This window comes from Mytilus galloprovincialis, unplaced genomic scaffold (assembly GCF_965363235.1).
Source record: "Mytilus galloprovincialis unplaced genomic scaffold, xbMytGall1.hap1.1 HAP1_SCAFFOLD_107, whole genome shotgun sequence".
Taxonomy (NCBI): domain Eukaryota; kingdom Metazoa; phylum Mollusca; class Bivalvia; order Mytilida; family Mytilidae; genus Mytilus; species Mytilus galloprovincialis.
Genome location: NW_027468044.1, coordinates 1,618 through 73,706, shown reverse-complemented (window position 1 = coordinate 73,706; position 72,089 = coordinate 1,618). Strand labels below are relative to the sequence as shown.

The window sequence follows — 72,089 nt, the reverse complement described above, 5'->3', positions numbered from 1 at the left end:
AAAATTTTACAGCAATACAACAAAAAACTAAATGACATGGGATTCAGTCAGCTTAATATATATCTAAGATACCTACATAGTTTGATGAAAATCCAAGTTGATTTGAAAAAGTTATTAAAAAAATTAAAGCGTACTATCTCTATTTTGTCCGAATTGTAAATCCTAGCTTTTTTATACCAAGATAACTTTAAATTCTTAAATTTTTCAGCAATACAACAAAAAACTAAATGACATGGGATTCAGTAAGCTTAATATATATCTAAGATACCTACATAGTTTGATGAAAATTCAAGTTGATTTGAAAAAGTAATTAAAAAATTTAAAGTGTACTATCTCTATTTTGTCCGAATTGCAAATCCTAGCTTTTTTATACCAAGATAACTTTAAATTTTTAAATTTTTCATTTTCAGCAATACAACAAAAAACGAAATGACATTGGATTCATTAAGCTTAATATATTTCTAAGATACCTACATAGTTTGATGAAAATCCAAGTTGATTTGAAAAAGTTATTAAACAATTTAAAGTGTACTATCTCTATTTTGTCCGAATTGCAAATCCTAGCTTTTTTATACCAAGATTACTTAATTCTTTAATTTTACAGCAATACAACAAATAACTAATTGACATGGGATTCAGTAAGCTTAATATATATGTAAGATAGCTGCATAGTTGATGAACATCCAAGTTGATTTGAAAAAGTTATTAAAAAAATTAAAGTGTACTATGTCCATTTTGTTCGAAATGCAAATTCTAGCTTTTTTGACCTAGATTAATTTAATTTTAAAATTTTTCAGCAATACAACAAAAAACTAAATGACATGGGATTCGGTAAGCTTTATATATATCTAAGATACCTACATAGTTTGATGAAAATCCAAGTTGATTTGAAAAAGTTATTAAAAAAATTAAAGTGTACTATCTCTATTTAGTTCGAACTGCAAATTCTAGCTTTTTTGACCTAGATTAATTTATTTTTTAAATTTTACAGCAATACAACAAAAAACTCAATGACATGGGATTCAGTAAGCTTAATATATATCTAAGATACCTACATAGTTTGATGAAAATCCAAGTTGATTTGAAAAAGTCATTAAAAAAATTAAAGTGTACTATGTCCATTTTGTTCGAAATGCAAATTCTAGCTTTTTTGACCTAGATTAATTTAATTTAAAAAATTTTCAGCAATACAACAAAAAACTAAATAACATGGGATTCGGTAAGCTTTATATATATCTAAGATACCTACATAGTTTGATGAAAATCCAAGTTGATTTGAAAAAGTTATTAAGTTAGGGTTAGGGTTAGGGTAACTATCTCTATTTTGTCCGAATTGCAAATCCTAGCTTTTTTATACCAAGATAACTTTAATTCTTAAATTTTACAGCAATACAACAAATAACTAATTGACATGGGATTCAGTAAGCTTAATATATATGTAAGATAGCTGCATAGTTTGAAGAACATCCAAGTTGATTTGAAAAAGTTATTAAAAAAATTAAAGTGTACTATCTCTATTTAGTTCGAACTGCAAATTCTAGCTTTTTTGACCTAGATTAATTTATTTTTTAAATTTTACAGCAATACAACAAAAAACTCAATGACATGGGATTCAGTAAGCTTAATATATATCTAAGATACCTACATAGTTTGATGAAAATCCAAGTTGATTTGAAAAAGTTATTAAAAAAATTAAAGTGTAATATCTCTATTTAGTCCGAATTGCAAATTCTAGCTTTTTTGACCTAGATTAATTTAATTTTTAAATTTTTCATTTTCAGCAATACAACAAAAAACTAAATGACATTGGATTCATTAAGCTTAATATATATCTAAGATACCTACATAGTTTGATGAAAATCCAAGTTGATTTGAAAAAGTTATTAAACAAATTAAAGTGTACTATCTCTATTTTGTCCGAATTGCAAATCCTAGCTTTTTTATACCAAGATAACTTTAAATTCTTAAATTTTTCAGCAATACAACAAATAACGAATTGACATGGGATTCAGTAAGCTTAATATATATGTAAGATAGCCGCATAGTTTGAAGAACATTCAAGTTGATTTGAAAAAGTTATTAAAAAAATTAAAGTGTACTATCTCTATTTTGTTCGAACTGCAAATTCTAGCTTTTTTGACCTAGAGTAATTTAATTTTTAAATTTTTCAGCAATACAACAAAAAACTAAATGACATGGGATTCAGTAAGCTTAATATATATCTAAGATACCTACATAGTTTGATGAAAATTCAAGTTGATTTGAAAAAGTAATTAAAAAAATGAAAGTGTACTATCTCTATTTTGTCCGAATTGCAAATCCTAGCTTTTTTATACCAAGATAACTTCAATTCTTAAATTTTACAGCAATACAACAAATAACTAATTGACATGGGATTCAGTAAGCTTAATATATATGTAAGATTGCTGCATACTTTGAAGAACATCCAAGTTGATTTGAAAAAGTTATTAAAAAAATTAAAGTGTACTATCTCTATTTTGTTCGAACTGCAAATTCTAGCTTTTTTTACCTAGATTAATTTAATTTTTAAATTTTACAGCAAAACAACAAAAAACTCAATGACATGGGATTCAGTAAGCTTAATATATATCTAAGATACCTACATAGTTTGATGAAAATCCAAGTTGATTTGAAAAAGTTATTAAAAAAATTAAAGTGTACTATGTCCATTTTGTTCGAACTGCAAATTCTAGCTTTTTTGACCTAGAGTAATTTAACTTTGAAATTTTTCATTTTCAGCAATACAACAAAAAACTAAATGACATTGGATTCATTAAGTTTAATATATATCTAAGATACCTACATAGTTTGATGAAAATCCAAGTTGATTTGAAAAAGTTATTAAAAAAATTAACGTGTACTATCTCTATTTTGTCCGAATTGCAAAGCCTAGCTTTTTTATACCAAGATAACTTTAATTTTTAAATTTTACAGCAATACAACAAAAAACTAATTGACATGGGATTCAGTAAGCTGAATATATATGTTAGATAGCTGCATAGTTTGATGAACATCCAAGTTGATTTGAAAAAGTTATTAAAAAAATTAAAGTGTACTATGTCCATTTTGTTCGAACTGCAAATTCTAGCTTTTTTGACCTAGAGTAATTTAACTTTTAAATTTTACAGCAATACAACAAAAAACTAAATGACATGGGATTCAGTAAGCTTAATATATATCTAAGATACCTACATAGTTTGATGAAAATCCAAGTTGATTTGAAAAAGTTAATAAAAAATTAAAGTGTACTATCTCTATTTTGTTCGAACTGCAAATTCTAGCTTTTTTATACCAAGATAACTTCAATTCTTAAATTTTACAGCAATACAACAAATAACTAATTGACATGGGATTCAGTAAGCTTAATATATATGTAAGATAGCTGCATACTTTGAAGAACATTCAAGTTGATTTGAAAAAGTTATTAAAAAAATTAAAGTGTACTATCTCTATTTTGTTCGAACTGCAAATTCTAGCTTTTTTGACCTAGATTAATTTAATTTTTAAATTTTACAGCAATACAACAAAAAACTAAATGACATGGGATTCAGTAAGCTTAATATATATCTAAGATACCTACATAGTTTGATGAAAATCCAAGTTGATTTGAAAAAGTTATTAAAAAAATTAAAGTGTAATATCTCTATTTTGTCCGAATTGCAAATCCTACCTTTTTTATACCAAGATAACTTTAATTCTTAAATTTTACAGCATTACAACAAATAACAAATTGACATGGGATTCAGTAAAACTATATATATGTAAGATTGCTGCATAGTTTGATGAACATCCAAGTTGATTTGAAAAAGTTATTAAAAAAATTAAAGTGTACTATGTCCATTTTGTTCGAACTGCAAATTCTAGCTTTTTTGACCCAGAGTAATTTAATTTTTAAATTTTACAGCAATACAACATAAAACTAAATGACATGGGATTCATTAAGCTTAATAAATATCTAAGATACCTACATAGTTTGATGAAAATCCAAGTTGATTTGAAAAAGTTATTAAAAAAATTCAAGTGTACTATTTCTATTTTGTCCGAATTGCAAATCCTAGCTTTTTTATACCAAGATAACTTTAATTCTTAAATTTTACAGCAATACAACAAAAAAACTAATTGACATGGGATTCAGTAAGCTTAATATAAATGTAAGGTAGCTGCATAGTTTGATGAACATTCAAGTTGATTTGAAAAAGTTATTAAAAAAATTAAAGTGTACTATCTCTATTTTGTTCGAACTGCAAATTCTAGCTTTTTTTACCTAGATTAATTTAATTTTTAAATTTTTCAGCAATAAAAAAAAACAACTAAATGACATGGGATTCAGTAAGCTTAATATATATCTAAGATACTTACATAGTTTGATGAAAATCCAAGTTGATTTGAAAAAGTTATTAAAAAAATTAAAGTGTACTATCTCTATTTTGTTCAAACTGCAAATTCTAGCTTTTTTGACCTAGATTAATTTAATTTTTAAATTTTTCATTTTCAGCAATACAACAAAAAACTAAATGACATTGGATTCATTAAGCTTAATATATATGTAAGATACCTACATAGTTTGATGAAAATCCAAGCTGATTTGAAAAAGTTATTAAAAAAATTAAAGTGTAATATCTCTATTTTGTCCGAATTGCAAATCCTACCTTTTTTATACCAAGATAACTTTAATTCTTAAATTTTACAGCAATACAACAAATAACTAATTGACATGGGATTCAGTAAGCTTAGGTTTGCTTACTATTTTAATAGCTTAAGAGTAGAATAATATTGTAAATGAGTGGAAAACTGGTTTTCTAAATCTTAATCACAAAACACGACACAATTGGTAAATACAAAACTTACAATATGTTTATATTGCAGGTGTTTTAATTATAATTATAAATTATAATAAATTATAAATTAAAAAATCATTAAATTATAATCCTGGTACCTATTGATACCTATTTTAATATTATTATTTTTTTATATAAACACACCTGTTGGTGACCTTCTGCTGTTGTTTTTTTAATTGTCGGGTTGTTCTCTTTGACACATTCCCCATTTCCATTCTCAATTTTACATAATATTTTAAATATATAATATAGTATAGTTACAATAATGAAAAGTTTACCTTATCCATAGCTATTCTTTAATTCTTTTTTATTTTTCATATTAAAATGAACATTTTATATATATGCTTATGTGTTTATTTAACCTAATGAGTATGAGTATGAGTATGAGTTCTTCAACTCAAATAGCCCTTTTATCTCTTGATTAGCCATTTACAATCACAAAGATGCACAAATTACTTATCAAAACAAATAATCACTTAAAAGAATTTAATTATATTCCCTTTAATTTCATATGTTTTATTTTTAATCCAAATAATTATCTACCTTGATTTTTCATTCTTTTTGTGATTGTTTATGGCTAATTAAGAGATAAAAGGACCTTTGAGTAAATAAATTCACACTCATACTAATTGGGTTAAAATAACACATTTGAATATTTAAAAAAAGTTAATTATTATATGAAACAAAAGAATTAAAGAATAGATCTATACATTTTTTAACTGGTCTAATAATTGATTACTTTCTAACTTCAGATTGGTTTGTTAGACATAAATGAGAAGAAATTTAAGTTCAGAAATTAATATATTGATGTGGCATAAAAAATACATGCTAATATTTTCTATTTTATTAGAAAATTATACAAAGACATTACAATTCTGTTTTTTTTTGGAAAATACAGAGGAATACTTTTACAAAATTGAAAGTTTTACAAGAGTCAGGTGTGTATGATTTACATTGACCTCAATGAAAGTGACACTTCTTTTATTTTATTAATATTCTTGTCAAATCAAAAAACAAGAATTTGATGTTCCAACTAACCCATATAGTACACTTAAAAATTTAATTGATAACTTTTTTTAACAACCCTTTGATTTAAATCAAATTATACATCTCATGTAGTTTGTGTATTGCCTCAATTCAAAAATAAAAATAATCGTTGTCATAAAACCTAGAATTTGCATTTCAGATTGATTAAGATAGTAAATGTAGTACAATCTCCTGTCAATGCAAGAATTTAAATAATCTTGGTAAAAAAAATTTGCTGTCCGACTCAATTTTTTAGAAATAAATTGAGAATGGAAATGGGGAATGTGTCAAAGAGACAACAACCCGACCAAATAAAAAACAACAGCAGAAGGTCACCAACAGGTCTTCAATGTAGCGAGAAATTCCCGCACCCGGAGGCGTCCTTCAGCTGGCCCATAAACAAATATATACTAGTTCAGTGATAATGAACGCCATACTAATTTCCAAATTGTACACAAGAAACTAATATAAAAATAATACAAGACTAACAAAGGCCAGAGGCTCCTGACTTGGGACAGGCGCAAAAATGCGGCGGGGTTAAACATGTTTGTGAGATCTCAACCCTCCCTCTATACCTCTAACCAATGTAGAAAAATAAACGCATAACAATACGCACATTAAAATTCAGTTCAAGAGAAGTCCGAGTCTGATGTCAGAAGATGTAACCAAAGACTTTTTTTTAAATTACCTTGGATTTTCATCAAACTATCCAGCTTACTGAGTTATTTATTTATCTAACTAAATCCTAAGTAACAAGGCAGTTTCAGATATTGTTGTCAAATTCAAAATTAAAATAATTTTCGTCAAAAAATCTTGAATTTCCATTCGGACTAAATTCAGATAGTATACTTTAATTTTCTTAATAAGTTTTTCAAACCAACTTGGATTTTCATTAAACTATACAGTTATGTCAGTAATACATTGACCCTACTTAATCCCAAGTTATTATCCAGTTCAGTTTATTGCTGTCAAATTCAAAAGGGCAAATAATCTTCGTCAAAAAAGCTCTAATTTGCACTTCAGACTAAATTCAGAAAGTAAACTTTAATTTTATTTATAACTTTTCCAAACAACTCTTGATTTTCATAAAATTACACATCTATCTTATTTATATATTGATCTTACTGAATCCAAGGTGTTTATGCATTTGATCTGAGTTTCACAGTCAATCACATGTATGATTTTGCATATTTTCAACTTCAAACTGTTTTTTTTTTTTGGTTTCTCTGCCTTTAAATTTCATACTGGTCTACCCAAATGTTTTACTCTTTTAAATCTTCTGCGTCTCCCTAGACCTCTTCCAAAAATGCTACCTTTCTTGTATTTGCTTCCCATTTTATTTTATATATATATTGTTGCAATTCAATCTGTTTCAGTGTTTCTTTCTGCTATCCTTTGACTTTTGTTTTATATGTTCCTCTAATAAAACTGATAAATTTTATATCTTTCAATGTAAACCATTCTTACCTACATATATGTGCCTCAAAATCATTATTTTTTTAAATAAAATTAGTTATTATTCAATATTTATATTGAAACATTGCCTACCGGAAATGCATGTGTGCAGAGAAAATCATTCCACAAACATGGTTGATTTTTTATCCCTTGTACTTACAAACAGCCTCCGATCGATCATTAATGATGTTATTTGTTTGTTTTTATCAATGATAATCACATAATCTTACCTAAAAATGTTCACCGATTGTCCATAAAAAGTATTAAAACTGTTTTTTTACATCTTCCTGATCTTTGATCAACTTGTAACTTGTATTCCAGAACTTCCTCCAATAAAGGAGCACCTCAATCAATGAGTTTCCACCACCAGTTCAAAAGTACATATATCTGAAAGATTAAAATATAAAAGTCACACAGGTAGACATCAATCATCATTTAAAGGAATATTAAAAGTGTTTTGTTTATACATATGTATCGGCATAAAAATATGAGCTAATTCAATGTCCTGAAATTTAAAATTTAAAATATTTCCTCGATATTTACAGTTTATTTTCATGTGTATATATATATATGATCAGCAGAAATCGTTCTTCTGCATGTTTGCTGGTTTTACTTAAGATAGTTAACTTTTATCTGTATAACGCAGTGTAGTGTGGCCACGTACCCACACTTACTGCTTCATAGGACTTTATTGGGCTGAGTTGTAGTAAGTTTCAGTAAAGTGTGGCCAGATCCAGGCTTACTCTGTGATAAATGATGACATATATTTAGCCTGAGGAAACCCTCTGGCGAGTTCCTTAGATGTCACCTATAAGTGCATGTTAAAGGAAGGGATGGGATCCCACTAACATGTTTAACCCCGCCACATTATTTATGTATGTGCCTGTTCCAAGTCAGGAGCCTGTAATTCAGTGGTTGTTTATGTGTTAAATATTTGTTTTTTCGTTCATATTTTTATACAAATAAGGTCGTTAGTTTTCTCGTTTTAATTTGTTTTACATTTCCATATCGGGGCCTTTTATAGCTGACTATGTTCATTGTTAAAGGTCGTACGGTGACCTATAGTTGTTAATGTCTGTGTCATGTTGGTCTCTTGTGGATAGTTGTGTCATTGGCAATCATATTTATACCACACCTTCTTTTTAAGTACACATGCAAAAAATATCGAAATAGAACAGCACAGACTGATATTGGACATACTGTTATGCCTAAGGGTAGGATTTAAGATTGGTAGGTTTTTATGTATCATGTTTCATTCTTTTCTTGTGTTGATCAGAGAATTCATTTCTACTTTCACTTTCATTTTCGTGTTCCAGAACTCTGAGCTGCACTGTTATATTTATGAACGGACTATGCATATGAACACTTTATATTTCAGGTATCGCGGCCGTATTGTATTGTATGTATTATATTATTGTTTATGGGAAATATTGATAGATCATAGGACAGGGTTCGTTCTCACTGTTTGACCAGAGGGGTACTTTGACAGGATCCCAGCTTTAGTTTGACCCGTATATCACTTGTCCCTTTTGCTCACCTGTTTTATTCAATCATGTTAAGGGTCTTTAATGTAACCAAGATACGTTTCCACTAAGGGTTATTCTTGATAAGCCCATACCTCCCCTTTTCCCTCGACAGTTGTGTATTTCTATTTGTTTTTGCGCCATGTTCTATAGTATTGCCCTGGGAACTTCCGGTTTTAAGGACCAATCGGAATGGACAGAGATAACATAGTTTCCAGAACCCGGTATCATGTATATTTAGAATTAAAACCAATCGCTACGTTAATTGAGGGTGGTACTGAACACGGAAAATGTGAAATAAAAATCGCAAAAACGTAGCACGAAAAATAAAAATTGGGAAAAATGAAGCACGAGAAATTAAATCGTAAATATTCAGAAAAAAAGTACCAGCAGTTATTACTAAGACGTTCTTGAAGACCATGTAGACATTATTAATCACTGTTGTTAATATGGACATACAGACCTTGTGGTCATCTTTAACCGTCTGCTACTCACATCTGATTTGAAAAAAAAAATATTATCATGATGGACTTTATTACATGTATAGCAATTGCAGTTCGGACGAAATAGAGACAGTACACTTTAATTTTTGGCAGTGTCTGCGCGTACCCGCATGCGGGTACGAATAGTCAAATTGCCGTTCTAGTCTGCGCGTACCCACATCCGGTTTTCTAATAAAATGCCATTGGATCGAGTATAAAATGTGAAATATCTACGGAAATTATCGATAGAATGGGGAAGAACGAGTGAAAAGTATGAAAAATAATATTTTCAAATTGTATTTATTAAATAATGATACATAGAAATCATTGCAAAATTAAATGCACAATGATGGAAAATAGTCCCTGTAAAAGAAAAACATGATAGAAAGTAATACTATTATAAAATTTTAATGCAAATTTAAAGAATATTTTTTTTATAAATTAAAAATATACCCATATGATATTTTGAATTAATCTTTAAGTAAAATATAACACAGAAACTAAAATTTTGAAATATATAAAACTACTAAAATTAAAGCATGAGTTTATTAAAATTTAAATTTAAAGAAGCAAGTAATAATGAATAATGAAACGTGAACGTAGGCTGGCAACATTTGAAATGTGCAGCCCGGGGTTGAAATCTGTGCCAAAACAATCATATGTTACAAATCTTAATTAGTGACATGAATCTATTGTAATTGGTTTAAATTGATATTATAACTTGCTTCTTTAATTTTTATAAACTCCAGCTTTAATTTTAGTAGTTTTATTTTTCTTTTTTTTTCTTTTCAGGGACTGTACAGTTTAATTTTCCATCATTGTGCTTTTAATTTTAAATAATAAATATAATTTGAAAATATTATTTTTTCATATTCTTCACTCGTTCTACACGAAATTCCCATACTATCAATAATTTTCGTACATATTTCACGTTTCATTCCCGATTCGATGGCATTTTATTAGAAAACCGGATGTGGGTACGCGCAGCCTAGAACGGCAATTTGACTATTCGTACCCGCATGCGGGTGAGCGCAGACACTGCCTTAATTTTTTTAATAACTTTTTCAAACCAACTTGGATTTTCATCAAACTATGTAGCTATCTTACATATATATTAAGATTACTGAATCCCAGGTCACTTTATTTTTTGTTTTATTGCTGTCAAATTTTAGAATTAAATTAATCTAGGTAAAAAAAAGCTAGATTTTGCAGTTAGGACGGAAATAGAGACAGTACACTTTAATTTTTTTAATAACTTTTTCAAAACAACTTGGATTTTCATCAAACTATGTAGCTATCTTACATATATATTAGGATTACTGAATCCCAGGTCATTTTATTTTTTGTTGTATTGCTGTCAAATTCAAGAATTAATTTAATCGAGGTAAAAAAGTTAGAATTTGCAGTTCGGACGAAATAGAGACATTACACTTTAATTTTTTTAATAACTTTTTCAAATCAACATGGATTTTCATCAAACTATACAGCTATCTTACATATATATTAAGGTTACTGAATCCCAGGTCATTTTATTTTTTGTTGTATTGCTGTCAAATTCAAGAATTAATTCAATCTAGGTAAAAAAAAAGCTATAATTTGCAGTTCGGACGAAATAGAGATGGTACACTTTAATTTTTTTAATAACTTTTTCAAAACAACTTGGATTTTCATCAAACTATGTAGCTATCTTACATATATATTAGGCTTACTGAATCCCAGGTCATTTTATTTTTTGTTGTATTGCTGTCAAATTCAAGAATTAATTTAATCGAGGTAAAAAAAGTTAGAATTTGCAGTTCGGACGAAATAGAGACATTACACTTTAATTTTTTTAATAACTTTTTCAAAACAACTTGGATTTTCATCAAACTATGAAGCTATCTTACATATATATTAAGGTTACTGAATCCCAGGTCATTTTATTTTTTGTTGTATTGATGTCAAATTCAAGAATTAATTTAATCCAGGAAAAAAAAACAAGAATTTGCAGTTTGGACGAAATAGAGACAGTACACTTTAATTTTTTTAATAACTTTTTCAAAACAACTTGGATTTTCATCAAACTATGTAGCTATCTTACATATATATTAAGGTTACTGAATCCCAGGTCATTTTATTTTTTGTTTTATTGCTGTCAAATTCAAGAATTAAATTAATCTAGGTAAAAAAAGTTAGAATTTGCAGTTCAGACGAAATAGAGACAGTACACATTATTTTTTTTAATAACTTTTTCAAAACAACTTGGATTTTCATCAAACTATGTAGCTATCTTACATATATATTAAGGTTACTGAATCCCAGGTCATTTAATTTTTGTTGTATTGCTGTCAAATTCAAGAATTAATTTAATCTAGGAAAAAAAAACAAGAATTTGCAGTTTGGACGAAATAGAGTCAGTACACTTTAATTTTTTTAATAACTTTTTCAAAACAACTTGGATTTTCATCAAACTATGTAGCTATCTTACATATATATTAAGGTTACTGAATCCCAGGTCATTTTATTTTTTGTTGTATTGATGTCAAATTCAAGAATTAATTTAATCTAGGAAAAAAAAAGTTAGAATTTGCAGTTTGGACGAAATAGAGTCAGTACACTTTAATTTTTTTAATAACTTTTTTAAAACAACTTGGATTTTCATCAAACTATGTAGCTATCTTACATATATATTAAGCTTACTGAATCCCAGGTCATTTTATTTTTTGTTTTATTGCTGTCATATTCAAGAATTAAATTAATCTAGGTAAAAAAAGTTAGAAATTGCAGTTCCGACGGAAATAGAGACAGTACACTTTAATTTTGTTTATTACTTTTTCAAAACAACTTGGATTTTCATCAAACTATGTAGCTATCTTACATATATATTAAGGTTACTGAATCTCAGGTCATTTAATTTTTGTTGTATTGCTGTCAAATTCAAGAATTAATTTAATCTAGGAAAAAAAAACAAGAATTTGCAGTTTGGACGAAATAGAGTCAGTACAATTTAATTTTTTTAATAACTTTTTCAAAACAACTTGGATTTTCATCAAACTATGTAGCTATCTTACATATATATTAAAGTTACTGAATCCCAGGTCATTTTATTTTTTGTTTTATTGCTGTCATATTCAAGAATTAAATTAATCTAGGTAAAAAAAGTTAGAATTTGCAGTTTGGACGAAATAGAGACAGTACACTTTAATTTTTTTAATAACTTTTTCAAAACAACTTGGATTTTCATCAAACTATGTAGCTATCTTACATATATATAAAGGTTACTGAATCCCAGGTCATTTTATTTTTTGTTGTATTGCTGTCAAATTCAAGAATTAATTTAATCTAGGGAAAAAAAACAAGAATTTGCAGTTTGGACGAAATAGAGTCAGTACACTTCAATTTTGTTTATTACTTTTTCAAAACAACTTGGATTTTCATCAAACTATGTAGCTATCTTACATATATATTAAGGTTACTGAATCCCAGGTCATTTTATTTTTTGTTGTATTGATGTCAAATTCAAGAATTAATTTAATCTAGGAAAAAAAAAGTTAGAATTTGCAGTTTGGACGAAATAGAGACAGTACACTTTAATTTTTTTAATAACTTTTTCAAAACAACTTGGATTTTCATCAAACTATGTAGCTATCTTACATATATATTTAGGTGACTGAATCCCAGGTCATTTTATTTTTTGTTGTATTGCTGTCAAATTCAAGACTTAATTTAATCTAGGTAAAAAAAGTTAGAATTTGCAGTTTGGACGAAATAGAGACAGTACACTTTAATTTTTTTAATAACTTTTTCAAAACAACTTGGATTTTCATCAAACTATGTAGCTATCTTACATATATATTAAGGTTACTGAATCCCAGGTCATTTTATTTTTTGTTGTATTGATGTCAAATTCAAGAATTAATTTAATCTAGGAAAAAAAAAGTTAGAATTTGCAGTTTGGACGAAATAGAGACAGTACACTTTAATTTTTTTAATAACTTTTTCAAAACAACTTGGATTTTCATCAAACTATGTAGCTATCTTACATATATATTAAGGTTACTGAATCCCAGGTCATTTTATTTTTTGTTGTATTGCTGTCATATTCAAGAATTAATTTAATCTAGGAAAAAAACCCAAGAATTTGCAGTTTGGACGAAATAGAGTCAGTACACTTTAATTTTTTTAATAACTTTTTCAAAACAACTTGGATTTTCATCAAACTATGTAGCTATCTTACATATATATTAAGCTTACTGAATCCCAGGTCATTTTATTTTTTGTTGTATTGCTGTCATATTCAAGAATTAAATTAATCTAGGTAAAAAAAGTTAGAATTTGCAGTTCGGACGAAATAGAGACAGTACACATTATTTTTTTTAATAACTTTTTCAAAACAACTTGGATTTTCATCAAACTATGTAGCTATCTTACATATATATTAAGGTTACTGAATCCCAGGTCATTTTATTTTTTGTTGTATTGCTGTCAAATTCAAGACTTAATTTAATCTAGGTAAAAAAAGTTAGAATTTGCAGTTTGGACGAAATAGAGACAGTACACTTTAATTTTTTTAATAACTTTTTCAAAACAACTTGGATTTTCATCAAACTATGTAGCTATCTTACATATATATTAAGGCTACTGAATCCCAGGTCATTTTATTTTTTGTTGTATTGATGTCAAATTCAAGAATTAATTTAATCTAGGAAAAAAAAAGTTAGAATTTGCAGTTTGGACGAAATAGAGACAGTACACTTTAATTTTTTTAATAACTTTTTCAAAACAACTTGGATTTTCATCAAACTATGTAGCTATCTTACATATATATTAAGGTTACTGAATCCCAGGTCATTTTATTTTTTGTTTTATTGCTGTCAAATTCAAGAATTAAATTAATCTAGGTAAAAAAAGTTAGAATTTGCAGTTCGGACAAAATAGAGACAGTACACATTATTTTTTTTAATAACTTTTTCAAAACAACTTGGATTTTCATCCAACTATGTAGCTATCTTAAATATATATTAAGGTTAATGAATCCCAGGTCATTTTATTTTTTGTTGTATTGCTGTCATATTCAAGAATTAATTTAATCTAGGAAAAAAACCCAAGAATTTGCAGTTTGGACGAAATAGAGTCAGTACACTTTAATTTTTTTAATAACTTTTTCAAAACAACTTGGATTTTCATCAAACTATGTAGCTATCTTACATATATATTAAGGTTACTGAATCCCAGGTCATTTTATTTTTTGTTGTATTGATGTCAAATTCAAGAATTAATTTAATCTAGGAAAAAAAAGTTAGAATTTGCAGTTTGGACGAAATAGAGACAGTACACTTTAATTTTTTTAATAACTTTTTCAAAACAACTTGGATTTTCATCAAACTATGTAGCTATCTTACATATATATTAAGGTTACTGAATCCCAGGTCATTTTATTTTTTGTTGTATTGCTGTCAAATTCAAGAATTAAATTAATCTAGGTAAAAAAAGTTAGAATTTGCAGTTCGGACAAAATAGAGACAGTACACATTATTTTTTTTAATAACTTTTTCAAAACAACTTGGATTTTCATCAAACTATGTAGCTATCTTACATATATATTAAGGTTAATGAATCCCAGGTCATTTTATTTTTTGTTGTATTGCTGTCAAATTCAAGAATTAATTTAATCTAGGAAAAAAAAACAAGAATTTGCAGTTTGGACGAAATAGAGTCTGTACACTTTAATTTTTTTAATAACTTTTTCAAAACAACTTGGATTTTCATCAAACTATGTAGCTATCTTACATATATATTAAGGTTACTGAATCCCAGGTCATTTTAATTTTTGTTTTATTTCTGTCATATTCAAGAATTAAATTAATCTAGGTAAAAAAAGTTAGAAATTGTAGTTCCGACGGAAATAGAGACAGTACACTTTAATTTTGTTTATTACTTTTTCAAAACAACTTGGATTTTCATCAAACTATGTAGCTATCTTACATATATATTAAGGTTACTGAATCCCAGGTCATTTTATTTTTTGTTGTATTGTTGTCAAATTCAAGACTTAATTTAATCTAGGTAAAAAAAGTTAGAATTTGCAGTTTGGACGAAATAGAGACAGTTCACTTTAATTTTTTTAATAACTTTTTCAAAACAACTTGGATTTTCATCAAACTATGTAGCTATCTTACATATATATTAAGGTTACTGAATCCCAGGTCATTTTATTTTTTGTTGTATTGATGTCAAATTCAAGAATTAATTTAATCTAGGAAAAAAAAAGTTAGAATTTGCAGTTTGGACGAAATAGAGACAGTACACTTTAATTTTTTTAATAACTTTTTCAAAACAACTTGGATTTTCATCAAACTATGTAGCTATCTTACATATATATTAAGGTTACTGAATCCCAGGTCATTTTAATTTTTGTTTTATTGCTGTCATATTCAAGAATTAAATTAATCTAGGTAAAAAAAGTTAGAAATTGCAGTTCCGACGGAAATAGAGACAGTACACTTTAATTTTGTTTATTACTTTTTCAAAACAACTTGGATTTTCATCAAACTATGTAGCTATCTTACATATATATTAAGGTTACTGAATCCCAGGTCATTTTATTTTTTGTTGTATTGCTGTGAAATTCAAGAATTAATTTAATCTAGGTAAAAAAAGTTAGAATTTGCAGTTCAGACGAAATAGAGACAGTACACTTTAATTTTTTTAATAACTTTTTCAAAACAACTTGGATTTTCATCAAACTATGTAGCTATCTTACATATACATTAAGGTTACTGAATCCCAGGTCATTTTATTTTTTGTTGTATTGCTGTCAAATTCAAGAAATAATTTAATCTAGGTAAAAAAAGTTAGAATTTGCAGTTCGGACAAAATAGAGACATTACACTTAAATTTTTTTAATAACTTTTTCAAAACAACTTGGAGTTTCATCAAACTATGTAGCTATCTTACATATATATTAAGCTTACTGAATCCCAGGTCATTTTATTTTTTGTTTTATTGCTGTCATATTCAAGAATTAAATTAATCTAGGTAAAAAAAGTTAGAAATTGCAGTTCCGACGGAAATAGAGACAGTACACTTTAATTTTGTTTATTACTTTTTCAAAACAACTTGGATTATCATCAAACTATGTAGCTATCTTACATATAGATTAAGCTTACTGAATCGCAGGTCATTTTATTTTTTGTTGTATTGCTGTCAAATTCAAGAATTAATTTAATCTAGGAAAAAAAACAAGAATTTGCAGTTTGGACGAAATAGAGTCTGTACACTTTAATTTTTTTAATAACTTTTTCAAAACAACTTGGATTTTCATCAAACTATGTAGCTATCTTACATATATATTAAGGTTACTGAATCCCAGGTCATTTTAATTTTTGTTTTATTGCTGTCATATTCAAGAATTAAATTAATCTAGGTAAAAAAAGTTAGAAATTGCAGTTCCGACGGAAATAGAGACAGTACACTTTAATTTTGTCTATTACTTTTTCAAAACAACTTGGATTTTCATCAAACTATGTAGCTATCTTACATATATATTAAGGTTACTGAATCCCAGGTCATTTTATTTTTTGTTGTATTGTTGTCAAATTCAAGACTTAATTTAATCTAGGTAAAAAAAGTTAGAATTTGCAGTTCAGACGAAATAGAGACAGTACACTTTAATTTTGTTAATAACTTTTTCAAAACAACTTGGATTTTCATCAAACTATGTAGCTATCTTACATATATATTAAGGTTACTGAATCCCAGGTCATTTTATTTTTTGTTGTATTGATGTCAAATTCAAGAATTAATTTAATCTAGGAAAAAAAAAGTTAGAATTTGCAGTTTGGACGAAATAGAGACAGTACACTTTAATTTTTTTAATAACTTTTTCAAAACAACTTGGATTTTCATCAAACTATGTAGCTATCTTAGATATATATTAAGGTTACTGAATCCCAGGTCATTTTAATTTTTGTTTTATTGCTGTCATATTCAAGAATTAAATTAATCTAGGTAAAAAAAGTTAGAAATTGCAGTTCCGACGGAAATAGAGACAGTACACTTTAATTTTGTTTATTACTTTTTCAAAACAACTTGGATTTTCATCAAACTATGTAGCTATCTTACATATATATTAAGCTTACTGAATCCCAGGTCATTTTAATTTTTGTTTTATTGCTGTCATATTCAAGAATTAAATTAATCTAGGTAAAAAAAGTTAGAAATTGCAGTTCCGACGGAAATAGAGACAGTACACTTTAATTTTGTTTATTACTTTTTCAAAACAACTTGGATTTTCATCAAACTATGTAGCTATCTTACATATATATTAAGGTTACTGAATCCCAGGTCATTTTATTTTTTGTTGTATTGTTGTCAAATTCAAGACTTAATTTAATCTAGGTAAAAAAAGTTAGAATTTGCAGTTTGGACGAAATAGAGACAGTACACTTTAATTTTGTTAATAACTTTTTCAAAACAACTTGGATTTTCATCAAACTATGTAGCTATCTTACATATATATTAAGGTTACTGAATCCCAGGTCATTTTATTTTTTGTTGTATTGATGTCAAATTCAAGAATTAATTTAATCTAGGAAAAAAAAAGTTAGAATTTGCAGTTTGGACGAAATAGAGACAGTACACTTTAATTTTTTTAATAACTTTTTCAAAACAACTTGGATTTTCATCAAACTATGTAGCTATCTTAGATATATATTAAGGTTACTGAATCCCAGGTCATTTTAATTTTTGTTTTATTGCTGTCATATTCAAGAATTAAATTAATCTAGGTAAAAAAAGTTAGAAATTGCAGTTCGGACGGAAATAGAGACAGTACACTTTAATTTTGTTTATTACTTTTTCAAAACAACTTGGATTTTCATCAAACTATGTAGCTATCTTACATATATATTAAGCTTACTGAATCCCAGGTCATTTTAATTTTTGTTTTATTGCTGTCATATTCAAGAAATAAATTAATCTAGGTAAAAAAAGTTAGAAATTGCAGTTCCGACGGAAATAGAGACAGTACACTTTAATTTTGTTTATTACTTTTTCAAAACAACTTGGATTTTCATCAAACTATGTAGCTATCTTACATATATATTAAGGTTACTGAATCCCAGGTCATTTTATTTTTTGTTGTATTGTTGTCAAATTCAAGACTTAATTTAATCTAGGTAAAAAAAGTTAGAATTTGCAGTTTGGAAGAAATAGAGACAGTACACTTTAATTTTTTTAATAACTTTTTCAAAACAACTTGGATTTTCATCAAACTATGTAGCTATCTTACATATATATTAAGGTTACTGAATCCCAGGTCATTTTATTTTTTGTTGTATTGATGTCAAATTCAAGAATTAATTTAATCTAGGAAAAAAAAAGTTAGAATTTGCAGTTTGGACGAAATAGAGACAGTACACTTTAATTTTTTTAATAACTTTTTCAAAACAACTTGGATTTTCATCAAACTATGTAGCTATCTTACATATATATTAAGGTTACTGAATCCCAGGTCATTTTATTTTTTGTTTTATTGCTGTCAAATTCAAGAATTAAATTAATCTAGGTAAAAAAAGTTAGAATTTGCAGTTCGGACGAAATAGAGACAGTACACATCATTTTTTTTAATAACATTTTTTAAAACAACTTCGATTTTCATCAAACTAGGTAGCTATCTTACATATATATTAAGGTTAATGAATCCCAGGTCATTTTATTTTTTGTTGTATTGCTGTCAAATTCAAGAATTAATTTAATCTAGGAAAAAAAAACAAGAATTTGCAGTTTGGACGAAATAGAGACAGTACACTTTAATTTTTTTAATAACTTTTTCAAAACAACTTGGATTTTCATCAAACTATGTAGCTATCTTACATATATATTAAGCTTACTGAATCCCAGGTCATTTTATTTTTTGTTTTATTGCTGTCATATTCAAGAATTAAATTAATCTAGGTAAAAAAAGTTAGAAATTGCAGTTCCGACGGAAATAGAGACAGTACACTTTAATTTTGTTTATTACTTTTTCAAAACAACTTGGATTTTCATCAAACTATGTAGCTATCTTACATATATATTAAGGTTACTGAATCCCAGGTCATTTTATTTTTTGTTGTATTGCTGTGAAATTCAAGAATTAATTTAATCTAGGTAAAAAAAGTTAGAATTTGCAGTTCAGACGAAATAGAGACAGTACATTTTAATTTTTTTAATAACTTTTTCAAAACAACTTGGATTTTCATCAAACTATGTAGCTATCTTACATATACATTAAGGTTACTGAATCCCAGGTCATTTTATTTTTTGTTGTATTGCTGTCAAATTCAAGAAATAATTTAATCTAGGTAAAAAAAAGTTAGAATTTGCAGTTCGGACAAAATAGAGACATTACACTTAAATTTTTTTAATAACTTTTTCAAAACAACTTGGATTTTCATCAAACTATGTAGCTATCTTACATATATATTAAGCTTACTGAATCCCAGGTCATTTTATTTTTTGTTGTATTGCTGTCAAATTTTAGAAAAAGATACTTCCCTGAACCTAACCCTAACACTTAACCTTGACCCCAACCTAAAACCCTGACAAAAAAAAATTATAGTACAACATTTCCTTCAGAGAGGTTGGAAAGTCCGGCAGTACACTTGAGTAAAACCAATAAGTTTCTATCCTCTCTATTGCATTTTTATCTTTTCAGAACAGTTCACATTAAGAAAATATCTCTACTCGAATCCATTATACACCTGTTTGAAGATTGAAATGAAAAGCACTTTTAATACTTTGTATGCATGCGCAGTCACAAAAACGACAAATATTCGCAGAGTTGAAATTGGCACCTCACTTACCCTTGTCAAAGTGATTCCCTGAACCTAACTCTTACATTGAACCATGACCCTAACCTAAAACCCCGACTTAAAAAAAAAATACAAATACAAAAAAGAAGATCTGGTATGATTGCCAATGAGACAGCTATCCACAAAGGAATGAAATGACACACTCATGAACAACTGTAAGTAACCGTACGGCCTTCAACAATGAGCAAAACACATGCCGCATAGTCAGCTATAAAACGCTCCAATAAGACAATGTGAAACAATTCTAAGGAAAAACGGTTTCTTCAGAGTGGTCTGAAAAGTGCGGCCGTACACTGCAGTGATACCAATAAGGATCCACCCTCTAAATCGCCTTTTAGTCTTTTCGGAACAGTTTACTTTCAGGAAATATCTCTCTTCAAATCCATTTTATACCTGTTAGAAGATTGAAGTCTGAGGCACTCTTCATTCTTTGTACTTAGATATATTTTTGGAAATTTCTGACGCATGCGCAGTCCAAGAAAAAGGCAGACATGCACAGAAATTAAACAGGACACCTAACTAACAGTCGTCAAGACAACTTCCCTCGTCAAAGTTACTTTCCTAAACCTAGCCCTCAGACTTAACCTTGACTCTAACCTAAAACCGTGACAAAAAGACAAAAAAATATATACTACAAACGTTTCTTCAGAGAGGTCGGAAAGTGCGGCCGTACACTTTTGTAAAACCAATAAGTTTCCATCCTCTATATCGCCTTTTCGTCTTTTCGGAACAGTTAACTTTAAGAAAATATCTCTATTCGAATCCATTCTACACCTGATTGAAGGTTGAATTCAAAGGCACTTTTCATACTCTGTACTTTGAAATATTTTTTGTCCGAATTGCAAATCCTAGCTTTTTTATACCAAGATAACTTAATTCTTAAATTTTACAGCAATACAACAAAAAACTCAATGACATGGGATTCAGTAAGCTTAATATATATCTAAGATACCTACATAGTTTGATGAAAATTCAAGTTGATTTGAAAAAGTTATTAAAAAAATTAAAGTGTACTATCTCTATTTTATCCGAATTGCAAATCCTAGCTTTTTTTATACCAAGAAAACTTTAATTCTTAAATTTTACAGCAATACAACAAATAACGAATTGACATGGGATTCAGTAAGCTTAATATTTATGTAAGATAGTTGCATAGTTTGATGAACATCCAAGTTGATTTGAAAAAGTTATTAAAAAAATTAAAGTGTACTATGTCCATTTTGTTCGAACTGAAAATTCTAGCTTTTTTGACCCAGAGTAATTTAATTTTTAAATTTTACAGCAATACAACAAAAAACTAAATTACATGGAATTCAGTAAGCTTAATAAATATCTAAGATACCTACATAGTTTGATGAAAATCCAAGTTGATTTGAAAAAGTTATTAAAAAATTTAAAGTGTACTATCTCTATTTTGTCCGAATTGCAAATCCTAGCTTTTTTATACCAAGATAACTTAATTCTTAAATTTTACAGCAATACAACAAATAACTAATTGACATGGGATTCAATAAGCTTAATATATATGTAAGATAGCTGCATAGTTTGATGAACATCCAAGTTGATTTGAAAAAGTTAATAAAAAAATTAAAGTGTACTATCTCTATTTTCTCCGAATTGCAAATCCTAGATTTTTTTTATACCAAGATAACTTTAAATTCTTAAATTTTACAGCAATACAACAAATAACTAATTGACATGGGATTCAGTAAGCTTAATATATATGTAAGATAGCTGCAAAGTTTGAAGAACATCCAAGTTGATTTGAAAAAGTTATCAAAAAAATTAAAGTGTACTATCTCTATTTTGTTCGAACTGCAAATTCTAGCTTTTTTGACCTAGATTAATTTAATTTTTAAATTTTACAGCAATACAACAAAAACCTCAATGACATGGGATTCAGTAAGCTTAATATATATCTAAGATACCTACATAGTTTAATGAAAATTCAAGTTGATTTGAAAAAGTTATTAAAAAATTTAAAGTGTACTATCTCTATTTTGTCCGAATTGCAAATCCTAGCTTTTTTATACCAAGATAACTTTAATTCTTAAATTTTACAGCAATACAACAAATAACTAATTGACATGGGATTCAGTAAGCTTAATATATATGTAAGATAGCTGCAAAGTTTGAAGAACATCCAAGTTGATTTGAAAAAGTTATCAAAAAAATTAAAGTGTACTATCTCTATTTTGTTCGAACTGCAAATTCTAGCTTTTTTGACCTAGATTAATTTAATTTTTAAATTTTACAGCAATACAACAAAAAACTCAATGACATGGGATTCAGTAAGCTTAATATATATCAAAGATACCTACATAGTTTGATGAAAATTCAAGTTGATTTGAAAAAGTTATTAAAAAATTTAAAGTGTACTATCTCTATTTTGTCCGAATTGCAAATCCTAGCTTTTTTATACCAAGATAACTTTAATTCTTAAATTTTACAGCAATACAACAAATAACAAATTGACATGGGATTCAGTAAGCTTAATATTTATGTAAGATAGTTGCATAGTTTGATGAACATCCAAGTTGATTTGAAAAAGTTATCAAAAAAATTAAAGTGTACTATCTCTATTTTGTTCGAACTGCAAATTCTAGCTTTTTTGACCTAGATTAATTCAATTTTTAAATTTTACAGCAATACAACAAAAAACTCAATGACATGGGATTCAGTAAGCTTAATATATATCTAAGATACCTACATAGTTTGATGAAAATTCAAGTTGATTTGAAAAAGTTATTAAAAATTTAAAGTGTACTATCTCTATTTTGTCCGAATTGCAAATCCTAGCTTTTTTATACCAAGATAACTTTTTAATTCTTAAATTTTACAGCAATACAACAAATAACGAATTGACATGGGATTCAGTAAGCTTAATATTTATGATGAACATCCAAGTTGATTTGAAAAAGTTATTAAAAAAATTAAAGTGTACTATGTCCATTTTGTTCGAACTGAAAATTCTAGCTTTTTTGACCCAGAGTAATTTAATTTTTAAATTTTACAGTAATACAACAAAAAACTAAATGACATGGAATTCAGTAAGCTTAATAAATATCTAAGATACCTACATAGTTTGATGAAAATCCAAGTTGATTTGAAAAAGTTATTAAAAAATTTAAAGTGTACTATCTCTATTTTGTCCTAATTGCAAATCCTAGCTTTTTTATACCAAGATAACTTTAAATTCTTAAATTTTACAGCAATACAACAAATAACTAATTGACATGGGATTCAGTAAGCTTAATATATATATAGGATAGCCGCATAGTTTGAAGAACATCCAAGTTGTTTGAAAAAGTTATTAAAAAAATTAAAGTGTACTATGTCCATTTTGTTCAAACTGCAAATTCTAGCTTTTTTGACCTAGAGTAATTTAATTTTTAAATTTTTCAGCAATACAACAAAAAACTAAATGACTTGGGATTCAGTAAGCTTAATATATATCTAAGATACCTACATAGTTTGATGAAAATTCAAGTTGATTTGAAAAAGTTATTAAAAATTTAAAGTGTACTATCTCTATTTTGTCGGAATTGCAAATCCTAGCTTTTTTATACCAAGATAACTTTAATTCTTAAATTTTACAGCAATACAACAAATAACTAATTGACATGGGATTCAGTAAGCTTAATATATATGTAAGATAGCTGCAAAGTTTGAAGAACATCCAAGTTGATTTGAAAAAGTTATCAAAAAAATTAAAGTGTACTATCTCTATTTTGTTCGAACTGCAAATTCTAGCTTTTTTGCCCTAGATTAATTCAATTTTTAAATTTTACAGCAATACAACAAAAAACTCAATGACATGGGATTCAGTAAGCTTAATATATATCTAAGATACCTACATAGTTTGATGAAAATTCAAGTTGATTTGAAAAAGTTATTAAAAATTTAAAGTGTACTATCTCTATTTTGTCCGAATTGCAAATCCTAGCTTTTTTATACCAAGATAACTTTTTAATTCTTAAATTTTACAGCAATACAACAAATAACGAATTGACATGGGATTCAGTAAGCTTACTATTTATGTAAGATAGTTGCATAGTTTGATGAACATCCAAGTTGATTTGAAAAAGTTATTAAAAAATTTAAAGTGTACTATCTCTATTTTGTCCGAATTGCAAATCCTAGCTTTTTTATACCAAGATAACTTTAATTCTTAAATTTTACAGCAATACAACAAATAACGAATTGACATGGGATTCAGTAAGCTTAATATTTATGTAAGATAGTTGCATAGTTTGATGAACATCCAAGTTGATTTGAAAAAGTTATTCAAAAAATTAAAGTGTACTATGTCCATTTTGTTCGAACTGCAAATTCTAGCTTTTTTGACCTAGATTAATTCAATTTTTAAATTTTACAGCAATACAACAAAAAACTAAATGACATGGAATTCAGTAAGCTTAATAAATATCTAAGATACCTACATAGTTTGATGAAAATCCAAGTTGATTTGAAAAAGTTATTAAAAAATTTAAAGTGTACTATCTCTATTTTGTCCTAATTGCAAATCCTAGCTTTTTTATACCAAGATAACTTTAAATTCTTAAATTTTACAGCAATACAACAAATAACTAATTGACATGGGATTCAGTAAGCTTAATATATATATAGGATAGCCGCATAGTTTGAAGAACATCCAAGTTGTTTGAAAAAGTTATTAAAAAAATTAAAGTGTACTATGTCCATTTTGTTCAAACTGCAAATTCTAGCTTTTTTGACCTAGAGTAATTTAATTTTTAAATTTTTCAGCAATACAACAAAAAACTAAATGACATGGGATTCAGTAAGCTTAATATATATCTAAGATACCTACATAGTTTGATGAAAATTCAAGTTGATTTGAAAAAGTTATTAAAAATTTAAAGTGTACTATCTCTATTTTGTCGGAATTGCAAATCCTAGCTTTTTTATACCAAGATAACTTTAATTCTTAAATTTTACAGCAATACAACAAATAACTAATTGACATGGGATTCAGTAAGCTTAATATATATGTAAGATAGCTGCAAAGTTTGAAGAACATCCAAGTTGATTTGAAAAAGTTATCAAAAAAATTAAAGTGTACTATCTCTATTTTGTTCGAACTGCAAATTCTAGCTTTTTTGACCTAGATTAATTTAATTTTTAAATTTTACAGCAATACAACAAAAAACTCAATGACATGGGATTCAGTAAGCCTAATATATATCTAAGATACCTACATAGTTTGATGAAAATTCAAGTTGATTTGAAAAAGTTATTAAAAAATTTAAAGTGTACTATCTCTATTTTGTCCGAATTGCAAATCCTAGCTTTTTTATACCAAGATAACTTTAATTCTTAAATTTTACAGCAATACAACAAATAACAAATTGACATGGGATTCAGTAAGCTTAATATTTATGTAAGATAGTTGCATAGTTTGATGAACATCCAAGTTGATTTGAAAAAGTTATTAAAAAAATTAAAGTGTACTATGTCCATTTTGTTCGAACTGAAAATTCTAGCTTTGTGACCCAGAGTAATTTAATTTTTAAATTTTACAGCAATACAACAAAAAACTAAATGACATGGAATTCAGTAAGCTTAATAAATATATAAGATACCTACATAGTTTGATGAAAATCCAAGTTGATTTGAAAAAGTTATTAAAAAATTTAAAGTGTACTATCTCTATTTTGTCCGAATTGCAAATCCTAGCTTTTTTATACCAAGATAACTTTAATTCTTAAATTTTACAGCAATACAACAAATAACGAATTGACATGGGATTCAGTAAGCTTAATATTTATGTAAGATAGTTGCATAGTTTGATGAACATCCAAGTTGATTTGAAAAAGTTATTCAAAAAATTAAAGTGTACTATGTCCATTTTGTTCGAACTGCAAATTCTAGCTTTTTTGACCTAGATTAATTCAATTTTTAAATTTTACAGCAATACAACAAAAAACTAAATGACATGGAATTCAGTAAGCTTAATAAATATCTAAGATACCTACATAGTTTGATGAAAATCCAAGTTGATTTGAAAAAGTTATTAAAAAATTTAAAGTGTACTATCTCTATTTTGTCCTAATTGCAAATCCTAGCTTTTTTATACCAAGATAACTTTAAATTCTTAAATTTTACAGCAATACAACAAATAACTAATTGACATGGGATTCAGTAAGCTTAATATATATATAGGATAGCCGCATAGTTTGAAGAACATCCAAGTTGTTTGAAAAAGTTATTAAAAAAATTAAAGTGTACTATGTCCATTTTGTTCAAACTGCAAATTCTAGCTTTTTTGACCTAGAGTAATTTAATTTTTAAATTTTTCAGCAATACAACAAAAAACTAAATGACATGGGATTCAGTAAGCTTAATATATATCTAAGATACCTACATAGTTTGATGAAAATTCAAGTTGATTTGAAAAAGTTATTAAAAATTTAAAGTGTACTATCTCTATTTTGTCGGAATTGCAAATCCTAGCTTTTTTATACCAAGATAACTTTAATTCTTAAATTTTACAGCAATACAACAAATAACTAATTGACATGGGATTCAGTAAGCTTAATATATATGTAAGATAGCTGCAAAGTTTGAAGAACATCCAAGTTGATTTGAAAAAGTTATCAAAAAAATTAAAGTGTACTATCTCTATTTTGTTCGAACTGCAAATTCTAGCTTTTTTGACCTAGATTAATTTAATTTTTAAATTTTACAGCAATACAACAAAAAACTCAATGACATGGGATTCAGTAAGCCTAATATATATCTAAGATACCTACATAGTTTGATGAAAATTCAAGTTGATTTGAAAAAGTTATTAAAAAATTTAAAGTGTACTATCTCTATTTTGTCCGAATTGCAAATCCTAGCTTTTTTATACCAAGATAACTTTAATTCTTAAATTTTACAGCAATACAACAAATAACAAATTGACATGGGATTCAGTAAGCTTAATATTTATGTAAGATAGTTGCATAGTTTGATGAACATCCAAGTTGATTTGAAAAAGTTATTAAAAAAATTAAAGTGTACTATGTCCATTTTGTTCGAACTGAAAATTCTAGCTTTGTGACCCAGAGTAATTTAATTTTTAAATTTTACAGCAATACAACAAAAAACTAAATGACATGGAATTCAGTAAGCTTAATAAATATCTAAGATACCTACATAGTTTGATGAAAATCCAAGTTGATTTGAAAAAGTTATTAAAAAATTTAAAGTGTACTATCTCTATTTTGTCCGAATTGCAAATCCTAGCTTTTTTATACCAAGATAACTTAATTCTTAAATTTTACAGCAATACAACAAATAACTAATTGACATGGGATTCAATAAGCTTAATATATATGTAAGATAGCTGCATAGTTTGATGAACATCCAAGTTGATTTGAAAAAGTTAATAAAAAAATTAAAGTGTACTATCTCTATTTTCTCCGAATTGCAAATCCTAGCTTTTTTTATACCAAGATAACTTTAAATTCTTAAATTTTACAGCAATACAACAAATAACTAATTGACATGGGATTCAGTAAGCTTAATATATATGTAAGATAGCTGCAAAGTTTGAAGAACATCCAAGTTGATTTGAAAAAGTTATCAAAAAAATTAAAGTGTACTATCTCTATTTTGTTCAGTTTGTTTCACCCTCAGCTGCCACTATATGTAATGCTAAAATTGAAAGAAAAAAATTGTTTTTGACTTGTCGCGAAAAAAATAGATTGTTTTTCGCCATTGGCGAAAAAAAAAATTGTCCAGAAAAAAAAACCATGCCCCCCCCCCAGAAAATCAAATGGTTGCTGCCTTATTGACATAATTTAGAATGAAAAAATAACATTTTATAAAAAGGAATATATAGAGCAACAATTAAAATAAAGAAATGAATAAATAGATTAATGAATAACTTGATAAATAAAGAAAAGAAAGAATTTTAAAAATTCGGAACGCCTATATGTGCAATAAATTTATATAGTACTTAATGCATAAGACACGTAATGTAAGTTGACCTTTTTGCGGTGTATGACAAGATTCAAATAACATACGTCCATTTATGTTAGGGTACTCTTTGTAACAGTAAGTCAATTGATATATGTTCTTACATTGCAAGCAAAACAGTTTTTATTGCGTGTGTTGAGTATTTACTGCTTAATATTTCTTATTCTGCATAAGCCAATTGACCTCTCGAAGGAGTATTTGAATATCTAAAAGATGGATGATTTGTATCAATAAAGAGTGTTGAAGTTTGTCATACACTGTGCGAAGAAATTTTTTTGTTAATCTTCATAGAATCCAGGGGACATTGTCGTCCCGAACCAGCTGATCGTCCCGATTACGATTGTCGTCCCGAACCAGCTGGTCGTCCCGATTACGATTGTCGTCCCGAAAAAGATGATCGTCCAGCATCTGCGGGACGATGACTTATGCTTCCGTACGATAATTGTCACATAAAAAGGAAAATTTTAAAAAAGTCTTCAGTATAAGTTTGTCAAGCACAAAGATAAGGTCAGTTTTATTTATATATGTTCTTGTCCAATTATGTTAGGGTAAACTTTGAAATAGCAAGCCAGTTGCAATTGCATATGTTATACACTGTAAGAAAGACAGTTTACATTGCGTGTCTTCTTTCTAAACTATACCATATTTCGTATTGTATATAGGCCAATTGCCGTCTCGAACAATTATTTGCCCATCACAGTAGATTGTGTTTCAATAAAGCGTGTTGAGGTTTGTCACTGTCCGAAGATAATTTTTTGATGCATTACTTATTCACTCATCTGACATTGCGTGTCTTATTTACAAACTACTTTTTATTTCTATTGTACATAGACCAATCGTCATTTTTTGGTATAAATCCTTAATTAATATTGGGGATAACACAGTTATTTAAAAGTGTTAAGGTTTGGCAAACACTCCCAGCACATCAGTTTTTGTTCCATTACTTGAGATCACATATTAAGCATCCGGGAGGACATTGTCGTCCCGACCAAAATTGTCGTCCCGAAAAGTTGATCGATCCGTATCTGCGGGACGACGATTTATGCTTCCGCGCGAAAATTGTCACATATATAAAGACAAATTTCAAAAAGATATCAAAAAGAGGCTTTTCATGCACTTTAAGAAGGTCAGTTTTTATATTTACTTTCGTCCATTAATATTCGGGGTTACAAAGTCAATTTAATGTTTTCTTCCACCACTAGAGGGACAATTGACATTGTGTTTCTTATTGATCAATTACTTTTTATTTTTAATGTGCATAGACCAATTGGCGTCTTAAACTAGTGATGTATAAACCATTTCGTCCATTAATAGTTGGGGTAACACAGTCTCAATTTAAAGTGTTAAGGTTTGGCAAACCCTTCCCACACATCAGTTTTGTTCCATTACTTGATCACATATTTAGATTCCCGGAAGGACATTGTCGTCCCGACAGCAATTGTCGTCCCTTCAAAAATTTAATGTTGTCTTCCATCATGATAGGTACAATTGACATTGCGTGTCTTATTGATCAATTACTTTTTATTTATTATTGTATAAATCATTTCGTCCATTAATATTTGGGGTAACACAGTCAATTCAAAGTGTTAAGGTTTGGCAAACACTCCCAGCGCATCAGTTTTTGTTCCATTACTTGAGATCACATATTAAGCATCCGGGAGGACATTGTCGTCCCGACCAAAATTGTCGTCCCGAAAAGTTGATCGAGCCGTATCTGCGGGACGACGATTTATGCTTCCACGCGAAAATTGTCACACATATAAAGACAAATTGCAAAAAGATATCAAAAAGAGGCTTTTCATACACTTTCAGAAGGTCAGTTTTTCTATTTACTTTTGTCCATTAATATTCGGGGTTACAAAGTCTTTAATGTTTTCTTCCACCACTAGAGGGACAATTGACATTGTGTGTCTTATTGATCAATTACTTTTTATTTTTAATGTGCATAGACCAATTGGCGTCTTAAACTAGTGTTGTTTTCGTCCATTAATATTTGGGGTTACAAAGTAAATTTAATGTTTTCTTCCACCACTAGACGGACAATTGACATTGCGTGTCTTATTGATCAATTACTTTTTATTTTTAATGTACATAGACCAATTGTCGTCTTAAACTAGTGTTGTATAAATCATTTCGTCCATTAATATTTGGGGTAACACAGTCAATTTAAAGTGTTAAGGTTTGGCAAACACTCCCAGCACATCAGTTTTTGTTCCATTACTTGAGATCACATATTAAGCATCCGGGAGGACATTGTCGTCCCAACCAAAATTGTCGTCCCGAAAAGTTGATCGAGCCGTATCTGCGGGACGACGATTTGATTCCGCGCGAAAAATGTCACATATATAAAAAAGTGTTAAGGTTTTGCAAACACTTCCCACACATCAGTTTTGTTCCATTACTTTATCGCATTGAGCAGTTTAACGACGATGACTTATTATTATAATAACAGTAAACAGTATGGAGTCATACAAAACATTAGACTTATTATTTTTGAAAGACTCACAAACACAAATTTAGGCACTTTTCGGTTAGGAAATATTATTTGTCAAACAAATTCACATACATAATTTGGCATATCAAAATTCCGCTCTTTACTTGGCTGCTTGTGTACCAGGACAACTTTGCTGCTGTTCACTGCAGTTTGCTCGACCTTCCTTTCCTCCTTTTTCCACTTCTGGTGGCTCCGTGTTTATTATTTATTTATTTATTTTTACGTATTTTTTAGTATTTTTTTGTGTCTTATATAGAAAAATAATTTTCTGTATTATGTTACTTTGTTTATCTTTATATTCTCTTGTTTTCTTTATTTATTAACTTATTCATCAATTTGTTAATTCATTTACTTTAATTTTTACCCTGTTATTTATATTAACTTTTTTGTCATTCTAAATTATATCAATTACCATTTGATTGAAGTTAAATTATTCAGTGCCCAAAAAATGCGCAAGGTATGGCCGATCATGCAAGGGCTTATAGCCAGTCAAAGTCTTTTAAAACTTCCATTGGTTGTTGTCTACAGTATAGGTTTATAAACTAGTTGTTTATAAACTATTGTATATACTTAATACCGTAATTTTGAAAGAGTAAATATTTCCTTTTTTCCCCTCAGATGCATGTTTGTCCCCAATGTTTTACGGTTTATGCAAGCTCAGGAAGCTTGTCGAAGCATGTTAGAAGCATACATTTCCTCATCAAGTATCTTTGTGACGTGTGTGGAAAGGTGTATAGACGGACAGATTCCTTGATGGTTCACAAAAAGAAGTTTCATCCTGAGGTATAGGAATATCATATGTTTAATAGATAAACATTATTATTTAATGTCCTGACAATGTTTTAAGCAAGGATAATTTCAAATATAACACAAAGTGTTTTCTTTCATTCCAATTTCTTTCATATCGTCTAACACTAGTTCACAATGTAAAGGATCCTTAGTTTACACAGAACAGCAAGCTACAAAGGACCACAACAATGCTATCCAAATCAAACCATCCGTTAATATAATATATGCTATGTCATAAGTTTACATCAAGACGTATTTTGACACACGTCTTCTCTTGTTTTATAGTCATTCGGGCAGGAAGCACAGCAGACAACATACACCTGCGACACGTGTCAACAAGTGTTCAAACGGAAAAAGCAGTTACGAGACCATCTATCAAGAAGTCATCAGGTAACAATATCATAAGCGCCGTTTTGAACAAATCATGCACACACTGTTACATATGGATATAGTTATTACTAATTGATAAATGACTATATGAAGGATAGTTGTCTCATTGGCAATCATACCACATCTTTTTTTTTTTTTATATATGAGAGTTTAATGTAATATATATGCTATGTCGTAGTAATGACTCCGAATTCACTATTAATTTGAAGAAAACAGCAGTTATGTTTTCCTTTCATTTTCAAGGGTGAAACGACAAAAAAGGACTAGTATAAAGCAATCAAAACCAACTTTGCTTTGTCATAAAATAACTCGTGGACGGTTTTGACAGATATCTATTTTGATTATTAAAATAAATCATGTACAAATTGTTACATTTTAACATTTGGATACATTTATCACTAATTGATTAAACACTATATAAGAGGTATACTCAAATATATGCTGTATTATAGTAACTTTTTTTCAACTACAGGCTGCAGTTTCAACATGGTCTCCATCAGCACGAACACCAACACCTCAGCAAGCAACAGTAATTACATCAGCATCATTTGTATCATCAACTGAAACAGTTAAGTAACATTGTATAACAACTTAGCATACTTATGGTGTGTTAATCTGTATTTTGGTTATCAGTCCAACTTTCTGCTCAAGATATACGTAGATCATATCATATCAATAGAATGATACAAGATTCACTATTACTTTCGTCCAAAAAAACAACGAAAAACATAAGTTTTTCTTTAAATTCTCAGAATGAAACGATCAAAATAACAATTGAAAAACTAATTCCACCAACCGTGTGCTATAATATATGCTTTGTCATGAATTAATAATATCTGGACGGATTTTGACAGACATCTTTTCTTTATTAAAAACAAATCATGCACACACTGTTACATTTCAACATCTGGATACAGTTATCACTAATTGATTAAAAACTACATAAGAGGTCTAATCGAATATATGCTGTATCATAGTAATTTTTTTTCACACACAGGCTGCAATTCTATCACTGTCTCCATCAGCACGAACACCAAAACCTCAGCAAGCAACAGTTATTCCATCAGCATCATTTGTATCATCAACTGAAACAGTTAAGTAACATTGTATAACAACTTAGCATACTTATGGTTTGTTAAAAAAGAGGGACGAAAGATACCAAAGGGACAGTCAAACTCATAAATCTAAAACAAACTGACAACGCCATGGCTACAAATGAAAAAGACAAACAGACAAACAATAGTACACATGACACAACATAGAAAACTAAAGAAAAAACAACACGAACCCCACCAAAAACTAGGGGTGATCTCAGGTGCTCCCAAAGGGTAAGCAGATCCTGCTCCACATGTGGCACCCGTCTGTTTGATAGGTTTTTTGGTTATCTGTCCATCTTTCTGTTCAAGATATACTTAGATCATATCATATCAGTAGAATGATACAAGATTCACTATAACTGTTGCCAAAAAAAAAAAACAAAAAAAAAACATCAGTTTTTCATTTAATTCCAAGAATGAATCGAGTAAAATAACAATTTCAAAACTAATTGAAACCAACAGTGTGCTATTTTATAAACTTGTATGCTTTGTCATGAATTAATATCTGGACGAATGATAGACATTTTTGTTTTATTAAAACAAATCATGCACACACTGTTACATTTCAACATCTGGAGACAATTATCACTAATTGATTATTAATTGAATATATGCTGTATCAAAGTAACTTTTTTTCACATACAGGCTGCAATTCTATCATTGTCTCCGTCAGCACGAACACCAATACCTCAGCAAGCAACAGTTATTTCATCAGCATCATTTGTATCATCAACTGAAACAGTTAAGTAACATTGTTTAACATTTTATGGTTTGCTAATCTGTATGATAAATAATTTGTTACCAGTCCAAATGTATATACAATATATACTCAGTCTATTAACAATGCCACAATATTCACAATTAATTTCAAAAGAAAAAAAAAACAACATCAGTTATTTCTTTTCCTTAATTTTTCAGAGTGAAATGTCAAAAACTGTCGACCAACTGCTAGACAGCTGGTTTGAGGTAGACGAGATTGATGTGAAAGAGGAGGTGGCGCGTCTCGAGGAACTTATACGCTGTTAAAAAGGTTATTTATACAAGTCACTTTCTTATTTTCTTGCATATCAAACCTTTTAAACTATTGTGTTTCACTATTGATTGCTTTGAACGAATATATGTTAAATCTAATAAGATGCAAATATAAATTTTTTACATTATCAATTGTTAAACTGAAAAAAGGACGCCTTTAAAACATGTGCCGCCTGGTAGGAATTCGTTTCTTCTAATTCATCAGTAGTTAGCACCATTTAAAAATAGCCATTATAGTACATTGCCATATTAGAAAGGTTAAGTGTTTGTTTCATTTTATCTTTTTCAGGTATCAAACTGGATCCAAACGTGTGACAAATGGAGAATAAATAAAATGTATAAAATGTATATAAATGGTAGAAAAAGAAATAAAATATATAAGCCATTTATTGTAGCAGGCAGTAGATTTATTTTGTCGGCTCAATTAAATTGTTTATATTTCTGTTTGCTACCTTCACCATAAATATTTGCATTACAGTGTGCCATTGACTACAATGTTCAAATAGATGAAGAATAGAATCGACTAGTAAACTGTTCCCATGTGAAGGTACATTGTGTACCAGTTAGACACTTGAATGCTTTCATATACCAGTAGAAAGACAATTGCCTTAGTTTATACAGACCGCAAAATGACTATTGGAAACGCAATTCAAACCAACCGTGTTATATAATATAGACGGATTTTGACACGTCTATTCTTGTTGTAAAGTTGTTTGGGAAGGAAGCAGACAACAAACATTTGCAACACATGACAACAAGTGTTTATGCGGAGAAAGCAGTATATTAATTGTAAACAAAGTTATACGTATACCAAATAAATCTTTTTCAATTCACTTCATTTTCAGATGCTATAAGAAAGAAACGTTTCGGACAAGATATCATTTTGTGCTTAACAACACATCATTCTTTTTGCAGTACTAAACTTTTAAGAGAGCACTATCAAAACAGAAAAGACAGAAACTTAACGGATGGTAAGTATTTTAAGACATTACGTGTCTTATTGATTAAGTACTAAATAATTTTATTGTACACAAGTTATAGCCGTTTCGAACGATTATTTGTTAAAAATGGCCTTAGGCCTTAGGTCTGCTCTATGGTCTGGTTGTTGTCGCTTTGACACATTTCCCATTGCCTTTCACGAAAACAAACGACACAACTGAAACACACACAGAAACGATAAAACAATGGCCATTTTCCTGACTTGGTACAGGACATTTTTAAAGATACAAAGTTGTACAGAACTGAAGATCAAAAGTTGAAAAAGGTTGTGTTTTTATGCTTGGGGTAAGAATATTATTTAGAACAATTTATGCTATTGCAAACAGTAAATTTTACAATAGGTTCGAAAAGATGAAAAATCGGAGAGGTCGGAAAGTGCGGCCGTACACTTCAGTCAATCCAATAAAAGCGGGACGAAAGATACCAAAGGGACAGTCAAACTCATAAATCTAAAACAAACTGACAACGCCATGGCTAAAAATATGTATATGTGTGTGCTCTCTTGTGATTGCTCATGCAAGATTATAAAAACATAGCCGTATTTGACACAACCTTTTTCAACTTCTGATCTTCAGTTCTGTACAACTTTGTACTTTTTTTCACTTTCGATCTTCAATGTTATATTTAACATTGCCATTAAAGTGCGAAGTTTGGAATGCCACAAAACCAGGTTCAACCCACCATTTTTATCTTTAAAAATATCCTGTACCAAGTCAGGAAAATGGCCATTGTTTTATCATAGTTCGTTTCTGTGTGTGTAACATTCTAACGTTGTGTTTCTGTTGTGTCGTTTGTTTTCTCTTATATTTGAGTGTGAATTCACATTACTATTGATATGGTTATATTTATGAATTTACAGTTTACAAATTTTTGAATTTTTTAAATACTAAGGCTTTTCCTTAGCTGTATTTGGCAAAACTTGTAGGAATTTTAGTCTGGCCTTTTTTGAAACTTTTTTGGATTCGAGCGTCACTGCGTGATGAGTCTTTTGTAGACCTTCAAATTTAGTTTTGACTGGTGTAAATCAGCCCATCTAACTAAATTAAATATTGATCTTACAAAATTCAAGCTTATTAGGTAGTTTGATTTATTGCTGTGAAATGAAAGAATTTGATTTTACAATAGGTAAAAATAAAAATTATTATATAAACCAAGGCCTTAAAAAAAAGCCATTTTAACACATAGTTTACGACAAAGCTAATTGTTTTCAATGTTATGATATGTTCACCCTTAAACCTGTTCAACTGGATTCCCGCTGTACATTCATGTCATGGCCTAAATACACTAAATACAAACAGTGTTCCAAAACAATGAAATTACTTTTATTAAATAGATATATATATATATATATATATATCTGTTATTACATATTCACATCAACTATCCGTTTAATATAGCTATGAAGTCGATATCTTACAATTAGAATAAATGTTGATTTTAAACTCTGAAAACGAAAACAGAAAACAATTCCTCATCAACTATAAAACAATTACATTCATTCAGTCAATAGTGAACATTATTCTTTGTATACGGTCAGTTTTCTTCGCTTTCTATTTTCAGTTGTCAAATTTTTTTCAGTGTCCTGGCAGATTGAATTGATTAACCTGTAAGATGAGTTGTTTGCTGCAATGTCAATTCCTATTATCATTTCCTTGACAAGCACATAATTGAGATATTGGGAAGCCAATCTGAAAAGTAATGGTGTACATAAATATTAGCACATAAATATTAACCTATTCGAAGAAGAAGAAGAAGAAGAAGAAGAAGAAGAAGACGATAATAAATATATGTTTTAAATTATAAATAATCAACCACCCAAATTGTCTTATGATACACTTTCTTATAATAATAAAATTGTGAAAGGCAATGGGGAATGTGTCAAAGCGACAACAACCAGACCATAGAGCAGTGTAGCGAGAAACCCCCGCACACGCAGGCGTCCTTCAACTGGCCCTTAAACAAATATGTATAATAGTCTATTCTAAATCATGAACATGAATTTTCAAATATTTTTTTACTAACATGAAAGAAAATTTACGCATTTACTACTTCAGCACATGTTATAAGATATATTTATATGCGTCCCACATAATAAGGAAGTTACGAGCTAAAAGTTAACTGTTTTGGTTTATTGGTTATGGCGCCAAAGAACCTGTGATACTCATCAAGTTCTTAACGGTTTTGGTTTATATATCATATATATATTGTTGAATGGAAACTTTCATGCAGTAAATGTTAGCTTAATCTGACTTTTACTATTAAATCATTTATTGATTGACAGTTCTCCAATTGTTAAGAATAGTATGTGGTTTTTTTTCATAATCACTCTTAAGGTTATTAGGATATAGGTTTGCAATAAAACACATATCACAAGGAATGCTCATGTGTTGACTTATGAGGTTCTCAAAAACAGGATTTATGTATGTATTTCCTTAAGGTATTAACTTAGTATCCTGCAGGCCATTTCATGTCCTGGATCGCCAAACACTATAGCGGTACAACCAGTAAAACAGGTTCCCTATTATCAATTTCAAATATTACTTAATGTATTTACCTGTATACGTTAAATGTTTGGTTCAATTGTTTGTTTTCCATTCCCGAAATCGTGGCATGTCCTGGTTTAGTGTATGGATGTCTAAAAACAAAATTGAAAACTAGCATGATATATGACGGTACTGTTGCCAGTTTAAGCTAGAACATGTTCGTTGTTTGAAATAAATTACTTTTACAATAATCTTAGGCTTAAACTCATAAGATAGTTTGAATATTATTTTCTGTATATCTTAAACAAGCCACCAAACGGTTTCAGATCTTGATTCAGTATCTAATTTTTTGGTTTTGTTCTATCACGAAATAAACAATCCTAAATCATATCTAATTTTGAAGACTTTATAGTTATAACTTTCATTTTCATGATTATACCTAAAAAGAAATAGTTAATAAAGACAGACAACGTGGATTGACCCTCGTAGTGTATGGCAAACCTATTTTTGTATGTGAAAAATATTGTGCACAAATCGTCCCGAAGATTATTTGTATTGTGATCTGATCTATCACGAAATGTACAATCCTGAATGGTTTGTAATTTAGAAGACACAATTTGTTTAAAGGATGTTCGGGGATAATATTAAACATTCAAATGATCAATAACACAACGAGACGCATGGAATTAGGACGAAGATTCAGACCACCAGAGCGTTAATATTTCGATTGTTGTGTTACAACTGAATAAAAGTATCAGCATATCAAGTCTTATATATATATATATATATATATATATATATATATATATATAGATAACTCGCCTAAACATCAACCCAACAATGTTAGATCTGTAAATATGCTTTCGCAAATTTTTGGTTCTTCCCTCGCCGGGATTCGAACCCATGCTACTGTGATATCGTGACACCAAATCGCCTGCACTGCAGCCGTCCCGCTAGACCACACGACCACCTGGGCTTTAGCATGGGTTCGAATCCCGGCGAGGGAAGAACCAAAAATTTGCGAAAGCAAATTTACAGATCTAACATTGTTGGGTTGATGTTTAGACGAGTTGTATATACATTATGTACACAGCCATGTATCACCATCATTGATGGCGATCCGATGGATACATCTGTTGTAGAGTTGTCAATGACTCAGACGTACTTATATATATATAGATAGATATTTTAAATTTATTTATGCTATCAATAAACTCACTTTGGATCTCGTCCTGAATTACACAGCATATCATTGAACAAATGATCATGTACATACTCCATGGCCTAGAAATAAAACAACAACAGGTGAATAATAAGAAAACATAAAATAATGAAGTTTAGGTACGTATCCTTATGTTTTGAGTTAAAACTATCTTTGATATAAGAATGAAAAAAAAACATCTTTTAAAACAGATTAAAACTGACATGTGTATAACAACAAGAAATATAAGTGCATAGTTAGTGAAGATGAAGTAACACAGTTTAAGCATGATGTTCCATTTATATGTTATTTTACTTCCTTTGTGCAATTTTTTAAATCACTGATTATATTTCATAAAGGGTCATATGACACAGTTATGGATTGTTTGTGTGATTCGATAACACCAGTCAAAAAATATAATTTTACGAACCCTCTGCTTGATCACATTCATTCCAAAGCCGACCGTCACTCTCTCCCGCTGGTAAATGTTCAGAGGATTGGCTATAAAATCATGATGTCTAGAATGGTTGTCACGTTTACTGAAAAAAGACATATTTAAATATAATGATCCCATGTGAATAGAAGGAAGAAAGAGAAGGAGGAGCGGAAGAAAAAGAGAAAAAGTAAGAAGAGAAAGAGGAAAAGAAAAGTCATAAAAATGGGCTCACTAGGAGCATGAAACAATGTTATTATTTTGACATATACAATTTCAGTTGATTTCAATTTTTTAAGCATGAAAACTGAAAATCAAATGGAACATGATCAGGACAATTTATAAAAGAAAATAAAAACAAAACAAAATATCACTTCAGTTCGACATGTTGGTCAACAAATGAAACTTGTAGACCATGCATCAAATATATTTTTCTTAATGGCTATTTGTTCAAAATTATTGCACAAGTTTTGTTTGTCATGAACCATTAATAATTGTTTTTTATAAAATAATTTACGAAAAAAAAATCATTTAATGTGAATAAGTTACCATGAAATGTCTTGGCAGTTAATTATTTCATAAAGTTGTTCTTTACAGGTCAGGTACTGAAACAAAAAGAAAATTAATTATGCATATGGAACACATATAAATAAAAAGCTGAAGATACTTTAAACTTTTCATATAAGAGAGCATACACATTTCAGAGGTATTAAACCAATAACAGTCCATTTAGAGGAATGTTTGCCTCTTCAGATGGTGAATAAAAGACAGTAGACGACATTTATCTCTGCTCATATTAAGCTAAAAGGTATTTTCAAAAGACATTTAAAACTGAAATTCTCAATTTTGATTATATAATCATTATCAAGGCCTTATATTCCAAACTGTATAAATGACTAAAAGGAATACTATTGTCTCACACTTGAACAACATCAGACATAGACAAACAGTACATACGTGAAGTTTACAGGTTTCCAATGAAATTTTACTTTCATCGTTATCATCTGTAAAGTCTTCTTCATAACTTTCATTCTGCTCATTAGGACCTACTATCTGAGTTTGTGACATCTCTTCGATATTATCTAAAACATTAATATTTACATTATTTCAACTCATTCTTTAAAGTATATGTATGAAGTTTTATAGCTGTTTATAAAACAAAATTGGGTACACATTTCATGACTATATACATTATAATCAATACATTTATAGAACGCCACCGAAAGTAAACATAAAAACTGACCTTCTTAAAGTGTATGAAAAGCCTCTTTTTGATATCTTTTTGCAATTTGTCTTTATATATGTGACAATTTTCGCGCGGAAGCATAAATCGTCGTCCCGCAGATACGGCTTAACACTGTGTTACCCCAAATATTAATGGACGAAATGATTTATACAACACTAGTTTAAGACGACAATTGGTCTATGTACATTAAAAATAAAAAGTAATTGATCAATAAGACACGCAATGTCAATTGTCCGTCTAGTGGTGGAAGAAAACATTAAATTTACTTTGTAACCCCAAATATTAATGGACGAAAACAACACTAGTTTAAGACGCCAATTGGTCTATGCACATTAAAAATAAAAAGTAATTGATCAATAAGACACACAATGTCAATTGTCCCTCTAGTGGTGGAAGAAAACATTAAAGACTTTGTAACCCCGAATATTAATGGACAAAAGTAAATAGAAAAACTGACCTTCTGAAAGTGTATGAAAAGCCTCTTTTTGATATCTTTTTGCAATTTGTCTTTATATGTGTGACAATTTTCGCGCGGAAGCATAAATCGTCGTCCCGCAGATACGGCTCGATCAACTTTTCGGGACGACAATTTTGGTCGGGACGACAATGTCCTCCCGGATGCTTAATATGTGATCTCAAGTAATGGAACAAAAACTGATGCGCTGGGAGTGTTTGCCAAACCTTAACACTTTGAATTGACTGTGTTACCCCAAATATTAATGGACGAAATGATTTATACAATAATAAATAAAAAGTAATTGATCAATAAGACACGCAATGTCAATTGTACCTATCATGATGGAAGACAACATTAAATTTTTGAAGGGACGACAATTGTTGTCGGGACGACAATGTCCTTCCGGGAATCTAAATATGTGATCAAGTAATGGAACAAAACTGATGTGTGGGAAGGGTTTGCCAAACCTTAACACTTTAAATTGAGACTGTGTTACCCCAACTATTAATGGACGAAATGGTTTATACATCACTAGTTTAAGACGCCAATTGGTCTATGCACATTAAAAATAAAAAGTAATTGATCAATAAGAAACACAATGTCAATTGTCCCTCTAGTGGTGGAAGAAAACATTAAATTGACTTTGTAACCCCGAATATTAATGGACGAAAGTAAATATAAAAACTGACCTTCTTAAAGTGCATGAAAAGCCTCTTTTTGATATCTTTTTGAAATTTGTCTTTATATATGTGACAATTTTCGCGCGGAAGCATAAATCGTCGTCCCGCAGATACGGATCGATCAACTTTTCGGGACGACAATTTTGGTCGGGACGACAATGTCCTCCCGGATGCTTAATATGTGATCTCAAGTAATGGAACAAAAACTGATGTGCTGGGAGTGTTTGCCAAACCTTAACACTTTTAAATAACTGTGTTATCCCCAATATTAATTAAGGATTTATACCAAAAAATGACGATTGGTCTATGTACAATAGAAATAAAAAGTAGTTTGTAAATAAGACACGCAATGTCAGATGAGTGAATAAGTAATGCATCAAAAAATTATCTTCGGACAGTGACAAACCTCAACACGCTTTATTGAAACACAATCTACTGTGATGGGCAAATAATTGTTCGAGACGGCAATTGGCCTATATACAATACGAAATATGGTATAGTTTAGAAAGAAGACACGCAATGTAAACTGTCTTTCTTACAGTGTATAACATATGCAATTGCAACTGGCTTGCTATTTCAAAGTTTACCCTAACATAATTGGACAAGAACATATATAAATAAAACTGACCTTATCTTTGTGCTTGACAAACTTATACTGAAGACTTTTTTAAAATTTTCCTTTTTATGTGACAATTATCGTACGGAAGCATAAGTCATCGTCCCGCAGATGCTGGACGATCATCTTTTTCGGGACGACAATCGTAATCGGGACGACCAGCTGGTTCGGGACGACAATCGTAATCGGGACGATCAGCTGGTTCGGGACGACAATGTCCCCTGGATTCTATGAAGATTAACAAAAAAATTTCTTCGCACAGTGTATGACAAACTTCAACACTCTTTATTGATACAAATCATCCATCTTTTAGATATTCAAATACTCCTTCGAGAGGTCAATTGGCTTATGCAGAATAAGAAATATTAAGCAGTAAATACTCAACACACGCAATAAAAACTGTTTTGCTTGCAATGTAAGAACATATATCAATTGACTTACTGTTACAAAGAGTACCCTAACATAAATGGACGTATGTTATTTGAATCTTGTCATACACCGCAAAAAGGTCAACTTACATTACGTGTCTTATGCATTAAGTACTATATAAATTTATTGCACATATAGGCGTTCCGAATTTTTAAAATTCTTTCTTTTCTTTATTTATCAAGTTATTCATTAATCTATTTATTCATTTCTTTATTTTAATTGTTGCTCTATATATTCCTTTTTATAAAATGTTATTTTTTCATTCTAAATTATGTCAATAAGGCAGCAACCATTTGATTTTCTGGGGGGGGGCATGGTTTTTTTTTCTGGACAATTTTTTTTTTCGCCAATGGCGAAAAACAATCTATTTTTTTCGCGACAAGTCAAAAACAATTTTTTTCTTTCAATTTTAGCATTACATATAGTGGCAGCTGAGGGTGAAACAAACTGAACAAAATAGAGATAGTACACTTTAATTTTTTTGATAACTTTTTCAAATCAACTTGGATGTTCTTCAAACTTTGCAGCTATCTTACATATATATTAAGCTTACTGAATCCCATGTCAATTAGTTATTTGTTGTATTGCTGTAAAATTTAAGAATTTAAAGTTATCTTGGTATAAAAAAAGCTAGGATTTGCAATTCGGAGAAAATAGAGATAGTACACTTTAATTTTTTTATTAACTTTTTCAAATCAACTTGGATGTTCATCAAACTATGCAGCTATCTTACATATATATTAAGCTTATTGAATCCCATGTCAATTAGTTATTTGTTGTATTGCTGTAAAATTTAAGAATTAAGTTATCTTGGTATAAAAAAGCTAGGATTTGCAATTCGGACAAAATAGAGATAGTACACTTTAAATTTTTTAATAACTTTTTCAAATCAACTTGGATTTTCATCAAACTATGTAGGTATCTTAGATATTTATTAAGCTTACTGAATTCCATGTCATTTAGTTTTTTGTTGTATTGCTGTAAAATTTAAAAATTAAATGACTCTGGGTCAAAAAAGCTAGAATTTTCAGTTCGAACAAAATGGACATAGTACACTTTAATTTTTTTAATAACTTTTTCAAATCAACTTGGATGTTCATCAAACTATGCAACTATCTTACATAAATATTAAGCTTACTGAATCCCATGTCAATTTGTTATTTGTTGTATTGCTGTAAAATTTAAGAATTAAAGTTATCTTGGTATAAAAAAGCTAGGATTTGCAATTCGGACAAAATAGAGATAGTACACTTTAAATTTTTTAATAACTTTTTCAAATCAACTTGAATTTTCATCAAACTATGTAGGTATCTTAGATATATATTAGGCTTACTGAATCCCATGTCATTGAGTTTTTTGTTGTATTGCTGTAAAATTTAAAAATTAAATTAATCTAGGTCAAAAAAGCTAGAATTTGCAGTTCGAACAAAATAGAGATAGTACACTTTAATTTTTTTGATAACTTTTTCAAATCAACTTGGATGTTCTTCAAACTTTGCAGCTATCTTACATATATATTAAGCTTACTGAATCCCATGTCAATTAGTTATTTGTTGTATTGCTGTAAAATTTAAGAATTAAAGTTATCTTGGTATAAAAAAGCTAGGATTTGCAATTCCGACAAAATAGAGATAGTACACTTTAAATTTTTAATAACTTTTTCAAATCAACTTGAATTTTCATCAAACTATGTAGGTATCTTAGATATATATTAAGCTTACTGAATCCCATGTCATTTAGTTTTTTGTTGTATTGCTGAAAAATTTAAAAATTAAATTACTCTAGGTCAAAAAAGCTAGAATTTGCAGTTCGAACAAAATGGACATAGTACACTTTAATTTTTTTAATAACTTTTTCAAACAACTTGGATGTTCTTCAAACTATGCGGCTATCCTATATATATATTAAGCTTACTGAATCCCATGTCAATTAGTTATTTGTTGTATTGCTGTAAAATTTAAGAATTTAAAGTTATCTTGGTATAAAAAAGCTAGGATTTGCAATTAGGACAAAATAGAGATAGTACACTTTAAATTTTTTAATAACTTTTTCAAATCAACTTGGATTTTCATCAAACTATGTAGGTATCTTAGATATTTATTAAGCTTACTGAATTCCATGTCATTTAGTTTTTTGTTGTATTGCTGTAAAATTTAAAAATTGAATTAATCTAGGTCAAAAAAGCTAGAATTTGCAGTTCGAACAAAATGGACATAGTACACTTTAATTTTTTGAATAACTTTTTCAAATCAACTTGGATGTTCATCAAACTATGCAACTATCTTACATAAATATTAAGCTTACTGAATCCCATGTCAATTCGTTATTTGTTGTATTGCTGTAAAATTTAAGAATTAAAGTTATCTTGGTATAAAAAAGCTAGGATTTGCAATTCGGACAAAATAGAGATAGTACACTTTAAATTTTTTAATAACTTTTTCAAATCAACTTGAATTTTCATTAAACTATGTAGGTATCTTAGATATATATTAAGCTTACTGAATCCCATGTCATTGAGTTTTTTGTTGTATTGCTGAAAAATTAAAAAATTAAATTAATCTAGGTCAAAAAAGCTAGAATTTGCAGTTCGAACAAAATAGAGATAGTACACTTTAATTTTTTTGATAACATTTTCAAATCAACTTGGATGTTCATCAAACTATGCAACTATCTTACATAAATATTAAGCTTACTGAATCCCATGTCAATTCGTTATTTGTTGTATTGCTGTAAAATTTAAGAATTAAAAAGTTATCTTGGTATAAAAAAGCTAGGATTTGCAATTCGGACAAAATAGAGATAGTACACTTTAAATTTTTAATAACTTTTTCAAATCAACTTGAATTTTCATCAAACTATGTAGGTATCTTAGATATATATTAAGCTTACTGAATCCCATGTCATTGAGTTTTTTGTTGTATTGCTGTAAAATTTAAAAATTGAATTAATCTAGGGCAAAAAAGCTAGAATTTGCAGTTCGAACAAAATAGAGATAGTACACTTTAATTTTTTTGATAACTTTTTCAAATCAACTTGGATGTTCTTCAAACTTTGCAGCTATCTTACATATATATTAAGCTTACTGAATCCCATGTCAATTAGTTATTTGTTGTATTGCTGTAAAATTTAAGAATTAAAGTTATCTTGGTATAAAAAAGCTAGGATTTGCAATTCCGACAAAATAGAGATAGTACACTTTAGATTTTTAATAACTTTTTCAAATCAACTTGAATTTTCATCAAACTATGTAGGTATCTTAGATATATATTAAGCTTACTGAATCCCATGTCATTTAGTTTTTTGTTGTATTGCTGAAAAATTTAAAAATTAAATTACTCTAGGTCAAAAAAGCTAGAATTTGCAGTTTGAACAAAATGGACATAGTACACTTTAATTTTTTTAATAACTTTTTCAAACAACTTGGATGTTCTTCAAACTATGCGGCTATCCTATATATATATTAAGCTTACTGAATCCCATGTCAATTAGTTATTTGTTGTATTGCTGTAAAATTTAAGAATTTAAAGTTATCTTGGTATAAAAAAGCTAGGATTTGCAATTAGGACAAAATAGAGATAGTACACTTTAAATTTTTTAATAACTTTTTCAAATCAACTTGGATTTTCATCAAACTATGTAGGTATCTTAGATATTTATTAAGCTTACTGAATTCCATGTCATTTAGTTTTTTGTTGTATTACTGTAAAATTTAAAAATTAAATTACTCTGGGTCAAAAAAGCTAGAATTTTCAGTTCGAACAAAATGGACATAGTACACTTTAATTTTTTTAATAACTTTTTCAAATCAACTTGGATGTTCATCAAACTATGCAACTATCTTACATAAATATTAAGCTTACTGAATCCCATGTCAATTCGTTATTTGTTGTATTGCTGTAAAATTTAAGAATTAAAAAGTTATCTTGGTATAAAAAAGCTAGGATTTGCAATTCGGACAAAATAGAGATAGTACACTTTAAATTTTTAATAACTTTTTCAAATCAACTTGAATTTTCATCAAACTATGTAGGTATCTTAGATATATATTAAGCTTACTGAATCCCATGTCATTGAGTTTTTTGTTGTATTGCTGTAAAATTTAAAAATTGAATTAATCTAGGTCAAAAAAGCTAGAATTTGCAGTTCGAACAAAATAGAGATAGTACACTTTAATTTTTTTGATAACTTTTTCAAATCAACTTGGATGTTCATCAAACTATGCAACTATCTTACATAAATATTAAGCTTACTGAATCCCATGTCAATTTGTTATTTGTTGTATTGCTGTAAAATTTAAGAATTAAAGTTATCTTGGTATAAAAAAGCTAGGATTTGCAATTCGGACAAAATAGAGATAGTACACTTTAAATTTTTTAATAACTTTTTCAAATCAACTTGAATTTTCATCAAACTATGTAGGTATCTTTGATATATATTAAGCTTACTGAATCCCATGTCATTGAGTTTTTTGTTGTATTGCTGTAAAATTTAAAAATTAAATTAATCTAGGTCAAAAAAGCTAGAATTTGCAGTTCGAACAAAATAGAGATAGTACACTTTAATTTTTTTGATAACTTTTTCAAATCAACTTGGATGTTCTTCAAACTTTGCAGCTATCTTACATATATATTAAGCTTACTGAATCCCATGTCAATTAGTTATTTGTTGTATTGCTGTAAAATTTAAGAATTAAAGTTATCTTGGTATAAAAAAGCTAGGATTTGCAATTCGGACAAAATAGAGATAGTACACTTTAAATTTTTTAATAACTTTTTCAAATCAACTTGAATTTTCATTAAACTATGTAGGTATCTTAGATATATATTAAGCTTACTGAATCCCATGTCATTGAGGTTTTTGTTGTATTGCTGTAAAATTTAAAAATTAAATTAATCTAGGTCAAAAAAGCTAGAATTTGCAGTTCGAACAAAATAGAGATAGTACACTTTAATTTTTTTGATAACTTTTTCAAATCAACTTGGATGTTCTTCAAACTTTGCAGCTATCTTACATATATATTAAGCTTACTGAATCCCATGTCAATTAGTTATTTGTTGTATTGCTGTAAAATTTAAGAATTTAAAGTTATCTTGGTATAAAAAAAATCTAGGATTTGCAATTCGGAGAAAATAGAGATAGTACACTTTAATTTTTTTATTAACTTTTTCAAATCAACTTGGATGTTCATCAAACTATGCAGCTATCTTACATATATATTAAGCTTATTGAATCCCATGTCAATTAGTTATTTGTTGTATTGCTGTAAAATTTAAGAATTAAGTTATCTTGGTATAAAAAAGCTAGGATTTGCAATTCGGACAAAATAGAGATAGTACACTTTAAATTTTTTAATAACTTTTTCAAATCAACTTGGATTTTCATCAAACTATGTAGGTATCTTAGATATTTATTAAGCTTACTGAATTCCATGTAATTTAGTTTTTTGTTGTATTGCTGTAAAATTTAAAAATTAAATTACTCTGGGTCAAAAAAGCTAGAATTTTCAGTTCGAACAAAATGGACATAGTACACTTTAATTTTTTTAATAACTTTTTCAAATCAACTTGGATGTTCATCAAACTATGCAACTATCTTACATAAATATTAAGCTTACTGAATCCCATGTCAATTCGTTATTTGTTGTATTGCTGTAAAATTTAAGAATTAAAGTTTTCTTGGTATAAAAAAAGCTAGGATTTGCAATTCGGATAAAATAGAGATAGTACACTTTAATTTTTTTAATAACTTTTTCAAATCAACTTGAATTTTCATCAAACTATGTAGGTATCTTAGATATATATTAAGCTTACTGAATCCCATGTCATTGAGTTTTTTGTTGTATTGCTGTAAAATTTAAGAATTAAGTTATCTTGGTATAAAAAAGCTAGGATTTGCAATTCGGACAAAAAATATTTCAAAGTACAGAGTATGAAAAGTGCCTTTGAATTCAACCTTCAATCAGGTGTAGAATGGATTCGAATAGAGATATTTTCTTAAAGTTAACTGTTCCGAAAAGACGAAAAGGCGATATAGAGGATGGAAACTTATTGGTTTTACAAAAGTGTACGGCCGCACTTTCCGACCTCTCTGAAGAAACGTTTGTAGTGTCTTTTTGTCACGGTTTTAGGTTAGAGTCAAGGTTAAGTCTGAGGGCTAGGTTTAGGAAAGTAACTTTGACGAGGGAAGTTGTCTTGACGACTGTTAGTTAGGTGTCCTGTTTAATTTCTGTGCATGTCTGCCTTTTTCTTGGACTGCGCATGCGTCAGAAATTTCCAAAAATATATCTAAGTACAAAGAATGAAGAGTGCCTCAGACTTCAATCTTCTAACAGGTATAAAATGGATTTGAAGAGAGATATTTCCTGAAAGTAAACTGTTCCGAAAAGACTAAAAGGCGATTTAGAGGGTGGATCCTTATTGGTATCACTGCAGTGTACGGCCGCACTTTTCAGACCACTCTGAAGAAACCGTTTTTCCTTAGAATTGTTTCACATTGTCTTATTGGAGCGTTTTATAGCTGACTATGCGGCATGTGTTTTGCTCATTGTTGAAGGCCGTACGGTTACTTACAGTTGTTCATGAGTGTGTCATTTCATTCCTTTGTGGATAGCTGTCTCATTGGCAATCATACCAGATCTTCTTTTTTGTATTTGTATTTTTTTTTTAAGTCGGGGTTTTAGGTTAGGGTCATGGTTCAATGTAAGAGTTAGGTTCAGGGAATCACTTTGACAAGGGTAAGTGAGGTGCCAATTTCAACTCTGCGAATATTTGTCGTTTTTGTGACTGCGCATGCATACAAAGTATTAAAAGTGCTTTTCATTTCAATCTTCAAACAGGTGTATAATGGATTCGAGTAGAGATATTTTCTTAATGTGAACTGTTCTGAAAAGATAAAAATGCAATAGAGAGGATAGAAACTTATTGGTTTTACTCAAGTGTACTGCCGGACTTTCCAACCTCTCTGAAGGAAATGTTGTACTATAATTTTTTTTTGTCAGGGTTTTAGGTTGGGGTCAAGGTTAAGTGTTAGGGTTAGGTTCAGGGAAGTATCTTTTTCTAAAATTTGACAGCAATACAACAAAAAATAAAATGACCTGGGATTCAGTAAGCTTAATATATATGTAAGATAGCTACATAGTTTGATGAAAATCCAAGTTGTTTTGAAAAAGTTATTAAAAAAATTTAAGTGTAATGTCTCTATTTTGTCCGAACTGCAAATTCTAACTTTTTTTTACCTAGATTAAATTATTTCTTGAATTTGACAGCAATACAACAAAAAATAAAATGACCTGGGATTCAGTAACCTTAATGTATATGTAAGATAGCTACATAGTTTGATGAAAATCCAAGTTGTTTTGAAAAAGTTATTAAAAAAATTAAAATGTACTGTCTCTATTTCGTCTGAACTGCAAATTCTAACTTTTTTTACCTAGATTAAATTAATTCTTGAATTTCACAGCAATACAACAAAAAATAAAATGACCTGGGATTCAGTAACCTTAATATATATGTAAGATAGCTACATAGTTTGATGAAAATCCAAGTTGTTTTGAAAAAGTAATAAACAAAATTAAAGTGTACTGTCTCTATTTCCGTCGGAACTGCAATTTCTAACTTTTTTTACCTAGATTAATTTAATTCTTGAATATGACAGCAATAAAACAAAAAATAAAATGACCTGGGATTCAGTAAGCTTAATATATATGTAAGATAGCTACATAGTTTGATGAAAATCCAAGTTGTTTTGAAAAAGTTATTAAAAAAATTAAAGTGTACTGTCTCTATTTCGTCCAAACTGCAAATTCTTGTTTTTTTTTCCTAGATTAAATTAATTCTTGAATTTGACAGCAATACAACAAAAAATAAAATGACCTGGGATTCATTAACCTTAATATATATGTAAGATAGCTACCTAGTTTGATGAAAATCGAAGTTGTTTTAAAAAATGTTATTAAAAAAAATGATGTGTACTGTCTCTATTTCGTCCGAACTGCAAATTCTAACTTTTTTTACCTAGATTAATTTAATTCTTGAATTTGACAGCAATAAAACAAAAAATAAAATGACCTGGGATTCAGTAACCTTAATATATATGTAAGATAGCTACATAGTTTGATGAAAATCCAAGTTGTTTTGAAAAAGTTATTAAAAAAATTAAAGTGTACTGTCTCTATTTCGTCCAAACTGCAAATTCTAACTTTTTTTTTCCTAGATTAAATTAATTCTTGAATTTGACATCAATACAACAAAAAATAAAATGACCTGGGATTCAGTAACCTTAATATATATGTAAGATAGCTACATAGTTTGATGAAAATCCAAGTTGTTTTGAAAAAGTTATTAAAAAAATTAAAGTGTACTGTCTCTATTTCTTCCAAACTGCAAATTCTAACTTTTTTTACCTAGATTAAATTAAGTCTTGAATTTGACAACAATACAACAAAAAATAAAATGACCTGGGATTCAGTAACCTTAATATATATGTAAGATAGCTACATAGTTTGATGAAAATCCAAGTTGTTTTGAAAAAGTAATAAACAAAATTAAAGTGTACTGTCTCTATTTCCGTCGGAACTGCAATTTCTAACTTTTTTTACCTAGATTAATTTATTTCTTGAATATGACAGCAATAAAACAAAAATTAAAATGACCTGGGATTCAGTAAGCTTAATATATATGTAAGATAGCTACATAGTTTGATGAAAATCCAAGTTGTTTTGAAAAAGTAATAAACAAAATTAAAGTGTACTGTCTCTATTTCCGTCCGAACTGCAATTTCTAACTTTTTTTACCTAGATTAATTTAATTCTTGAATATGACAGCAATAAAACAAAAATTAAAATGACCTGGGATTCAGTAACCTTAATATATATCTAAGATAGCTACATAGTTTGATGAAAATCCAAGTTGTTTTGAAAAAGTTATTAAAAAAATTAAAGTGTACTGTCTCTATTTCGTCCAAACTGCAAATTCTAACTTTTTTTTTCCTAGATTAAATTAATTCTTGAATTTGACATCAATACAACAAAAAATAAAATGACCTGGGATTCAGTAACCTTAATATATATGTAAGATAGCTACATAGTTTGATGAAAATCCAAGTTGTTTTGAAAAAGTTATTAACAAAATTAAAGTGTACTGTCTCTATTTCGTCCAAACTGCAAATTCTAACTTTTTTTACCTAGATTAAATTAAGTCTTGAATTTGACAACAATACAACAAAAAATAAAATGACCTGGGATTCAGTAACCTTAATATATATGTAAGATAGCTACATAGTTTGATGAAAATCCAAGTTGTTTTGAAAAAGTAATAAACAAAATTAAAGTGTACTGTCTCTATTTCCGTCGGAACTGCAATTTCTAACTTTTTTTACCTAGATTAATTTAATTCTTGAATATGACAGCAATAAAACAAAAATTAAAATGACCTGGGATTCAGTAAGCTTAATATATATGTAAGATAGCTACATAGTTTGATGAAAATCCAAGTTGTTTTGAAAAAGTAATAAACAAAATTAAAGTGTACTGTCTCTATTTCCGTCGGAACTGCAATTTCTAACTTTTTTTACCTAGATTAATTTAATTCTTGAATATGACAGCAATAAAACAAAAATTAAAATGACCTGGGATTCAGTAACCTTAATATATATCTAAGATAGCTACATAGTTTGATGAAAATCCAAGTTGTTTTGAAAAAGTTATTAAAAAAATTAAAGTGTACTGTCTCTATTTCGTCCAAACTGCAAATTCTAACTTTTTTTTTCCTAGATTAAATTAATTCTTGAATTTGACATCAATACAACAAAAAATAAAATGACCTGGGATTCAGTAACCTTAATATATATGTAAGATAGCTACATAGTTTGATGAAAATCCAAGTTGTTTTGAAAAAGTTATTAACAAAATTAAAGTGTACTGTCTCTATTTCGTCTGAACTGCAAATTCTAACTTTTTTTACCTAGATTAAATTAAGTCTTGAATTTGACAACAATACAACAAAAAATAAAATGACCTGGGATTCAGTAACCTTAATATATATGTAAGATAGCTACATAGTTTGATGAAAATCCAAGTTGTTTTGAAAAAGTAATAGACAAAATTAAAGTGTACTGTCTCTATTTCCGTCGGAACTGCAATTTCTAACTTTTTTTACCTAGATTAATTTAATTCTTGAATATGACAGCAATAAAACAAAAATTAAAATGACCTGGGATTCAGTAACCTTAATATATATGTAAGATAGCTACATAGTTTGATGAAAATCCAAGTTGTTTTGAAAAAGTTATTAAAAAAATTAAAGTGTACAGACTCTATTTCGTCCAAACTGCAAATTCTTGTTTTTTTTCCTAGATTAAATTAATTCTTGAATTTGACAGCAATACAACAAAAAATAAAATGACCTGCGATTCAGTAAGCTTAATCTATATGTAAGATAGCTACATAGTTTGATGATAATCCAAGTTGTTTTGAAAAAGTAATAAACAAAATTAAAGTGTACTGTCTCTATTTCCGTCGGAACTGCAATTTCTAACTTTTTTTACCTAGATTAATTTAATTCTTGAATATGACAGCAATAAAACAAAAAATAAAATGACCTGGGATTCAGTAAGCTTAATATATATGTAAGATAGCTACATAGTTTGATGAAACTCCAAGTTGTTTTGAAAAAGTTATTAAAAAAATTTAAGTGTAATGTCTCTATTTTGTCCGAACTGCAAATTCTAACTTTTTTTACCTAGATTAAATTATTTCTTGAATTTGACAGCAATACAACAAAAAATAAAATGACCTGGGATTCAGTAACCTTAATGTATATGTAAGATAGCTACATAGTTTGATGAAAATCCAAGTTGTTTTGAAAAAGTTATTAAAAAAATTAAAGTGTACTGTCTCTATTTCGTCTGAACTGCAAATTCTAACTTTTTTTACCTAGATTAAATTAATTCTTGAATTTCACAGCAATACAACAAAAAATAAAATGACCTGGGATTCAGTAACCTTAATATATATGTAAGATAGCTACATAGTTTGATGAAAATCCAAGTTGTTTTGAAAAAGTAATAAACAAAATTAAAGTGTACTGTCTCTATTTCCGTCGGAACTGCAATTTCTAACTTTTTTTACCTAGATTAATTTAATTCTTGAATATGACAGCAATAAAACAAAAATTAAAATGACCTGGGATTCAGTAACCTTAATATATATGTAAGATAGCTACATAGTTTGATGAAAATCCAAGTTGTTTTGAAAAAGTTATTAAAAAAATTAAAGTGTACTGTCTCTATTTCGTCCAAACTGCAAATTCTAACTTTTTTTTTCCTAGATTAAATTAATTCTTGAATTTGACATCAATACAACAAAAAATAAAATGACCTGGGATTCAGTAACCTTAATATATATGTAAGATAGCTACATAGTTTGATGAAAATCCAAGTTGTTTTGAAAAAGTTATTAAAAAAATTAAAGTGAACTGTCTCTATTTCGTCCAAACTGCAAATTCTAACTTTTTTTACCTAGATTAAATTAAGTCTTGAATTTGACAACAATACAACAAAAAATAAAATGACCTGGGATTCAGTAACCTTAATATATATGTAAGATAGCTACATAGTTTGATGAAAATCCAAGTTGTTTTGAAAAAGTAATAAACAAAATTAAAGTGTACTGTCTCTATTTCCGTCGGAACTACAATTTCTAACTTTTTTTACCTAGATTAATTTAATTCTTGAATATGACAGAAATAAAACAAAAATTAAAATGACCTGGGATTCAGTAACCTTAATATATATGTAAGATAGCTACATAGTTTGATGAAAATCCAAGTTGTTTTGAAAAAGTTATTAAAAAAATTAAAGTGTACAGACTCTATTTCGTCCAAACTGCAAATTCTTGTTTTTTTTTCCTAGATTAAATTAATTCTTGAATTTGACAGCAATACAACAAAAAATAAAATGACCTGGGATTCATTAACCTTAATATATATGTAAGATAGCTACATAGTTTGATGAAAATCCAAGTTGTTTTGAAAAAGTTATTAAAAAAAATAATGTGTACTGTCTCTATTTTGTCCGAACTGCAAATTCTAACTTTTTTTACCTAGATTAATTTAATTCTTGAATTTGACAGCAATACAACAAAAAATAAAATGACCTGGGATTCAGTAACCTTAATATATATGTAAGATAGCTACATAGTTTGATGAAAATCCAAGTTGTTTTGAAAAAGTTATTAAAAAAATTAAAGTGTACTGTCTCTATTTCGTCCAAACTGCAAATTCTAACTTTTTTTTCCTAGATTAAATTAATTCTTGAATTTGACATCAATACAACAAAAAATAAAATGACCTGGGATTCAGTAACCTTAATATATATGTAAGATAGCTACATAGTTTGATGAAAATCCAAGTTGTTTTGAAAAAGTTATTAAAAAAATTAAAGTGTACTGACTCTATTTCGTCCAAACTGCAAATTCTTGGGTTTTTTTCCTAGATTAAATTAATTCTTGAATATGACAGCAATACAACAAAAAATAAAATGACCTGGGATTCATTAACCTTAATATATATTTAAGATAGCTACATAGTTGGATGAAAATCCAAGTTGTTTTGAAAAAGTTATTAAAAAAAATAATGTGTACTGTCTCTATTTTGTCCGAACTGCAAATTCTAACTTTTTTTACCTAGATTAATTTAATTCTTGAATTTGACAGCAATAAAACAAAAAATAAAATGACCTGGGATTCAGTAACCTTAATATATATGTAAGATAGCTACATAGTTTGATGAAAATCCAAGTTGTTTTGAAAAAGTTATTAAAAAAATTAAAGTGTACTGTCTCTATTTCGTCCAAACTGCAAATTCTAACTTTTTTTTTCCTAGATTAAATTAATTCTTGAATTTGACATCAATACAACAAAAAATAAAATGACCTGGGATTCAGTAGCCTTAATATATATGTAAGATAGCTACATAGTTTGATGAAAATCCAAGTTGTTTTGAAAAAGTTATTAAAAAAATTAAAGTGTACTGTCTCTATTTCGTCCAAACTGCAAATTCTAACTTTTTTTACCTAGATTAAATTAAGTCTTGAATTTGACAGCAATACAACAAAAAATAAAATGACCTGGGATTCAGTAACCTTAATATATATGTAAGATAGCTACATAGTTTGATGAAAATCCAAGTTGTTTTGAAAAAGTTATTAAAAAAAATAATGTGTACTGTCTCTATTTCGTCCGAACTGCAAATTCTAACTTTTTTTACCTAGATTAATTTAATTCTTGAATATGACAGCAATACAACAAAAAATAAAATGACCTGGGATTCAGTAAGCTTAATATATATGTAAGATAGCTACATAGTTTGATGAAAATCCAAGTTGTTTTGAAAAAGTTATTAAAAAAATTAAAGTGTACTGACTCTATTTCGTCCAAACTGCAAATTCTTGGGTTTTTTTCCTAGATTAAATTAATTCTTGAATATGACAGCAATACAACAAAAAATAAAATGACCTGGGATTCAGTAACCTTAATATATATGTAAGATAGCTACATAGTTTGATGAAAATCCAAGTTGTTTTGAAAAAGTTATTAAAAAAATTAAAGTGTACTGTCTCTATTTCGTCCAAACTGCAAATTCTAACTTTTTTTTTCCTAGATTAAATTAATTCTTGAATTTGACATCAATACAACAAAAAATAAAATGACCTGGGATTCAGTAACCTTAATATATATGTAAGATAGCTACATAGTTTGATGAAAATCCAAGTTGTTTTGAAAAAGTTATTAAAAAAATTAAAGTGTACTGTCTCTATTTCGTCCAAACTGCAAATTCTAACTTTTTTTACCTAGATTAAATTAAGTCTTGAATTTGACAGCAATACAACAAAAAATAAAATGACCTGGGATTCAGTCACCTAAATATATATGTAAGATAGCTACATAGTTTGATGAAAATCCAAGTTGTTTTGAAAAAGTTATTAAAAAAATTAAAGTGTACTGTCTCTATTTCGTCCAAACTGCAAATTCTAACTTTTTTTTTCCTAGATTAAATTAATTCTTGAATTTGACATCAATACAACAAAAAATAAAATGACCTGGGATTCAGTAACCTTAATATATATGTAAGATAGCTACATAGTTTGATGAAAATCCAAGTTGTTTTGAAAAAGTAATAAACAAAATTGAAGTGTACTGACTCTATTTCGTCCAAACTGCAAATTCTTGTTTTTTTTCCCTAGATTAAATTAATTCTTGAATTTGACAGCAATACAACAAAAAATAAAATGACCTGGGATTCAGTAACCTTTATATATATGTAAGATAGCTACATAGTTTGATGAAAATCCAAGTTGTTTTGAAAAAGTTATTAAAAAAATTAAAGTGTACTGTCTCTATTTCGTCCAAACTGCAAATTCTAACTTTTTTTACCTAGATTAATTTAATTCTTGAATATGACAGCAATAAAACAAAAAATAAAATGACCTGGGATTCAGTAACTTTAATATATATGTAAGATAGCTACATAGTTTGATGAAAATCCAAGTTGTTTTGAAAAAGTTATTAAAAAAATTAAATTGTACTGACTCTATTTCGTCCAAACTGCAAATTCTTGTTTTTTTTTCCTAGATTAAATTAATTCTTGAATTTGACAGCAATACAACAAAAATTAAATGACCTGAGATTCAGTAACCTTAATATATATGTAAGATAGCTACATAGTTTGATGAAAATCCAAGTTGTTTTGAAAAAGTAATAAACAAAATTAAAGTGTACTGTCTCTATTTCCGTCGGAACTGCAATTTCTAACTTTTTTTACCTAGATTAATTTAATTCTTGAATATGACAGCAATAAAACAAAAAATAAAATGACCTGGGATTCAGTAAGCTTAATATATATGTAAGATAGCTACATAGTTTGATGAAAATCCAAGTTGTTTTAAAAAAGTTATTAAAAAAATTAAAGTGTACTGACTCTATTTCGTCCAAACTGCAAATTCTAACTTTTTTTTTCCTAGATTAAATTAATTCTTGAATTTGACATCAATACAACAAAAAATAAAATGACCTGGGATTCAGTAACCTTAATATATATGTAAGATAGCTACATAGTTTGATGAAAATCCAAGTTGTTTTGAAAAAGTTATTAAAAAAATTAAAGTGTACTGACTCTATTTCGTCCAAACTGCAAATTCTTGTTTTTTTTTCCTAGATTAAATTAATTCTTGAATTTGACAGCAATACAACAAAAATTAAATGACCTGGGATTCAGTAACCTTAATATATATGTAAGATAGCTACATAGTTTGATGAAAATCCAAGTTGTTTTGAAAAAGTTATTAAAAAAAATAATGTGTACTGTCTCTATTTCGTCTGAACTGCAAATTCTAACTTTTTTTACCTAGATTAATTTAATTCTTGAATTTGACAGCAATAAAACAAAAAATAAAATGACCTGGGATTCAGTAACCTTAATATATATGTAAGATAGCTACATAGTTTGATGAAAATCCAAGTTGTTTTGAAAAAGTTATTAAAAAAATTAAAGTGTACTGTCTCTATTTCGTCCAAACTGCAAATTCTTGTTTTTTTTTCCTGGATTAAATTAATTCTTGAATTTGACATCAATACAACAAAAAATAAAATGACCTGGGATTCAGTAACCTTAATATATATGTAAGATAGCTTCATAGTTTGATGAAAATCCAAGTTGTTTTGAAAAAGTTATTAAAAAAATTAAAGTGTAATGTCTCTATTTCGTCCGAACTGCAAATTCTAACTTTTTTTACCTCGATTAAATTAATTCTTGAATTTGACAGCAATACAACAAAAAATAAAATGACCTGGGATTCAGTAAGCCTAATATATATGTAAGATAGCTACATAGTTTGATGAAAATCCAAGTTGTTTTGAAAAAGTTATTAAAAAAATTAAAGTGTACCATCTCTATTTCGTCCGAACTGCAAATTATAGCTTTTTTTTTACCTAGATTGAATTAATTCTTGAATTTGACAGCAATACAACAAAAAATAAAATGACCTGGGATTCAGTAACCTTAATATATATGTAAGATAGCTGTATAGTTTGATGAAAATCCATGTTGATTTGAAAAAGTTATTAAAAAAATTAAAGTGTAATGTCTCTATTTCGTCCGAACTGCAAATTCTAACTTTTTTACCTCGATTAAATTAATTCTTGAATTTGACAGCAATACAACAAAAAATAAAATGACCTGGGATTCAGTAATCCTAATATATATGTAAGATAGCTACATAGTTTGATGAAAATCCAAGTTGTTTTGAAAAAGTTATTAAAAAAATTAAAGTGTACTGTCTCTATTTCCGTCCTAACTGCAAAATCTAGCTTTTTTTTACCTAGATTAATTTAATTCTAAAATTTGACAGCAATAAAACAAAAAATAAAGTGACCTGGGATTCAGTAATCTTAATATATATGTAAGATAGCTACATAGTTTGATGAAAATCCAAGTTGGTTTGAAAAAGTTATTAAAAAAATTAAGGCAGTGTCTGCGCTCACCCGCATGCGGGTACGAATAGTCAAATTGCCGTTCTAGGCTGCGCGTACCCACATCCGGTTTTCTAATAAAATGCCATCGAATCGGGAATGAAACGTGAAATATGTACGAAAATTATTGATAGTATGGGAATTTCGTGTAGAACGAGTGAAGAATATGAAAAAATAATATTTTCAAATTATATTTATTATTTAAAATTAAAAGCACAATGATGGAAAATTAAACTGTACAGTCCCTGAAAAGAAAAAAAAAGAAAAATAAAACTACTAAAATTAAAGCTGGAGTTTATAAAAATTAAAGAAGCAAGTTATAATATCAATTTAAACCAATTACAATAGATTCATGTCACTAATTAAGATTTGTAACATATGATTGTTTTGGCACAGATTTCAACCCCGGGCTGCACATTTCAAATGTTGCCAGCCTACGTTCACGTTTCATTATTCATTATTACTTGCTTCTTTAAATTTAAATTTTAATAAACTCATGCTTTAATTTTAGTAGTTTTATATATTTCAAAATTTTAGTTTCTGTGTTATATTTTACTTAAAGATTAATTCAAAATATCATATGGGTATATTTTTAATTTATAAAAAAAATATTCTTTAAATTTGCATTAAAATTTTATAATAGTATTACTTTCTATCATGTTTTTCTTTTACAGGGACTATTTTCCATCATTGTGCATTTAATTTTGCAATGATTTCTATGTATCATTATTTAATAAATACAATTTGAAAATATTATTTTTCATACTTTTCACTCGTTCTTCCCCATTCTATCGATAATTTCCGTAGATATTTCACATTTTATACTCGATCCAATGGCATTTTATTAGAAAACCGGATGTGGGTACGCGCAGACTAGAACGGCAATTTGACTATTCGTACCCGCATGCGGGTACGCGCAGACACTGCCAAAAATTAAAGTGTACTGTCTCTATTTCGTCCGAACTGCAATTGCTATACATGTAATAAAGTCCATCATGATAATATTTTTTTTTTCAAATCAGATGTGAGTAGCAGACGGTTAAAGATGACCACAAGGTCTGTATGTCCATATTAACAACAGTGATTAATAATGTCTACATGGTCTTCAAGAACGTCTTAGTAATAACTGCTGGTACTTTTTTTCTGAATATTTACGATTTAATTTCTCGTGCTTCATTTTTCCCAATTTTTATTTTTCGTGCTACGTTTTTGCGATTTTTATTTCACATTTTCCGTGTTCAGTACCACCCTCAATTAACGTAGCGATTGGTTTTAATTCTAAATATACATGATACCGGGTTCTGGAAACTATGTTATCTCTGTCCATTCCGATTGGTCCTTAAAACCGGAAGTTCCCAGGGCAATACTATAGAACATGGCGCAAAAACAAATAGAAATACACAACTGTCGAGGGAAAAGGGGAGGTATGGGCTTATCAAGAATAACCCTTAGTGGAAACGTATCTTGGTTACATTAAAGACCCTTAACATGATTGAATAAAACAGGTGAGCAAAAGGGACAAGTGATATACGGGTCAAACTAAAGCTGGGATCCTGTCAAAGTACCCCTCTGGTCAAACAGTGAGAACGAACCCTGTCCTATGATCTATCAATATTTCCCATAAACAATAATATAATACATACAATACAATACGGCCGCGATACCTGAAATATAAAGTGTTCATATGCATAGTCCGTTCATAAATATAACAGTGCAGCTCAGAGTTCTGGAACACGAAAATGAAAGTGAAAGTAGAAATGAATTCTCTGATCAACACAAGAAAAGAATGAAACATGATACATAAAAACCTACCAATCTTAAATCCTACCCTTAGGCATAACAGTATGTCCAATATCAGTCTGTGCTGTTCTATTTCGATATTTTTTGCATGTGTACTTAAAAAGAAGGTGTGGTATAAATATGATTGCCAATGACACAACTATCCACAAGAGACCAACATGACACAGACATTAACAACTATAGGTCACCGTACGACCTTTAACAATGAACATAGTCAGCTATAAAAGGCCCCGATATGGAAATGTAAAACAAATTAAAACGAGAAAACTAACGACCTTATTTGTATAAAAATATGAACGAAAAAACAAATATTTAACACATAAACAACCACTGAATTACAGGCTCCTGACTTGGAACAGGCACATACATAAATAATGTGGCGGGGTTAAACATGTTAGTGGGATCCCATCCCTTCCTTTAACATGCACTTATAGGTGACATCTAAGGAACTCGCCAGAGGGTTTCCTCAGGCTAAATATATGTCATCATTTATCACAGAGTAAGCCTGGATCTGGCCACACTTTACTGAAACTTACTACAACTCAGCCCAATAAAGTCCTATGAAGCAGTAAGTGTGGGTACGTGGCCACACTACACTGCGTTATACAGATAAAAGTTAACTATCTTAAGTAAAACCAGCAAACATGCAGAAGAACGATTTCTGCTGATCATATATATATATACACATGAAAATAAACTGTAAATATCGAGGAAATATTTTAAATTTTAAATTTCAGGACATTGAATTAGCTCATATTTTTATGCCGATACATATGTATAAACAAAACACTTTTAATATTCCTTTAAATGATGATTGATGTCTACCTGTGTGACTTTTATATTTTAATCTTTCAGATATATGTACTTTTGAACTGGTGGTGGAAACTCATTGATTGAGGTGCTCCTTTATTGGAGGAAGTTCTGGAATACAAGTTACAAGTTGATCAAAGATCAGGAAGATGTAAAAAAACAGTTTTAATACTTTTTATGGACAATCGGTGAACATTTTTAGGTAAGATTATGTGATTATCATTGATAAAAACAAACAAATAACATCATTAATGATCGATCGGAGGCTGTTTGTAAGTACAAGGGATAAAAAATCAACCATGTTTGTGGAATGATTTTCTCTGCACACATGCATTTCCGGTAGGCAATGTTTCAATATAAATATTGAATAATAACTAATTTTATTTAAAAAAATAATGATTTTGAGGCACATATATGTAGGTAAGAATGGTTTACATTGAAAGATATAAAATTTATCAGTTTTATTAGAGGAACATATAAAACAAAAGTCAAAGGATAGCAGAAAGAAACACTGAAACAGATTGAATTGCAACAATATATATATAAAATAAAATGGGAAGCAAATACAAGAAAGGTAGCATTTTTGGAAGAGGTCTAGGGAGACGCAGAAGATTTAAAAGAGTAAAACATTTGGGTAGACCAGTATGAAATTTAAAGGCAGAGAAACCAAAAAAAAAAAACAGTTTGAAGTTGAAAATATGCAAAATCATACATGTGATTGACTGTGAAACTCAGATCAAATGCATAAACACCTTGGATTCAGTAAGATCAATATATAAATAAGATAGATGTGTAATTTTATGAAAATCAAGAGTTGTTTGGAAAAGTTATAAATAAAATTAAAGTTTACTTTCTGAATTTAGTCTGAAGTGCAAATTAGAGCTTTTTTGACGAAGATTATTTGCCCTTTTGAATTTGACAGCAATAAACTGAACTGGATAATAACTTGGGATTAAGTAGGGTCAATGTATTACTGACATAACTGTATAGTTTAATGAAAATCCAAGTTGGTTTGAAAAACTTATTAAGAAAATTAAAGTATACTATCTGAATTTAGTCCGAATGGAAATTCAAGATTTTTTGACGAAAATTATTTTAATTTTGAATTTGACAACAATATCTGAAACTGCCTTGTTACTTAGGATTTAGTTAGATAAATAAATAACTCAGTAAGCTGGATAGTTTGATGAAAATCCAAGGTAATTTAAAAAAAAGTCTTTGGTTACATCTTCTGACATCAGACTCGGACTTCTCTTGAACTGAATTTTAATGTGCGTATTGTTATGCGTTTATTTTTCTACATTGGTTAGAGGTATAGAGGGAGGGTTGAGATCTCACAAACATGTTTAACCCCGCCGCATTTTTGCGCCTGTCCCAAGTCAGGAGCCTCTGGCCTTTGTTAGTCTTGTATTATTTTTATATTAGTTTCTTGTGTACAATTTGGAAATTAGTATGGCGTTCATTATCACTGAACTAGTATATATTTGTTTATGGGCCAGCTGAAGGACGCCTCCGGGTGCGGGAATTTCTCGCTACATTGAAGACCTGTTGGTGACCTTCTGCTGTTGTTTTTTATTTGGTCGGGTTGTTGTCTCTTTGACACATTCCCCATTTCCATTCTCAATTTATTTCTAAAAAATTGAGTCGGACAGCAAATTTTTTTTACCAAGATTATTTAAATTCTTGCATTGACAGGAGATTGTACTACATTTACTATCTTAATCAATCTGAAATGCAAATTCTAGGTTTTATGACAACGATTATTTTTATTTTTGAATTGAGGCAATACACAAACTACATGAGATGTATAATTTGATTTAAATCAAAGGGTTGTTAAAAAAAGTTATCAATTAAATTTTTAAGTGTACTATATGGGTTAGTTGGAACATCAAATTCTTGTTTTTTGATTTGACAAGAATATTAATAAAATAAAAGAAGTGTCACTTTCATTGAGGTCAATGTAAATCATACACACCTGACTCTTGTAAAACTTTCAATTTTGTAAAAGTATTCCTCTGTATTTTCCAAAAAAAAACAGAATTGTAATGTCTTTGTATAATTTTCTAATAAAATAGAAAATATTAGCATGTATTTTTTATGCCACATCAATATATTAATTTCTGAACTTAAATTTCTTCTCATTTATGTCTAACAAACCAATCTGAAGTTAGAAAGTAATCAATTATTAGACCAGTTAAAAAATGTATAGATCTATTCTTTAATTCTTTTGTTTCATATAATAATTAACTTTTTTTAAATATTCAAATGTGTTATTTTAACCCAATTAGTATGAGTGTGAATTTATTTACTCAAAGGTCCTTTTATCTCTTAATTAGCCATAAACAATCACAAAAAGAATGAAAAATCAAGGTAGATAATTATTTGGATTAAAAATAAAACATATGAAATTAAAGGGAATATAATTAAATTCTTTTAAGTGATTATTTGTTTTGATAAGTAATTTGTGCATCTTTGTGATTGTAAATGGCTAATCAAGAGATAAAAGGGCTATTTGAGTTGAAGAACTCATACTCATACTCATACTCATTAGGTTAAATAAACACATAAGCATATATATAAAATGTTCATTTTAATATGAAAAATAAAAAAGAATTAAAGAATAGCTATGGATAAGGTAAACTTTTCATTATTGTAACTATACTATATTATATATTTAAAATATTATGTAAAATTGAGAATGGAAATGGGGAATGTGTCAAAGAGAACAACCCGACAATTAAAAAAACAACAGCAGAAGGTCACCAACAGGTGTGTTTATATAAAAAAATAATAATATTAAAATAGGTATCAATAGGTACCAGGATTATAATTTAATGATTTTTTAATTTATAATTTATTATAATTTATAATTATAATTAAAACACCTGCAATATAAACATATTGTAAGTTTTGTATTTACCAATTGTGTCGTGTTTTGTGATTAAGATTTAGAAAACCAGTTTTCCACTCATTTACAATATTATTCTACTCTTAAGCTATTAAAATAGTAAGCAAACCTAAGCTTACTGAATCCCATGTCAATTAGTTATTTGTTGTATTGCTGTAAAATTTAAGAATTAAAGTTATCTTGGTATAAAAAAGGTAGGATTTGCAATTCGGACAAAATAGAGATATTACACTTTAATTTTTTTAATAACTTTTTCAAATCAGCTTGGATTTTCATCAAACTATGTAGGTATCTTACATATATATTAAGCTTAATGAATCCAATGTCATTTAGTTTTTTGTTGTATTGCTGAAAATGAAAAATTTAAAAATTAAATTAATCTAGGTCAAAAAAGCTAGAATTTGCAGTTTGAACAAAATAGAGATAGTACACTTTAATTTTTTTAATAACTTTTTCAAATCAACTTGGATTTTCATCAAACTATGTAAGTATCTTAGATATATATTAAGCTTACTGAATCCCATGTCATTTAGTTGTTTTTTTTTATTGCTGAAAAATTTAAAAATTAAATTAATCTAGGTAAAAAAAGCTAGAATTTGCAGTTCGAACAAAATAGAGATAGTACACTTTAATTTTTTTAATAACTTTTTCAAATCAACTTGAATGTTCATCAAACTATGCAGCTACCTTACATTTATATTAAGCTTACTGAATCCCATGTCAATTAGTTTTTTTGTTGTATTGCTGTAAAATTTAAGAATTAAAGTTATCTTGGTATAAAAAAGCTAGGATTTGCAATTCGGACAAAATAGAAATAGTACACTTGAATTTTTTTAATAACTTTTTCAAATCAACTTGGATTTTCATCAAACTATGTAGGTATCTTAGATATTTATTAAGCTTAATGAATCCCATGTCATTTAGTTTTATGTTGTATTGCTGTAAAATTTAAAAATTAAATTACTCTGGGTCAAAAAAGCTAGAATTTGCAGTTCGAACAAAATGGACATAGTACACTTTAATTTTTTTAATAACTTTTTCAAATCAACTTGGATGTTCATCAAACTATGCAGCAATCTTACATATATATAGTTTTACTGAATCCCATGTCAATTTGTTATTTGTTGTAATGCTGTAAAATTTAAGAATTAAAGTTATCTTGGTATAAAAAAGGTAGGATTTGCAATTCGGACAAAATAGAGATATTACACTTTAATTTTTTTAATAACTTTTTCAAATCAACTTGGATTTTCATCAAACTATGTAGGTATCTTAGATATATATTAAGCTTACTGAATCCCATGTCATTTAGTTTTTTGTTGTATTGCTGTAAAATTTAAAAATTAAATTAATCTAGGTCAAAAAAGCTAGAATTTGCAGTTCGAACAAAATAGAGATAGTACACTTTAATTTTTTTAATAACTTTTTCAAATCAACTTGAATGTTCTTCAAAGTATGCAGCTATCTTACATATATATTAAGCTTACTGAATCCCATGTCAATTAGTTATTTGTTGTATTGCTGTAAAATTTAAGAATTGAAGTTATCTTGGTATAAAAAAGCTAGAATTTGCAGTTCGAACAAAATAGAGATAGTACACTTTAATTTTTTATTAACTTTTTCAAATCAACTTGGATTTTCATCAAACTATGTAGGTATCTTAGATATATATTAAGCTTACTGAATCCCATGTCATTTAGTTTTTTGTTGTATTGCTGTAAAATTTAAAAGTTAAATTACTCTAGGTCAAAAAAGCTAGAATTTGCAGTTCGAACAAAATGGACATAGTACACTTTAATTTTTTTAATAACTTTTTCAAATCAACTTGGATGTTCATCAAACTATGCAGCTATCTAACATATATATTCAGCTTACTGAATCCCATGTCAATTAGTTTTTTGTTGTATTGCTGTAAAATTTAAAAATTAAAGTTATCTTGGTATAAAAAAGCTAGGCTTTGCAATTCGGACAAAATAGAGATAGTACACGTTAATTTTTTTAATAACTTTTTCAAATCAACTTGGATTTTCATCAAACTATGTAGGTATCTTAGATATATATTAAACTTAATGAATCCAATGTCATTTAGTTTTTTGTTGTATTGCTGAAAATGAAAAATTTCAAAGTTAAATTACTCTAGGTCAAAAAAGCTAGAATTTGCAGTTCGAACAAAATGGACATAGTACACTTTAATTTTTTTAATAACTTTTTCAAATCAACTTGGATTTTCATCAAACTATGTAGGTATCTTAGATATATATTAAGCTTACTGAATCCCATGTCATTGAGTTTTTTGTTGTTTTGCTGTAAAATTTAAAAATTAAATTAATCTAGGTAAAAAAAGCTAGAATTTGCAGTTCGAACAAAATAGAGATAGTACACTTTAATTTTTTTAATAACTTTTTCAAATCAACTTGGATGTTCTTCAAAGTATGCAGCAATCTTACATATATATTAAGCTTACTGAATCCCATGTCAATTAGTTATTTGTTGTATTGCTGTAAAATTTAAGAATTGAAGTTATCTTGGTATAAAAAAGCTAGGATTTGCAATTCGGACAAAATAGAGATAGTACACTTTCATTTTTTTAATTACTTTTTCAAATCAACTTGAATTTTCATCAAACTATGTAGGTATCTTAGATATATATTAAGCTTACTGAATCCCATGTCATTTAGTTTTTTGTTGTATTGCTGAAAAATTTAAAAATTAAATTACTCTAGGTCAAAAAAGCTAGAATTTGCAGTTCGAACAAAATAGAGATAGTACACTTTAATTTTTTTAATAACTTTTTCAAATCAACTTGAATGTTCTTCAAACTATGCGGCTATCTTACATATATATTAAGCTTACTGAATCCCATGTCAATTCGTTATTTGTTGTATTGCTGAAAAATTTAAGAATTTAAAGTTATCTTGGTATAAAAAAGCTAGGATTTGCAATTCGGACAAAATAGAGATAGTACACTTTAATTTGTTTAATAACTTTTTCAAATCAACTTGGATTTTCATCAAACTATGTAGGTATCTTAGATATATATTAAGCTTAATGAATCCAATGTCATTTAGTTTTTTGTTGTATTGCTGAAAATGAAAAATTTAAAAATTAAATTAATCTAGGTCAAAAAAGCTAGAATTTGCAATTCGGACTAAATAGAGATATTACACTTTAATTTTTTTAATAACTTTTTCAAATCAACTTGGATTTTCATCAAACTATGTAGGTATCTTAGATATATATTAAGCTTACTGAATCCCATGTCATTGAGTTTTTTGTTGTATTGCTGTAAAATTTAAAAAATAAATTAATCTAGGTCAAAAAAGCTAGAATTTGCAGTTCGAACTAAATAGAGATAGTACACTTTAATTTTTTTAATAACTTTTTCAAATCAACTTGGATGTTCTTCAAACTATGCAGCTATCTTACATATATATTAAGCTTACTGAATCCCATGTCAATTAGTTATTTGTTGTATTGCTGTAAAATTTAAGAATTAAAGTTATCTTGGTATAAAAAAGCTAGGATTTGCAATTCGGACAAAATAGAGATAGTTACCCTAACCCTAACCCTAACTTAATAACTTTTTCAAATCAACTTGGATTTTCATCAAACTATGTAGGTATCTTAGATATATATAAAGCTTACCGAATCCCATGTTATTTAGTTTTTTGTTGTATTGCTGAAAATTTTTTAAATTAAATTAATCTAGGTCAAAAAAGCTAGAATTTGCATTTCGAACAAAATGGACATAGTACACTTTAATTTTTTTAATGACTTTTTCAAATCAACTTGGATTTTCATCAAACTATGTAGGTATCTTAGATATATATTAAGCTTACTGAATCCCATGTCATTGAGTTTTTTGTTGTATTGCTGTAAAATTTAAAAAATAAATTAATCTAGGTCAAAAAAGCTAGAATTTGCAGTTCGAACTAAATAGAGATAGTACACTTTAATTTTTTTAATAACTTTTTCAAATCAACTTGGATTTTCATCAAACTATGTAGGTATCTTAGATATATATAAAGCTTACCGAATCCCATGTCATTTAGTTTTTTGTTGTATTGCTGAAAAATTTTAAAATTAAATTAATCTAGGTCAAAAAAGCTAGAATTTGCATTTCGAACAAAATGGACATAGTACACTTTAATTTTTTTAATAACTTTTTCAAATCAACTTGGATGTTCATCAACTATGCAGCTATCTTACATATATATTAAGCTTACTGAATCCCATGTCAATTAGTTATTTGTTGTATTGCTGTAAAATTAAAGAATTAAGTAATCTTGGTATAAAAAAGCTAGGATTTGCAATTCGGACAAAATAGAGATAGTACACTTTAAATTGTTTAATAACTTTTTCAAATCAACTTGGATTTTCATCAAACTATGTAGGTATCTTAGAAATATATTAAGCTTAATGAATCCAATGTCATTTCGTTTTTTGTTGTATTGCTGAAAATGAAAAATTTAAAAATTTAAAGTTATCTTGGTATAAAAAAGCTAGGATTTGCAATTCGGACAAAATAGAGATAGTACACTTTAAATTTTTTAATTACTTTTTCAAATCAACTTGAATTTTCATCAAACTATGTAGGTATCTTAGATATATATTAAGCTTACTGAATCCCATGTCATTTAGTTTTTTGTTGTATTGCTGAAAAATTTAAGAATTTAAAGTTATCTTGGTATAAAAAAGCTAGGATTTACAATTCGGACAAAATAGAGATAGTACGCTTTAATTTTTTTAATAACTTTTTCAAATCAACTTGGATTTTCATCAAACTATGTAGGTATCTTAGATATATATTAAGCTGACTGAATCCCATGTCATTTAGTTTTTTGTTGTATTGCTGTAAAATTTTAAAATTAAATTACTCTGGGTCAAAAAAGCTAGAATTTGCAGTTCGAACAAAATGGATATAGTACACTTTATTTTTTTTAATAACTTTTTCAAATCAACTTGGATGTTCATCAAACTATGCAGCTATCTAACATATATATTCAGCTTAATGAATCCCATTTCATTTAGTTTTTTGTTGTATTGCTGTAAAATTTAAAAATTAAATTACTCTGGGTCAAAAAAGCTAGAATTTGCAGTTCGAACAAAATGGACATAGTACACTTTAATTTTTTTAATAACTTTTTCAAATCAACTTGGATGTTCATCAAACTATGCAGCAATCTTACATATATATTAAGCTTACTGAATCCCATGTCAATTTGTTATTTGTTGTATTGCTGTAAAATTTAAGAATTAAAGTTATCTTGGTATAAAAAAGCTAGGATTTGCAATTCGGACAAAATAGAGATAGTACACTTTAATTTTTTTAATAACTTTTTCAAATCAACTTGGATTTTCATCAAACTATGTAGGTATCTTAGATATATATTAAGCTTAATGAATCCAATGTCATTTAGTTTTTTGTTGTATTGCTGAAAATGAAAAATTTAAAAATTAAATTAATCTAGGTCAAAAAAGCTAGAATTTGCAGTTCGAACAAAATAGAGATAGTACACTTTAATTTTTTTAATTACTTTTTCAAATCAACTTGGATGTTCATCAAACTATGCAGCTATCTTACATATATATTAAGCTTACTGAATCCCATGTCAATTAGTTATTTGTTGTATTGCTGAAAAATTTAAGAATTTAAAGTTATCTTGGTATAAAAAAGCTAGGATTTACAATTCGGACAAAATAGAGATAGTACACTTTAATTTTTTTAATAACTTTTTCAAATCAACTTGGATTTTCATCAAACTATGTAGGTATCTTAGATATATATTAAGCTGACTGAATCCCATGTCATTTAGTTTTTTGTTGTATTGCTGTAAAATTTTAAAATTAAATTACTCTGGGTCAAAAAAGCTAGAATTTGCAGTTCGAACAAAATGGATATAGTACACTTTATTTTTTTTAATAACTTTTTCAAATCAACTTGGATGTTCATCAAACTATGCAGCTATCTAACATATATATTCAGCTTAATGAATCCCATTTCATTTAGTTTTTTGTTGTATTGCTGTAAAATTTAAAAATTAAATTACTCTGGGTCAAAAAAGCTAGAATTTGCAGTTCGAACAAAATGGACATAGTACACTTTAATTTTTTTAATAACTTTTTCAAATCAACTTGGATGTTCATCAAACTATGCAGCAATCTTACATATATATTAAGCTTACTGAATCCCATGTCAATTTGTTATTTGTTGTATTGCTGTAAAATTTAAGAATTAAAGTTATCTTGGTATAAAAAAGCTAGGATTTGCAATTCGGACAAAATAGAGATAGTACACTTTAATTTTTTTAATAACTTTTTCAAATCAACTTGGATTTTCATCAAACTATGTAGGTATCTTAGATATATATTAAGCTTAATGAATCCAATGTCATTTAGTTTTTTGTTGTATTGCTGAAAATGAAAAATTTAAAAATTAAATTAATCTAGGTCAAAAAAGCTAGAATTTGCAATTCGGACAAAATAGAGATATTACACTTATTTTTTATTAACTTTTTCAAATCAACTTGGATTTTCATCAAACTATGTAGGTATCTTAGATATATATTAAGCTTACTGAATCCCATGTCATTTAGTTTTTTGTTGTATTGCTGTAAAATTTAAAAGTTAAATTACTCTAGGTCAAAAAAGCTAGAATTTGCAGTTCGAACAAAATAGAGATAGTACACTTTAATTTTTTTAATAACTTTTTCAAATCAACTTGGATGTTCTTCAAAGTATGCAGCTATCTTACATATATATTAAGCTTACTGAATCCCATGTCAATTAGTTATTTGTTGTATTGCTGTAAAATTTAAGAATTGAAGTTATCTTGGTATAAAAAAGCTAGGATTTGCAATTCGGACAAAATAGAGATAGTACACTTTCATTTTTTTAATTACTTTTTCAAATCAACTTGAATTTTCATCAAACTATGTAGGTATCTTAGATATATATTAAGCTAACTGAATCCCATGTCATTTAGTTTTTTGTTGTATTGCTGAAAAATTTAAAAATTAAATTACTCTAGGTCAAAAAAGCTAGAATTTGCAGTTCGAACAAAATAGAGATAGTACACTTTAATTTTTTTAATAACTTTTTCAAATCAACTTGAATGTTCTTCAAACTATGCGGCTATCTTACATATATATTAAGCTTACTGAATCCCATGTCAATTCGTTATTTGTTGTATTGCTGAAAAATTTAAGAATTTAAAGTTATCTTGGTATAAAAAAGCTAGGATTTGCAATTCGGACAAAATAGAGATAGTACACCTTAATTTGTTTAATAACTTTTTCAAATCAACTTGGATTTTCATCAAACTATGTAGGTATCTTAGATATATATTAAGCTTAATGAATCCAATGTCATTTAGTTTTTTGTTGTATTGCTGAAAATGAAAAATTTAAAAATTAAATTAATCTAGGTCAAAAAAGCTAGAATTTGCAATTCGGACAAAATAGAGATATTACACTTATTTTTTATTAACTTTTTCAAATCAACTTGGATTTTCATCAAACTATGTAGGTATCTTAGA

General features: G+C 28.2%; 2 protein-coding genes across 3 annotated transcripts; one reads left to right on the top strand and one right to left on the bottom strand.

The window, feature by feature from the left end:
* Positions 1–31,321: 31,321 nt before the first annotated feature.
* LOC143060275 (uncharacterized) lies at positions 31,322–33,962 on the top strand. Its single transcript, XM_076233588.1, has 5 exons — positions 31,322–31,443; positions 31,735–31,839; positions 32,312–32,407; positions 32,837–32,932; positions 33,855–33,962. The coding sequence occupies exons 1-5, from the start codon at positions 31,414–31,416 to the stop codon at positions 33,960–33,962; spliced, it is 435 nt and encodes a 144-aa protein (XP_076089703.1). The 5' UTR covers positions 31,322–31,413.
* A 2,380-nt stretch (positions 33,963–36,342) lies between these two features.
* LOC143060276 (uncharacterized) lies at positions 36,343–42,323 on the bottom strand. Of its 2 annotated transcripts, none has more exons than XM_076233589.1 (7): positions 42,096–42,323; positions 40,042–40,166; positions 39,634–39,689; positions 39,082–39,190; positions 38,670–38,734; positions 37,522–37,602; positions 36,343–36,655 (listed from the first exon to the last, which is right to left on the bottom strand). In XM_076233589.1, exons 2-7 carry the CDS (start codon positions 40,150–40,152, stop codon positions 36,484–36,486), a joined length of 594 nt encoding a protein of 197 aa, XP_076089704.1. In that variant the 5' UTR covers positions 40,153–40,166; positions 42,096–42,323; the 3' UTR covers positions 36,343–36,483. The 2 variants fall into 2 exon arrangements, with proteins under 2 accessions (XP_076089704.1, XP_076089705.1); XM_076233590.1 differs by lacking the exon at positions 42,096–42,323 and adding an exon at positions 41,477–41,612.
* Positions 42,324–72,089: the final 29,766 nt, after the last annotated feature.

What these genes read in the sequence shown, in the direction of transcription:
- LOC143060275 (XM_076233588.1), top strand. Translation starts at nt 31,414, where the DNA reads ATGGTTCACAAAAAGAAGTTTCATCCTGAG. An exon ending in AAAAGAAGTTTCATCCTGAG is followed by an intron (nt 31,444 to 31,734) that starts GTATAGGAATAT and finishes CTTGTTTTATAG; the next exon opens with TCATTCGGGCAGGAAGCACA. An exon ending in ATCTATCAAGAAGTCATCAG is followed by an intron (nt 31,840 to 32,311) that starts GTAACAATATCA and finishes TTTCAACTACAG; the next exon opens with GCTGCAGTTTCAACATGGTC.
- LOC143060276 (XM_076233589.1), bottom strand. Translation starts at nt 40,152, where the DNA reads ATGTCACAAACTCAGATAGTAGGTCCTAATGAGCAGAATGAAAGTTAT. An exon ending in AACTGCCAAGACATTTCATG is followed by an intron (nt 39,191 to 39,633) that starts GTAACTTATTCA and finishes GTCTTTTTTCAG; the next exon opens with TAAACGTGACAACCATTCTA. An exon ending in AATTCAGGACGAGATCCAAA is followed by an intron (nt 37,603 to 38,669) that starts GTGAGTTTATTG and finishes TTTTGTTTTTAG; the next exon opens with ACATCCATACACTAAACCAG.